The following is a 72,089-nucleotide window of genomic DNA, read 5'->3' as shown; positions in this document are numbered from 1 at the left end:
ACAGTAAATGTGTGTTTGTTGTGTTACAGTGAGGATTGTTCTTCTGGGTAAAGATGTGTCAGTAAACAGTAAATGTGTGTTTGTTGTGTTACAGTGAGGATTGTTCTTCTGGGTAAAGATGTGTCAGTAAACAGTAAATGTGTGTTTGTTGTGTTACAGTGAGGATTGTTCTGTTGGGTAAAGATGTGTCAGTAAACAGTAAATGTGTGTTTGTTGTGTTACAGTGAGGATTGTTCTTCTGGGTAAAGATGTGTCAGTAAACAGTAAATGTGTGTTTGTTGTGTTACAGTGAGGATTGTTCTGTTGGGTAAAGATGTGTCAGTAAACAGTAAATGTGTGTTTGTTGTGTTACAGTGAGGATTGTTCTTTGGGTAAAGATGTGTCAGTAAACAGTAAATGTGTGTTTGTTGTGTTACAGTGAGGATTGTTCTGTTGGGTAAAGATGTGTCAGTAAACAGTAAATGTGTGTTTGTTGTGTTACAGTGAGGATTGTTCTTCTGGGTAAAGATGTGTCAGTAAACAGTAAATGTGTGTTTGTTGTGTTACAGTGAGGATTGTTCTTCTGGGTAAAGATGTGTCAGTAAACAGTAAATGTGTGTTTGTTGTGTTACAGTGAGGATTGTTCTGTCTGGGTAAAGATGTGTCAGTAAACAGTAAATGTGTGTTTGTTGTGTTACAGTGAGGATTGTTCTGTTGGGTAAAGATGTGTCAGTAAACAGTAAATGTGTGTTTGTTGTGTTACAGTGAGGATTGTTCTTCTGGGTAAAGATGTGTCAGTAAACAGTAAATGTGTGTTTGTTGTGTTACAGTGAGGATTGTTCTGTTGGGTAAAGATGTGTCAGTAAACAGTAAATGTGTGTTTGTTGTGTTACAGTGAGGATTGTTCTTCTGGGTAAAGATGTGTCAGTAAACAGTAAATGTGTGTTTGTTGTGTTACAGTGAGGATTGTTCTGTTGGGTAAAGATGTGTCAGTAAACAGTAAATGTGTGTTTGTTGTGTTACAGTGAGGATTGTTCTGTTGGGTAAAGATGTGTCAGTAAACAGTAAATGTGTGTTTGTTGTGTTACAGTGAGGATTGTTCTGTTGGGTAAAGATGTGTCAGTAAACAGTAAATGTGTGTTTGTTGTGTTACAGTGAGGATTGTTCTGTTGGGTAAAGATGTGTCAGTAAACAGTAAATGTGTGTTTGTTGTGTTACAGTGAGGATTGTTCTTCTGGGTAAAGATGTGTCAGTAAACAGTAAATGTGTGTTTGTTGTGTTACAGTGAGGATTGTTCTGTTGTGTAAAGATGTGTCAGTAAACAGTAAATGTGTGTTTGTTGTGTTACAGTGAGGATTGTTCTGTTGGGTAAAGATGTGTCAGTAAACAGTAAATGTGTGTTTGTTGTGTTACAGTGAGGATTGTTCTGTTGGGTAAAGATGTGTCAGTAAACAGTAAATGTGTGTTTGTTGTGTTACAGTGAGGATTGTTCTGTTGGGTAAAGATGTGTCAGTAAACAGTAAATGTGTGTTTGTTGTGTTACAGTGAGGATTGTTCTTCTGGGTAAAGATGTGTCAGTAAACAGTAAATGTGTGTTTGTTGTGTTACAGTGAGGATTGTTCTGTTGGGTAAAGATGTGTCAGTAAACAGTAAATGTGTGTTTGTTGTGTTACAGTGAGGATTGTTCTTCTGGGTAAAGATGTGTCAGTAAACAGTAAATGTGTGTTTGTTGTGTTACAGTGAGGATTGTTCTGTTGGGTAAAGATGTGTCAGTAAACAGTAAATGTGTGTTTGTTGTGTTACAGTGAGGATTGTTCTTCTGGGTAAAGATGTGTCAGTAAACAGTAAATGTGTGTTTGTTGTGTTACAGTGAGGATTGTTCTTCTGGGTAAAGATGTGTCAGTAAACAGTAAATGTGTGTTTGTTGTGTTACAGTGAGGATTGTTCTGTTGGGTAAAGATGTGTCAGTAAACAGTAAATGTGTGTTTGTTGTGTTACAGTGAGGATTGTTCTGTTGGGTAAAGATGTGTCAGTAAACAGTAAATGTGTGTTTGTTGTGTTACAGTGAGGATTGTTCTTTGGGTAAAGATGTGTCAGTAAACAGTAAATGTGTGTTTGTTGTGTTACAGTGAGGATTGTTCTGTTGGGTAAAGATGTGTCAGTAAACAGTAAATGTGTGTTTGTTGTGTTACAGTGAGGATTGTTCTGTTGGGTAAAGATGTGTCAGTAAACAGTAAATGTGTGTTTGTTGTGTTACAGTGAGGATTGTTCTGTTGGGTAAAGATGTGTCAGTAAACAGTAAATGTGTGTTTGTTGTGTTACAGTGAGGATTGTTCTGTCTGGGTAAAGATGTGTCAGTAAACAGTAAATGTGTGTTTGTTGTGTTACAGTGAGGATTGTTCTTCTGGGTAAAGATGTGTCAGTAAACAGTAAATGTGTGTTTGTTGTGTTACAGTGAGGATTGTTCTTCTGGGTAAAGATGTGTCAGTAAACAGTAAATGTGTGTTTGTTGTGTTACAGTGAGGATTGTTCTTCTGGGTAAAGATGTGTCAGTAAACAGTAAATGTGTGTTTGTTGTGTTACAGTGAGGATTGTTCTTCTGGGTAAAGATGTGTCAGTAAACAGTAAATGTGTGTTTGTTGTGTTACAGTGAGGATTGTTCTGTTGTGTAAAGATGTGTCAGTAAACAGTAAATGTGTGTTTGTTGTGTTACAGTGAGGATTGTTCTTCTGGGTAAAGATGTGTCAGTAAACAGTAAATGTGTGTTTGTTGTGTTACAGTGAGGATTGTTCTGTTGGGTAAAGATGTGTCAGTAAACAGTAAATGTGTGTTTGTTGTGTTACAGTGAGGATTGTTCTTCTGGGTAAAGATGTGTCAGTAAACAGTAAATGTGTGTTTGTTGTGTTACAGTGAGGATTGTTCTGTTGTGTAAAGATGTGTCAGTAAACAGTAAATGTGTGTTTGTTGTGTTACAGTGAGGATTGTTCTGTTGGGTAAAGATGTGTCAGTAAACAGTAAATGTGTGTTTGTTGTGTTACAGTGAGGATTGTTCTGTTGGGTAAAGATGTGTCAGTAAACAGTAAATGTGTGTTTGTTGTGTTACAGTGAGGATTGTTCTGTTGGGTAAAGATGTGTCAGTAAACAGTAAATGTGTGTTTGTTGTGTTACAGTGAGGATTGTTCTGTTGGGTAAAGATGTGTCAGTAAACAGTAAATGTGTGTTTGTTGTGTTACAGTGAGGATTGTTCTGTTGGGTAAAGATGTGTCAGTAAACAGTAAATGTGTGTTTGTTGTGTTACAGTGAGGATTGTTCTGTTGTGTAAAGATGTGTCAGTAAACAGTAAATGTGTGTTTGTTGTGTTACAGTGAGGATTGTTCTGTTGTGTAAAGATGTGTCAGTAAACAGTAAATGTGTGTTTGTTGTGTTACAGTGAGGATTGTTCTTCTGGGTAAAGATGTGTCAGTAAACAGTAAATGTGTGTTTGTTGTGTTACAGTGAGGATTGTTCTGTTGGGTAAAGATGTGTCAGTAAACAGTAAATGTGTGTTTGTTGTGTTACAGTGAGGATTGTTCTGTTGGGTAAAGATGTGTCAGTAAACAGTAAATGTGTGTTTGTTGTGTTACAGTGAGGATTGTTCTGTTGGGTAAAGATGTGTCAGTAAACAGTAAATGTGTGTTTGTTGTGTTACAGTGAGGATTGTTCTTCTGGGTAAAGATGTGTCAGTAAACAGTAAATGTGTGTTTGTTGTGTTACAGTGAGGATTGTTCTGTTGTGTAAAGATGTGTCAGTAAACAGTAAATGTGTGTTTGTTGTGTTACAGTGAGGATTGTTCTTCTGGGTAAAGATGTGTCAGTAAACAGTAAATGTGTGTTTGTTGTGTTACAGTGAGGATTGTTCTTCTGGGTAAAGATGTGTCAGTAAACAGTAAATGTGTGTTTGTTGTGTTACAGTGAGGATTGTTCTGTTGGGTAAAGATGTGTCAGTAAACAGTAAATGTGTGTTTGTTGTGTTACAGTGAGGATTGTTCTGTTGGGTAAAGATGTGTCAGTAAACAGTAAATGTGTGTTTGTTGTGTTACAGTGAGGATTGTTCTGTTGGGTAAAGATGTGTCAGTAAACAGTAAATGTGTGTTTGTTGTGTTACAGTGAGGATTGTTCTTCTGGGTAAAGATGTGTCAGTAAACAGTAAATGTGTGTTTGTTGTGTTACAGTGAGGATTGTTCTGTTGTGTAAAGATGTGTCAGTAAACAGTAAATGTGTGTTTGTTGTGTTACAGTGAGGATTGTTCTTCTGGGTAAAGATGTGTCAGTAAACAGTAAATGTGTGTTTGTTGTGTTACAGTGAGGATTGTTCTGTTGTGTAAAGATGTGTCAGTAAACAGTAAATGTGTGTTTGTTGTGTTACAGTGAGGATTGTTCTTCTGGGTAAAGATGTGTCAGTAAACAGTAAATGTGTGTTTGTTGTGTTACAGTGAGGATTGTTCTTCTGGGTAAAGATGTGTCAGTAAACAGTAAATGTGTGTTTGTTGTGTTACAGTGAGGATTGTTCTGTTGTGTAAAGATGTGTAAGTAAACAGTAAATGTGTGTTTGTTGTGTTACAGTGAGGATTGTTCTTCTGGGTAAAGATGTGTCAGTAAACAGTAAATGTGTGTTTGTTGTGTTACAGTGAGGATTGTTCTGTTGTGTAAAGATGTGTCAGTAAACAGTAAATGTGTGTTTGTTGTGTTACAGTGAGGATTGTTCTTCTGGGTAAAGATGTGTCAGTAAACAGTAAATGTGTGTTTGTTGTGTTACAGTGAGGATTGTTCTTCTGGGTAAAGATGTGTCAGTAAACAGTAAATGTGTGTTTGTTGTGTTACAGTGAGGATTGTTCTGTTGTGTAAAGATGTGTAAGTAAACAGTAAATGTGTGTTTGTTGTGTTACAGTGAGGATTGTTCTGTTGTGTAAAGATGTGTCAGTAAACAGTAAATGTGTGTTTGTTGTGTTACAGTGAGGATTGTTCTGTTGGGTAAAGATGTGTCAGTAAACAGTAAATGTGTGTTTGTTGTGTTACAGTGAGGATTGTTCTGTTGTGTAAAGATGTGTCAGTAAACAGTAAATGTGTGTTTGTTGTGTTACAGTGAGGATTGTTCTGTTGTGTAAAGATGTGTCAGTAAACAGTAAATGTGTGTTTGTTGTGTTACAGTGAGGATTGTTCTGTTGTGTAAAGATGTGTCAGTAAACAGTAAATGTGTGTTTGTTGTGTTACAGTGAGGATTGTTCTGTTGTGTAAAGATGTGTCAGTAAACAGTAAATGTGTGTTTGTTGTGTTACAGTGAGGATTGTTCTTCTGGGTAAAGATGTGTCAGTAAACAGTAAATGTGTGTTTGTTGTGTTACAGTGAGGATTGTTCTGTTGTGTAAAGATGTGTCAGTAAACAGTAAATGTGTGTTTGTTGTGTTACAGTGAGGATTGTTCTTCTGGGTAAAGATGTGTCAGTAAACAGTAAATGTGTGTTTGTTGTGTTACAGTGAGGATTGTTCTTCTGGGTAAAGATGTGTCAGTAAACAGTAAATGTGTGTTTGTTGTGTTACAGTGAGGATTGTTCTTCTGGGTAAAGATGTGTCAGTAAACAGTAAATGTGTGTTTGTTGTGTTACAGTGAGGATTGTTCTTCTGGGTAAAGATGTGTCAGTAAACAGTAAATGTGTGTTTGTTGTGTTACAGTGAGGATTGTTCTCCTGGGTAAAGATGTGTCAGTAAACAGTAAATGTGTGTTTGTTGTGTTACAGTGAGGATTGTTCTTCTGGGTAAAGATGTGTCAGTAAACAGTAAATGTGTGTTTGTTGTGTTACAGTGAGGATTGTTCTGTTGTGTAAAGATGTGTCAGTAAACAGTAAATGTGTGTTTGTTGTGTTACAGTGAGGATTGTTCTTCTGGGTAAAGATGTGTCAGTAAACAGTAAATGTGTGTTTGTTGTGTTACAGTGAGGATTGTTCTGTTGGGTAAAGATGTGTCAGTAAACAGTAAATGTGTGTTTGTTGTGTTACAGTGAGGATTGTTCTTCTGGGTAAAGATGTGTCAGTAAACAGTAAATGTGTGTTTGTTGTGTTACAGTGAGGATTGTTCTGTTGTGTAAAGATGTGTCAGTAAACAGTAAATGTGTGTTTGTTGTGTTACAGTGAGGATTGTTCTGTTGGGTAAAGATGTGTCAGTAAACAGTAAATGTGTGTTTGTTGTGTTACAGTGAGGATTGTTCTGTTGGGTAAAGATGTGTCAGTAAACAGTAAATGTGTGTTTGTTGTGTTACAGTGAGGATTGTTCTGTTGGGTAAAGATGTGTCAGTAAACAGTAAATGTGTGTTTGTTGTGTTACAGTGAGGATTGTTCTTCTGGGTAAAGATGTGTCAGTAAACAGTAAATGTGTGTTTGTTGTGTTACAGTGAGGATTGTTCTGTTGGGTAAAGATGTGTCAGTAAACAGTAAATGTGTGTTTGTTGTGTTACAGTGAGGATTGTTCTGTTGGGTAAAGATGTGTCAGTAAACAGTAAATTTGTGTTTGTTGTGTTACAGTGAGGATTGTTCTGTTGTGTAAAGATGTGTCAGTAAACAGTAAATGTGTGTTTGTTGTGTTACAGTGAGGATTGTTCTGTTGTGTAAAGATGTGTCAGTAAACAGTAAATGTGTGTTTGTTGTGTTACAGTGAGGATTGTTCTTCTGGGTAAAGATGTGTCAGTAAACAGTAAATGTGTGTTTGTTGTGTTACAGTGAGGATTGTTCTGTTGGGTAAAGATGTGTCAGTAAACAGTAAATGTGTGTTTGTTGTGTTACAGTGAGGATTGTTCTTCTGGGTAAAGATGTGTCAGTAAACAGTAAATGTGTGTTTGTTGTGTTACAGTGAGGATTGTTCTTCTGGGTAAAGATGTGTCAGTAAACAGTAAATGTGTGTTTGTTGTGTTACAGTGAGGATTGTTCTGTTGTGTAAAGATGTGTCAGTAAACAGTAAATGTGTGTTTGTTGTGTTACAGTGAGGATTGTTCTTCTGGGTAAAGATGTGTCAGTAAACAGTAAATGTGTGTTTGTTGTGTTACAGTGAGGATTGTTCTGTTGGGTAAAGATGTGTCAGTAAACAGTAAATTTGTGTTTGTTGTGTTACAGTGAGGATTGTTCTGTTGTGTAAAGATGTGTCAGTAAACAGTAAATGTGTGTTTGTTGTGTTACAGTGAGGATTGTTCTGTTGTGTAAAGATGTGTCAGTAAACAGTAAATGTGTGTTTGTTGTGTTACAGTGAGGATTGTTCTTCTGGGTAAAGATGTGTCAGTAAACAGTAAATGTGTGTTTGTTGTGTTACAGTGAGGATTGTTCTGTTGGGTAAAGATGTGTCAGTAAACAGTAAATGTGTGTTTGTTGTGTTACAGTGAGGATTGTTCTTCTGGGTAAAGATGTGTCAGTAAACAGTAAATGTGTGTTTGTTGTGTTACAGTGAGGATTGTTCTTCTGGGTAAAGATGTGTCAGTAAACAGTAAATGTGTGTTTGTTGTGTTACAGTGAGAATTGTTCTGTTGAGTAAAGATGTGTCAGTAAACAGTAAATGTGTGTTTGTTGTGTTACAGTGAGGATTGTTCTTCTGGGTAAAGATGTGTCAGTAAACAGTAAATGTGTGTTTGTTGTGTTACAGTGAGGATTGTTCTGTTGGGTAAAGATGTGTCAGTAAACAGTAAATGTGTGTTTGTTGTGTTACAGTGAGGATTGTTCTTCTGGGTAAAGATGTGTCAGTAAACAGTAAATGTGTGTTTGTTGTGTTACAGTGAGGATTGTTCTTCTGGGTAAAGATGTGTGAGTAAATGTGTGTTTGTTGTGTTACAGTGAGGATTGTTCTGTTGTGTAAAGATGTGTCAGTAAACAGTAAATGTGTGTTTGTTGTGTTACAGTGAGGATTGTTCTGTTGGGTAAAGATGTGTCAGTAAACAGTAAATGTGTGTTTGTTGTGTTACAGTGAGGATTGTTCTTCTGGGTAAAGATGTGTCAGTAAACAGTAAATGTGTGTTTGTTGTGTTACAGTGAGGATTGTTCTTCTGGGTAAAGATGTGTCAGTAAACAGTAAATGTGTGTTTGTTGTGTTACAGTGAGGATTGTTCTGTTGGGTAAAGATGTGTCAGTAAACAGTAAATGTGTGTTTGTTGTGTTACAGTGAGGATTGTTCTTCTGGGTAAAGATGTGTCAGTAAACAGTAAATGTGTGTTTGTTGTGTTACAGTGAGGATTGTTCTTCTGGGTAAAGATGTGTCAGTAAACAGTAAATGTGTGTTTGTTGTGTTACAGTGAGGATTGTTCTGTTGGGTAAAGATGTGTCAGTAAACAGTAAATGTGTGTTTGTTGTGTTACAGTGAGGATTGTTCTTCTGGGTAAAGATGTGTCAGTAAACAGTAAATGTGTGTTTGTTGTGTTACAGTGAGGATTGTTCTGTTGTGTAAAGATGTGTCAGTAAACAGTAAATGTGTGTTTGTTGTGTTACAGTGAGGATTGTTCTGTTGTGTAAAGATGTGTCAGTAAACAGTAAATGTGTGTTTGTTGTGTTACAGTGAGGATTGTTCTGTTGTGTAAAGATGTGTCAGTAAACAGTAAATGTGTGTTTGTTGTGTTACAGTGAGGATTGTTCTGTTGTGTAAAGATGTGTCAGTAAACAGTAAATGTGTGTTTGTTGTGTTACAGTGAGGATTGTTCTTCTGGGTAAAGATGTGTCAGTAAACAGTAAATGTGTGTTTGTTGTGTTACAGTGAGGATTGTTCTGTTGTGTAAAGATGTGTCAGTAAACAGTAAATGTGTGTTTGTTGTGTTACAGTGAGGATTGTTCTTCTGGGTAAAGATGTGTCAGTAAACAGTAAATGTGTGTTTGTTGTGTTACAGTGAGGATTGTTCTTCTGGGTAAAGATGTGTCAGTAAACAGTAAATGTGTGTTTGTTGTGTTACAGTGAGGATTGTTCTTCTGGGTAAAGATGTGTCAGTAAACAGTAAATGTGTGTTTGTTGTGTTACAGTGAGGATTGTTCTTCTGGGTAAAGATGTGTCAGTAAACAGTAAATGTGTGTTTGTTGTGTTACAGTGAGGATTGTTCTCCTGGGTAAAGATGTGTCAGTAAACAGTAAATGTGTGTTTGTTGTGTTACAGTGAGGATTGTTCTTCTGGGTAAAGATGTGTCAGTAAACAGTAAATGTGTGTTTGTTGTGTTACAGTGAGGATTGTTCTGTTGTGTAAAGATGTGTCAGTAAACAGTAAATGTGTGTTTGTTGTGTTACAGTGAGGATTGTTCTTCTGGGTAAAGATGTGTCAGTAAACAGTAAATGTGTGTTTGTTGTGTTACAGTGAGGATTGTTCTGTTGGGTAAAGATGTGTCAGTAAACAGTAAATGTGTGTTTGTTGTGTTACAGTGAGGATTGTTCTTCTGGGTAAAGATGTGTCAGTAAACAGTAAATGTGTGTTTGTTGTGTTACAGTGAGGATTGTTCTGTTGTGTAAAGATGTGTCAGTAAACAGTAAATGTGTGTTTGTTGTGTTACAGTGAGGATTGTTCTGTTGGGTAAAGATGTGTCAGTAAACAGTAAATGTGTGTTTGTTGTGTTACAGTGAGGATTGTTCTGTTGGGTAAAGATGTGTCAGTAAACAGTAAATGTGTGTTTGTTGTGTTACAGTGAGGATTGTTCTGTTGGGTAAAGATGTGTCAGTAAACAGTAAATGTGTGTTTGTTGTGTTACAGTGAGGATTGTTCTTCTGGGTAAAGATGTGTCAGTAAACAGTAAATGTGTGTTTGTTGTGTTACAGTGAGGATTGTTCTGTTGGGTAAAGATGTGTCAGTAAACAGTAAATGTGTGTTTGTTGTGTTACAGTGAGGATTGTTCTGTTGGGTAAAGATGTGTCAGTAAACAGTAAATTTGTGTTTGTTGTGTTACAGTGAGGATTGTTCTGTTGTGTAAAGATGTGTCAGTAAACAGTAAATGTGTGTTTGTTGTGTTACAGTGAGGATTGTTCTGTTGTGTAAAGATGTGTCAGTAAACAGTAAATGTGTGTTTGTTGTGTTACAGTGAGGATTGTTCTTCTGGGTAAAGATGTGTCAGTAAACAGTAAATGTGTGTTTGTTGTGTTACAGTGAGGATTGTTCTGTTGGGTAAAGATGTGTCAGTAAACAGTAAATGTGTGTTTGTTGTGTTACAGTGAGGATTGTTCTTCTGGGTAAAGATGTGTCAGTAAACAGTAAATGTGTGTTTGTTGTGTTACAGTGAGGATTGTTCTTCTGGGTAAAGATGTGTCAGTAAACAGTAAATGTGTGTTTGTTGTGTTACAGTGAGGATTGTTCTGTTGTGTAAAGATGTGTCAGTAAACAGTAAATGTGTGTTTGTTGTGTTACAGTGAGGATTGTTCTTCTGGGTAAAGATGTGTCAGTAAACAGTAAATGTGTGTTTGTTGTGTTACAGTGAGGATTGTTCTGTTGGGTAAAGATGTGTCAGTAAACAGTAAATTTGTGTTTGTTGTGTTACAGTGAGGATTGTTCTGTTGTGTAAAGATGTGTCAGTAAACAGTAAATGTGTGTTTGTTGTGTTACAGTGAGGATTGTTCTGTTGTGTAAAGATGTGTCAGTAAACAGTAAATGTGTGTTTGTTGTGTTACAGTGAGGATTGTTCTTCTGGGTAAAGATGTGTCAGTAAACAGTAAATGTGTGTTTGTTGTGTTACAGTGAGGATTGTTCTGTTGGGTAAAGATGTGTCAGTAAACAGTAAATGTGTGTTTGTTGTGTTACAGTGAGGATTGTTCTTCTGGGTAAAGATGTGTCAGTAAACAGTAAATGTGTGTTTGTTGTGTTACAGTGAGGATTGTTCTTCTGGGTAAAGATGTGTCAGTAAACAGTAAATGTGTGTTTGTTGTGTTACAGTGAGAATTGTTCTGTTGAGTAAAGATGTGTCAGTAAACAGTAAATGTGTGTTTGTTGTGTTACAGTGAGGATTGTTCTTCTGGGTAAAGATGTGTCAGTAAACAGTAAATGTGTGTTTGTTGTGTTACAGTGAGGATTGTTCTTCTGGGTAAAGATGTGTCAGTAAACAGTAAATGTGTGTTTGTTGTGTTACAGTGAGGATTGTTCTGTTGGGTAAAGATGTGTCAGTAAACAGTAAATGTGTGTTTGTTGTGTTACAGTGAGGATTGTTCTTCTGGGTAAAGATGTGTCAGTAAACAGTAAATGTGTGTTTGTTGTGTTACAGTGAGGATTGTTCTTCTGGGTAAAGATGTGTGAGTAAATGTGTGTTTGTTGTGTTACAGTGAGGATTGTTCTGTTGTGTAAAGATGTGTCAGTAAACAGTAAATGTGTGTTTGTTGTGTTACAGTGAGGATTGTTCTGTTGGGTAAAGATGTGTCAGTAAACAGTAAATGTGTGTTTGTTGTGTTACAGTGAGGATTGTTCTTCTGGGTAAAGATGTGTCAGTAAACAGTAAATGTGTGTTTGTTGTGTTACAGTGAGGATTGTTCTTCTGGGTAAAGATGTGTCAGTAAACAGTAAATGTGTGTTTGTTGTGTTACAGTGAGGATTGTTCTGTTGGGTAAAGATGTGTCAGTAAACAGTAAATGTGTGTTTGTTGTGTTACAGTGAGGATTGTTCTTCTGGGTAAAGATGTGTCAGTAAACAGTAAATGTGTGTTTGTTGTGTTACAGTGAGGATTGTTCTTCTGGGTAAAGATGTGTCAGTAAACAGTCGAGTGGGAAACTTGATGTTGTGTAGATCAGCGTTTGAGACTGAATCTTCTCCAGATGATCATCACTGCACTGAGAGAGTCAGAGGAAAACACATGACACTCATCAACTGTCCTCATCTGCTCCAGCAGAACCTCTTGTACCATCAGATCACAGATGGAGTGAAAGAGTGTGTCAGTATGTGTGATCCAGGACCTCACGTCATCATTCTCATACTGCAGCATCATGACTTCAGTCAAGACGACAGAAACCGAGTCAAACATGTGCTGAACGTATGTGGTGATCAGGCCATGAAACACACAATAGTTCTGACTACAGATGAGGAAACGTCAACGTCTGTGTTACAGAATGAATTCATTAATGAGTTAACAGCAGAGTGTGCAGGAGGACATCTTCATCTGGACACTGACACGGACGGATGGTCCTCTATATCCCACAGGCTACATAAGATACTTGAAGAAAACCGTAATGAGTATCTCAGATGTAACATAAATGACGAAACAGAAGAAGAAGGATCATCAGTGGATGAAGAACTGAGCAGATCCTTCATATCAGAGGAGGAACAAAAAGAATCTGATGTTGAAGAACAACACAGAGACACTCAATCAGTCAAAAAGAAAGCTACAACTCATCTACACCATTTACCTATCATAGGACGCTATTGTAAGTATGTTTCCAAATACATTTTCAACAACATTTATGAACTGTGTTCTGACATCATGGGCAGATATCATTTGTGTAAAGAGCGTAACTGATCGGGTTGAAGTAGCACAGTGACAGTGACAACTACGGTCACAGAAGACGAATGGTCACAGAAGTAGTTTTAACACTGTAATTTATTTCGCACACCTGTAAGCAATATTAGCTCAATATATCACAGATCACACAAGTGTGCGTATGTGAATCAGCCTCATATCTGCCCTGTACACGCTCATTTTTACCCATAAATAGTCAATGCAAAGCGCCTCATGAAAGCTGATTCGTATATTAATTAGCCTAGCATTCAATCTTCTTGTTTGGCCTGACGTCACGCACCATAATGAATGTTAACCGTTTACAGGTCCAAACACTATCACATACCATAGAAAAATAACATAAAATGATATAAAACTGCCGAAAACCCCCGATCCCATCATTTATCTCTGTAACAATATCACAGAAGGCCACATATGAGATTCCCTGAGATTTACAAATTAATAATTGTTATAATTTTTTAATAACACTAATAATTATTGTAGTATATTAAAGCCAAAGAAGGTCTCTGCATCATTGATATGTTTCCAGCATTTAGACTGGTCATTAACACCTCATTAAAATCACATCATTCATTGGTGGTGTCCTACACGTCAGATAACATTTGAAGACATAATTGTAAAAGACGAATGTTTCTTCATTCCGGTTTTGTCATGAACATTGTAAAGAGATAGAAGAGAAACAATTGTGCAAGAGCTTAATGGCTGTATTTCCAGACTTTGACATTCAATGAGTATGATCAGTATTCAGGAAAAATATATTTAGTAATTTATTTAAGCTATGTTCTGCGGTTATCATATTTGACGCTGTCCCTATTCCTGCCCCTCCACGTGCGCTCATAGTGTGGTGAGACAGCGCTGATTAAATATTTAGATTTGTATTTAAGACTTGAGTTGGATTTTACAAGAATGTGCATGAAACCAGTATCACTCAATACTAGCGCAGATAATGTGGATCTTTAACGGATATGAGGCCTCATCTATCTGCTTAGATTCTGATTGGCCTGTCGCAACATTTGCAGGTTCGTTATTCCCAGATAACAACCTCTCAAAACTAATAACACGCTGTAACCCGGATGCAGCAAATCATTTTGACAGGTTTTTTTAACAAATGAAAAATAAATCATTTCTTTTTTTAACATGTATGACATTATATTTACAAATGATTCTACCAAATAGTCTGTTCGTGACATTAAACTGCTTTTCCTCATGGAAGGTCTGCATTCGGTTAAAATGAGCTAATAAAATATTTCACATTCACAATTCAACCAGATGCCTGCCTTGTCCCTTACTTATTTGACATTAACATACTATATTTGCACAAAGCATCCATCTATTTTATTAAATATTGTTCAGGTGACTGTTAATAAATATGATAAATATTTGAACTGATATTTTCAAAATTGCCCGTCTGAATTGGGTAATTGTAATAGTTTGTTTTTGTGCTGCTAAGTAAAAAAATATATTTTTGGCAAACAGTTGTTTTAAATTATGTTACATTTACGTAAAATATTATTTTTGGGGGGAATGGGGTTGGGCGAGTGCAGTCTTCCTTCTGGTTTGTCCTTGGCCAATCACATGCCTGAATCATATATCAATATAATGGATTTTATCATTCATTACTAATCATGCATTCATCCTCTGACAGATACAGAGCAAAGTCCACATCATGACCGCTCAAGCAGTAAGTTACAGAAATAAACAAAAGGTTACCATGTAATTCATCACAAGTTTAATGTCTGAATTAATGTTGTGATGAAATGTGTTTTTGTTGTCGTTTAAGGAGGTGTAAAGTTCACCAGTCAACAGAAGCTGAATTTGGTGTTGTGTGGAGCTGATGAATCACTGAAGATCTTCATATCAAAACTCATAAGAGGAAAAAAGAGAAAGGGAAAGAGTGTATCTGTTTCACATGAGAGAGAGAGAGAGAGCAGAACAGTGTGTGTGAAGAGAGAAGCGGAGGTACATGAGCGTCTGATCAATGTTGTGAGTCTTCCAGCTCTGACTGGACTCTCAGATGAAGAGATGATGCATCAGACTCTCAACTGTGTGTCTCTCTGTGGTCCTGGAGTTCATGTGTTCCTCATCATCATTCCTGGCGCTCCGCTAACTGACCAACACAAAACAGAACTCCAGGAGATCCAGAGTTTATTCAGCTCAAGAATCAACAAACATGCCATCACTGTCATCATCAAAGACAAGAATATAATTGGTCGACTGTTCAGTAAAATGAATATTTTTAGCTCTTCATCTACTGAAGTGGAGACATCTCAATTGTTCGGAGGTGGTGTGTTTGTTCTGGAGCGCAGCACACAGATAGCATCACTTCTTCAGGACGTAGAGCGAATGAGACAAGAGAACAGTGGAAGATGTTACACAACCTTCATGTATCTCCAGGCTCAGATCGAACGGGAGAGAAACAAACACAGAGCTGAAATAGAGAAACTGAGAAGATCAACAGCAGGTATGAATGACCTCATGACAGTTTTGCTCCTTATAGATCCAACTATCCGCAGTCAGAGTCCAGTTTGTCAATAATGTCTATAAAAGTGAATAATAAAATTATATAATAAATGAATATATGATCAATATAATGTAGAAAAGGCATAATAACTAGTAAGGGTTAGTAAATATGTAATGAAAATAATAATAAATGGAATAATATTAAAAATGAATGAAAAAAGAAAGAAATGTCTGTTTCTACCGGCTGGGCCGATAGACAATGACATCATCCATCGCCGATGGCTTACAGTCATCACGATGTTGGGCTGGCAGCGTGATTCCCCCGCAAGATGAAAACTGTACATGCGCAAATACTGTCATGGCCCTGCCCGTCCTGTTCTAGTTTCGTGCCTTGTGGACTGGACCAAGCACCATGTCTTGTGTGTGTGTGTGTGTACAAAGCAGCTGTACATGAGACACATTGAATACATGTAAAACAACTAAAGGGATATACCTGTAAAATCAAGAAAAAGGTGAAAACAACAAAAGACAGACATACAAATGCTCCACACACACATACATACATACTTACACACATTGACATAGACGCACACACGCACAGTGAAAGCACACATTTGAGATAAAGTAGAAAGAACCACAGTTCAAATATTAAAGACTATAAATTCTTATGCAATATTAATTATGTCTAACTTCTAAATTCTAAAGCAGCCCCCCCGGCCAGGCAAATAGTGCAAAACAATATGCAAACGGTGGTGAGGAACCCAAAACTCCAATCGAGAAAAAAAACCTCAGGAGAACCCAGACCCAACCAGGGGATTCCAGTTCCCCTCTGGCAAAAGCTGATGCCTCTGCACAAGTTCAACAGTGCTTGCACAGCAAGGCTAAATAAAAAGTAAATAAACTTAATAAGGTAAATTATAGATTTAAGATTATCATTAACAATCTAATAGCATTTGAAATGTTGTAGAAAAAACAAAGTTGTCGCGTCCTTTATCCAGCTCTATCCTCTTAGCACTTGTCAGGTCACTGCTTCCCATTCTCAGCTCTGCCATCAGGTCTGGGCATGAACTGCATCCTGCGGTAACCTTGGAACAAAGAGACAAGACTGGCTGAGAGAAGAGTACTGTTCTGCACTCTTTTTTTACAACAAGAACATCATTTGTTGTTGGATTATACTACATTGACTACATTTATAGCAGCATATTGTTTGGAGAGTAATATGAATATAAGATCTTCAAGAGTCTTTGTGTTTAGTTTTAACCTTTACTTTCAACTGCCAGCTCTTCAAAATGTATAAACATGCTTTTACTGCACTAGCAGTAAATGCGTTTCAGAGACACTGAAATGAATGGTTTTCAGGGCCATGTTTGGAACTATCAAACGCTTCATGAGGTGAGCGACTTCCGCATTAAATTCTTTCTATGGAAGTCTATGTGAGTGTCATAACTCTCATAGTCAACGGCTCTGGATACGACAAATGCCTTGTTCTTAATGGGTTTGTTGCGTCGCGTCACTTGCGTCTGTGGTCTTACATTAATGATACATGAGCACCATTCACTGTGTCTTAACCTGTATTAGTTTACACGTTTTTTTCATCCATAGGAAGCATTACAGAACATCTATTTGTTTGAAAATCTATGAACATCTTCATTCTCTTGTTTTCAGCAGGTGTAACACACAGTGGAGATGACGATTTGAGGATTGTCTTGTTGGGTAAGACGGCTGTGGGCAAGAGCGCTTCAGGAAATACAATCTTGAGAAGAGATGCTTTTAAATCAACAATTACATCACGATCAGTGACCAGAGAGTGTCAGAAAGAAACATCAGAGTATAATAAAAGAAAGATCACTGTGATTGACACTCCAGGACTGTTTGACACTGCCGTTGATAATGTTGAGACCAGAAAGGAGATTGTGAAGTGTGTCTCAATGGCAGCTCCTGGACCACATGTGTTTCTACTGGTGCTTCAACTGGGACGATTCACTCAAGAGGAGAAAGATGCGGTGAAGATGATTCAGGAGACCTTCGGTGACAAATCCAGAATGTACACCATGATACTGTTCACCAGAGGAGATGACCTCAAAGGAACAACATTTGAAGATTTTATTAAGGATGATGATAGTTTACAGAGCATCGTCAGACAGTGTGGAAACAGATATCATGTGTTCAATAATAATGAAACCAAAGATCATTCACAGGTTTCTGGTCTTCTGGATAAGATCGACTGTATGGTGGCAACAAACGGAGACAGTTTCTACACCAATGACATGTTCCAGCTGGCAGAGAAGAACATCAAAGAAGAACAAGAGAGAATAATGAAAGAGAAAGAAGACGAGATCAAGAGAAAACAAGAAGAACTGAAAGCCATATATGAAGCAGAAACAGAAAAGATGAAGAAAGAGAATCGGAGAGAAGGAAAAGAGATGCAGAGAGAACTGAGAAGAAGCGAGAAGGAGTTTAAGACAAGAGAAGAAGAGATCAAGAAAGAAACAGATGAGAATCTGCAAAAAGAGCTTCAGAGAAAACTGGAAGAACAGCAAAAAGAGTTTGAAGAGGAGAACAAAAGGAAAGAAAAAGCTCTAAAAGAACAACCACAGAACTTCATCAGATACCTGGAAGAAAAACACGAGAGAGAGAAACAAAACCTTAAAGATAGAATCCAAAAAGAAACAAGAGAACAAGCAGAATGTGATTATCTTCAAAAACTTGATGATGAAGTGTCTAAAGCCTTACAACACGCTGAAAAGAAACTCCCGAGTCGCTCAAAGCGAGCTCGTGACTGGAGCATTTATGGAAGTTTTGTTGGAGCAGCTGCTGGAGGTTTGATCGGTTCTGGTGAAGATCTTGTTGAATGGATCATCAGCAAACAGTTTGATTAATAAGCAGACACTGAAGTAGAAATAAAACAATCAGTCAAGTCAATATTATTTATTAATAAATACATTTCTACCCACATCAAAAATGTAATATGAAACATGCTGAAAGGTAATAATCAATGTTTTCATTATATTGTTTGTAGCAGGGGCACCACCATCTTGCTATACTCCAACCTGTTACATCATGGGTCAACCTGTTACATCATGGGTTTGGTGGTGTGAGTTCATGAGTAGTGACAATAGTGTGTTGGTCCTTTAATGAAAAAGTAGTTGTATATGTTACATAATGTTTCATTACTATGGAAAACTATGTACTAAATAAGATTAACTTGACTGTATGATACAGTATATTTACCCATATTACTCTTACAAAAACTTACAAAACCTTGCTTTGTGTGCTAATTTGATTGCTAATGTGTTTCCTTACAGATGTCAGACTTCTCATTCCCGGTTTAACAAAAATAAAAATAAAATAATTTACTTGGAAACAAAAAATGTTTACTTTGCAAGGAGCAATTTATGCGTGAGCATTAATCATTAATCAGATTAAGATTTGCATCTGTAATACGACTTTGTCAATATGTTTTATTTTATGTATACGTTATATAATGTGTAACTAAAGACATCAAACTGGTGTTTTCTCTAATATTCCCCAAGGTCTATAATAACCTGCTGTGTAATTAAATGTAAACTGTACATGCAAATTATGAGCCTACTCATTAAATAGTTTTCAGTGTGGACTGCAGTCTTGTGTATTTTTAATTTTATTATCAGTTAGCGAATGGTCTTTAATTTTAAATTGTACGTGAAGACAGAGATTGTCCTGATCTTGCCTCACCTTGTCATGCTTTTTTAGTCTTGTGGCAGGGTCATGATAGTCCCACGTTTTTTGTGTGAGACACATGGCATTGTTTGTTTTGGCTTGCCATGTGTTCTCCGGTCTCTTGACCCCGACCTCTTGATTCTTCGTCAGCATCCCATCAGTGTTTTATTCCCCACACCTGCCCCTTGTTAATTATCCCTAGTCAGTTTCCCCTATATAATTCCCTTGAGTTTGCTGTATTGTGCTCGTTTGTTGTGCTATTTGGTCTGTTACCCTGTACGACGGTGAGTCGACTCAGTTTTCGTGTATGTCAAGCATAGTTTTATTTTGTCTTGTCAGTTATTTGTATGCAGTTGAATCTGTTACCTTAACCGCCAGTTCTGAGGTTTTACACCCTCGTGGTTTTTTTTGCTTTGTGTTTGTTATATCAAAATCTTTGTTTTCATCACCACTGTATACGTCTGGGTTCTGCCTCCAGAATCGTGACAGAAATGTGTTATAGTTGTTTATTGGTGAAGTTTTTTTCTTTGGCCGTTCTAAAAAATTAAGCTTGACAATTGAAATGGAAATACTTCTTATTTGTCTTATGTATGTCATCACAGGAGTAGATGTTGAGAATGACCAAATCTTCGGTATTTGGTTTGGAAAGATTTTGTGCTGTACAACAGTTCTTTGACATGTAACTATGATCTTTCTATGTGTAACGGGTTAAAACACAATACCTTTAATGCAGGCATTTACTTTATATTCACTAAAATCCTCCTTTCAATTAATTTGATTGTATTCAGTTTTTTTGTGAAATTTGCAAGATCTTTTGTTTAAACGATTTTGGGGACTTTTATTTTGACACTCTGTGGTGATTTGACGCTCCTGTTCAGTTCATGCTTTGAGCGTTTGGGAGAGGTTAGCGGTTTATGAGGTCTCTTTAAAAGTGATAAAATTTACCTGCTATGGGGGAAATATGCTTATGTTCATGTAATGTGTGTTATGAGGGGATTTATAGTGTTCTGACGTTTGTTTTGTGTGTGAATTGTATTAGTCAGGAAATGTATCAGGCATGTTGTGTGAATTGGTATGTTTACGATGAGTGCAGGCCTTGTAATGCATTTTATATTGTGTAGGAGGTGAAAAAGGTTTGTCTCGTGCCTGATTTGAATTCTGATTATTTCCAGGTATGTCTCCTCTTTAATGTACTTTATTCATCTGCTTTATATTTTGTTCATTTTATTGTTTGATTTATTCCGGTGATGTATTATATGATGGGTTTGGTAACCATTTGTATTTTAAATTTGATAATTCTTCAGTTCATGCTTTGAGAGTTTGGGAGAGGAGGTGAAAAAGGTTTGTCTCGTGCCTGATTTGAATTCTGATTTTTTTTTTTCCAGACCACATGGCAAATAAACCTCATTGAGATCTCCAGAGCTGTTGGTTGTCCAGTCTTCATTTTAAAACACAACGCAGAGTTATCAGTCGTGACAGCGGTCAGGAAGGACCGGTTACATATGGAAGGCCGTTTTGGCAAATATTTCTTAGTACATAAAGTTTACAGATGCTATAACGCGTGGACGCGCTATTGCGCCTAAAGACGTAATTTCGTGTGTATAGATGTCTTTGTTTTAGCCAATTGTGAGACCCAAAACAGGAAAATTTGCATAAAATTGATTTAACATATACTCGTGATATCATCATTTACGTATGCACGAGTGTAGCCCAGACTCAAATTAGCATAATTGCAGTCTATACCCAAGTTAATTTGTTCAAATTATTAACCATTTAAATCAGTATAATTACATATTAAATTAAATATGTACGTGATTGTCACAAAGCGTTGTTTTATTTGCTGTTCAATGTTATATTGTTTAAATTATACATTTTTATTATTCATTTAAGTGGTATGTAAATTATTGCAGTAAATTGTAACGAATCAGAACTCTGAATAGCACTGCAGATGTTAGAGATCCAATCGGAGAAAGACTCAGGTAGCAGCACTGACTCCGCCCCCCCTGTGAGCAACGCCGATTGAAAAAAAACAGCGATAGAATACAGAGAGTGGAAGAGTTATTAAGGGTGATTAAGGTAATTAATTGTGAAATACCTGTAAGAAATCTAGAATTTAATCAGCAATAAGTTTGTTACAACACTACACTGATTGGAGAAGTTTGTTAAGGTACTTACTTGCGTAGAGTTCCGGTTGATTCCGTCGATGATTAAGGCCAAATTAACATTAATGAAACTAACGTGGTTCATCTGGTGAAACATGGAAAGCGAGACAAACGAAAAAAAGCTATTAATTCATAGAGGAATCGGTGAGTTGAATGTTTATTTTGATAAATGTGGCTAACTGTGTTTATGTACAGTATTATGTGAGACTAAATAGTAAAAGCAATGTGTAAAGAGTGATTACGATGTCAAATTGTTGTTCAGAAATGCGTTAAATGATGCTAATGTAAAGAGAAATTACTAGGGATATTGCCCTGTTGTGTGCAGGCCAGTTTTGCATGTATGTGTTTTGAAGATGGATTTTCTATCGTGATTTGGTGTGGATGCATCGAGTCGTGTAAACTGAAAAAATAGATGGCGAGCCACCCGTAAACCGAACTTGGATCAACTTTCCTCATCTTTCCGTGGATTTGTGTCATTTCTGCACCCCGTTCATTCTGTGGGAGTTCTTCTCTTTTTGAACTTGAGTATCAAGGTATTTTTTTTCTTTTGGAACTGACACTTTCTGATGAAAAAAGGGAAAATTCACATTCTTGTGTGGTTTGGACAGATCTTTGTTATTATTACTGGGGTAACGAACGAGTATTGTACATTTTATTTTGTTGGTTGATAATTTCTGTCATTCAATTTGGGTAATCGTTTCATTCTGTAACTCATAATTGAATTTTGTACAATTTATTTTCTTTAAAAAAAGCTTTGTTGATTCAAAATCTATTTTTTTATTTGGCTAATTATTTCATTGACACTTTTACCTCTGATATAAAAATTTGTGTGTCCACCTTTGACTCCCTCGACTCCAGTTTCTTCTGATTGGCCCATCGATCTGATTTATCACAAATTTTGCCAAGCAAGTGTTACACGAGTCTTTCATACGTGACATTCCACGTGGTCCCATGTCATTTGTTTTCCCATATAAGTTAGCACTATTTAAATATACACCATAGTCACATAGACAAGGAAGGTGGTGAAAAATGTGAGAACACGAACCACCAACTGGCCCAATGGCGGAGTCCAAGTGGCATGGCGAAGAAATGTGCGCGTTCAGTCTTTCCAGCGCTCTGATTTTTTTAAGTTAACGTTATTTTAACATTGCGTAAAAACTCCAAAAAATAAAAAGGAAACCTCGTTGAATGATATTATTTGTATTTGACGGTCACAAGCTCGACAGTCTTGGTCATTTCCAGAGGTAAGAGACAAGTAACATTTAGGTGGCTGCCCCCTGCAACTCACTGCTAATCGCACCTTTTTTAGTCAGCCTAGATTATTAACACCTAATCACAAACAACAATTATTTTAAGCCAGAGGTCATGACCAATCTTACCTTCTCTAATGGCAGCTTTATATAATCATGCCATGGTTTCCCATGTACACTTAACTGGAATATTATTACTGTAATCAGAGTCTGAGACGTACCCTATTTAGATTGGTCAGACGGATTGGTTGTTCTAAACGGAAATTCACATTAACAGCCTCTAAGATCTAAATACACTTAAACTAATGCCAAGTTGTTAGCCGGATCTCTAAAATTCTCAGCAGGTGTGTCTTTGCTACCTAGACAGGATTCTAGTCCGTTACTAACCTGATCGGGGATTTGTGGTAACAAGGATTTAACGGGATACAATATAACTCTTTTACTGAATACATAATATAAGAACGTGTCTATAAATTCAGAATACTGCGGAACAATTCAAACATGACAATTTATTAGTCAGGTAAATGTTTCTTGCCAATTACAATTCAATTCAGAGAATACAAAAAAAACCATCAAATCCTCAAAGATTAGTCTACGAGTCTAAGACGCATACCTGACAAAAGAAAAAGATGCGATGGGGAAAAAACACAGTACTGTGTGTCTGAAGGCATAAACACAGCACCATGGGGTTCATCATAGTAAGAATTCCCCAGAACATTTTGCCAGCTTCCCTTAAATACTCAGACCAGAATACCCTTCCTACACACAACAACCATTTACATTGTAAAGGACTCTGTCCTGGGTCTGATCTGGCCACAAATGGGCATTTGCATGAAGACACAACCTCAACAGTGAGCAGAATATCTTTAAAGCCTCAAAGCTATGTTATGATCTGCGCTACTGCTGTGAATGAGACCATTGTACCAATCACACTGAGACATTTCAAATGATACCAAATATGCATATGAAGATTCTTTGTTCCTATAAAATATGGAATTTGTCAAATCCAGTTCATGGGTGAGCTTTGAATTGCTCTGAGTTCAGTTGTAGAGAGATGAGCCGGATAAACGCGCGCAAGGCTGCTGGCCCTGATGGCATCCCTGGTCGCGTACTCAGGGCATGTGCGGAGCAGCTCGCTGGGGTCTGCACGGACATCTTCAACCTGTCCCTCGCCCAAGCAGTGGTTCCAGCATGTTTCAAATCCACCTCCATTGTGCCCATTCCAAAACATTCCAGCCCAACATGCCTGAACGACTACCGCCCTGTAGCACTCACACCCATTGTTATGAAGTGCTTTGAGCGGCTGGTCCTGTCACACCTAAAAGACTCTTTACCATCCACACTGGACCAATACCAATTTGCCTACCGTAGCAATAGGAGCACAGATGATGCAGTGTCCATGGCGCTGCACTCCGTGCTCACACATCTGGACAATAAGGACACTTATGCACGCATGCTGTTTGTAGACTTCAGCTCTGCATTCAATACCGTAATCCCTTCCAAGCTAATCATCAAACTTGGAAACCTAGGCATTAACAATTCAACCTGCAACTGGATTATGGATTTCCTGACGAACAGGCCTCAGCTTGTTAGGTTAGGCAACATCTGCTCCACCACAACCACCCTCAACACTGGTGTACCACAGGGCTGCGTACTGAGCCCCTTTCTCTACTCCCTTTTCACACTCGACTGCAGGCCTGTGAATGGATCTAACTCCCTCATCAAGTTTGCAGACGACACAACAGTGATTGGTCTCATCAGCAACAACGATGAGACTGCTTACAGGGAGGAGATACGGCACCTGGCCACATGGTGCTCAAACAACAACCTGCTCCTTAACACCTCAAAGACAAAGGAGATCATCGTGGACTTCAGGAAGGCGAAAGGAGGCACACACGACCCCATCCACATTAACGGGACGGCTGTTGAACGTGTTTCCAGTTTTAAGTTCCTGGGGACCCACATTTCGGAGGACCTGTCCTGGACCACCAACACCTCATGCCTGGTCAAGAAGGCTCACCAGCGTCTCTTCTTTCTGAGGACACTGAAGAAGAACCAACTGTCTTCAACTATCCTGGTGAACTTCTATCGCTGCACGATAGAGAGCATCCTGACCAACTGTGTCACAGTCTGGTACGGGAACTGTTCTGTTGCTGAGCGCAAGGCACTGCAGCGGGTGGTGAAAACAGCCCAGCGCATCACAGGAACTACACTCCCTTCCATTGAGGACATCCAGAAGAAACGCTGTCTGCGTCGAGCTCGCAGCATTCTCAAGGACTCCTCTCACCCCGCTCATAGACTGTTTACTCTCCTGCCTTCCGGTAGGCGCTTCAGGTGCCTCCGGACAAGAACCAGCAGACTAGGAAACAGCTTTTTTCCCAGAGCTGTTTCATTATTGAACTCTGCCCCCCCACTGATTTCACTACCTCTCATAACTTTAAGTTAATGCTGCTATTACAATGTTTACATTGCACTACAGGGCTGCCATGCATGACTGAACTGTGCATGACTGAACTGTACCCACCAGTACTTCATGTATCTGCTCTACCGGACTGTTTACACACACACAGCATCATTTGCACTCTATACTGCTCACTTGCACACCAGAATATTACACTGAATGCTCATTTGCACTAATGGACTACTAACTGCATTAACTCATCTACTGCACTGTAACCTTAATAACTGCATTAACTCACCAACTGCACTGTAACCTTAATAACTGCATTAACTCATCTACTTCACTGTAACCTTAATAACTGCATTAACTCATCTACTTCACTGTAACCTTAATAACTGCATTAACTCATCTACTGCACTGTAACCTTAATAACTGCACTAACTCACCTCCTGCACTGTAACTCATCTATTACATTATTGCATCTATCGCATAACTAACTGCATCTACTCATCTATTGCACTATAGCTTCAATAACTGCACTAACTTATCTACTGCACTGTAACTGTATATCTGCATCTACTCATGTATTGCACCGTACCTTTAATAACCACATTAACTCATCTACTGCACTGTAACTTTAATAACCACATTAACTCATCTACTGCACTGTAACTTTAATAGCTAATGTCTGTAACTAATGCACACTCAAGTCACTTGCACTTTTGTATAGTCTATATTGTTATCTGTTCATAACCTCCTGTACATTAATGTTCACAGTATATATCCTTCTGTCTATATTGTTCATAGTACATACCGATTGTCATATTTTCATAGTACATGCCAATTGTAAATTATTTTCCTAATATTGTATTCTGTATTTATTCACACTGTATATCTGCACTTGCTAATTGCACTTCTGGTTAGACCTAAACTACATTTCGTTACACTGTACTTGTATATGTGTAATGACAATAAAGTTGAATCATCTTGAATCTAATGAGAGGGGGAGAAGAGAACAGATGTAAAGGTGTGAGTTGGTAATCATCATTCATTGTTATAAGCTGTCTGAGATGGAGATGCAAACCCTGTGGGGAGTTCATTGTATTGGATGAAGTTCTGTGTTTCCCGGGATATGATGCCCTTTTGGTGTGGACACCTTGGCACCAGCCTTACAATGGCATTCCAAAATACAAGAGTAAGAGGACTTATGGCTTCAAAACAGCAGACACATTCTTTAAAACGTTGTAATGCACTAAAGTGTTTACTACACTGTAAAAAAATCCTGTAAAATTTACAGTAAATTACTGGCAGCAGGGTTGCCAGCCAGTTACTGTAAATTTAACAGTCACCGTACCGTAATTTAATTTACAGGCATTCTGTAATTGCAGAATACAGGAAAAACTGTAATTTTTAATAGCAACACTATAATGCTGTATTTTTTTACAGCAAATTGCTTGATTTTAATTTACTGCATTTAGAAGAAATATATAAATCACTGTTTATCCGGTATATTTGCATACTGGATATACAGTGTTTAATATTTTTTTAATTGATACAAAAATACATTACAGACCAATTTTGTACCTTGTTGTACATATAAATATTTTTATTCAGTTACAACGTCATAGTAGCCAACATGGCTCTTTAAACAAGGAATGTTTAAACAACACGTTAACCAACATTACCATCATGTAACAACATCCCAAAACTAGCCCAAGTGAGTCTGTAAAACGGTCCACATCTTGATCCATCAGAGCACAACAAGTAGCTGGAACTATGGAAGAGAATAAAGAGAATAATGTTAGATATTCAATTTATAGTCAGAGAAAAACAGAGCACAACATATTCAGTCAGAGAATAATAAAATGATGTAATTCAATGATGAGATCTGTGTGTGTGTGTGTGTGCGTGTGTGTGTGTGTGCTTCTTACTTTTCATCGATTTCACTGAAAATTCATCATTGTGTTTAGAAGAGCGGCAACATGTGGGTTCACTGAAACCTGTTTCTTCTGTATCCTGCCATTTTAGATGTTCCACTCTCTGGATTATTATCTACAAAGAGTCAGGAAAAACAAAATGTTATATATTAAATATACAAAATATATTATATTAAAACACATGAATCTTTAAAATGCAGGTAAGGAAGTTGTTCAACTAATACCTTTCATTGGACTCCAAGAGACATGCTGCCCCATCCTGGTACTCAAGCCTGAATATGTAACATGCTATGAACAGAGTGGGAAGGCCAGACATGAAGCTGTGCTGAGCACCGTCACACACAACCTAACCTTCAGTAGTCAGCATCCAGTGGACTGCAAGTGTGTCCTAAAACAAACAATACCACATGTGACAATAGTTAATAGTTACTATAGACTTTTATCTTTAAGCTTTTTACATTTAAACTACATTTTAGTATAAGTGACTCTACAAACAAACTCTAAACAAATTACACAGAGTAACTTGCACTTAAAACCGTACTTACACTGTTAAAAACGCCTGTGAAATTAACAGTAAAATCCTGTTGTTTTCACACAAAAAACCTGTTATCAGAAAGTGTCCGTAAAAAATACGGAGAAACACTGTAAAATTGTCTGTAAAATTAACAGCAACAATTCCATTGTTTTTACGGAAAAAACCCTGTAAAAAATGCCGTAAATGCCGAAATTCTGTAGTTTTCACAGAGAAAATACGGAAAACATTGTCAAATTCTCTGGGAACTGAACAGTGAAATTCCAAAGTTTTCACAAGGAGTTTTTCTTCACCTCCACAAACACTTTTATCACCTTCACTTACAGACACCACTGTCACTTTATTTCTGTTGCACGTCTACAAAAGTTCTAATTGAAAATTAACACAAGTTTACATGTTGATGGTTTTGTTGATTCACCATCATGGGGATGATTGTTTGCTTTAGTTGTGGTCTTGACCCTTTGCTTTCCATGTGAAGAAGTCTTTGCCCAGTTTGATATCTGTATTGGGAAACAGACACAGAAACAGCAGGGTAAAAAGTTCAGAAAAAGCTAATGCATTAACTTGGATTGGAGAGGAAGTACATGTTTGAGAGTTTAAGTAGTGCTTTAATGTTATTCGTTGTCCACATCTATGATACTTTATGAGATAAAATAATATACTGAATATCTTCAACGGCAAATCTAAAACATGATAAATGTTCAAGCAGACATCAATAATATAACAGTTTGTCTCAACAATGGTGACAACAGAAAAGACACTTAAGATAAACGCAATGCATTCTGGGTATCATCAAAGCACAAAACTCATCAATGACTCCCAGCATGCATTGCGGCTGTAAGCTTTTCATTTGTTAGTCACCACTGTTAAGATTCATACACTGATTCTTGATTTATGAGTAAAAGACCAAATGCAAGCTTTTTAACGGTTCAAATACTTTTTATATTGACAATTGCAGGAAATGTGAATTTTAAATGTAAATCCATTGAGACATTTGTAACAAAAAAAACATTAATAATTAAACAACATCACAGAAAAAGCTTTTGAAAATATCTAAACACATTTTCATTTGATGTCATTAGCTACAAAACTATGTTTTATATAAAACAAAGTCATAGCAGCCCAAAGATAACTGTAACTTATTTATGACGGCTGAAAGAGGCCAACTAAAGTAAAGGCAATGGCAATTTATTTATATAGCACTATTTACTACAACCAGAGTTGACCAATGTGCTTTACAATACAAACAAAAATACATTTTGACATACACCAAAATAATCATAAACACGCTGCAAAAAAAGAACAGTGCTTCAACCAGGATAAAACGCCTTATCGAACAGATAGGTTTTTAGATTAGACTTAAAAATAGCCACAGATGATGTCATTCTAATAGGCAAGGGCAAATCATTCCAGAGTCTTGGCGCAGCTGTAGCAAAAGCGCGATCACCCCTGCACTTCCGCCTCGTCTTGGGAATAAACAAAAGTCTCTGGTTAGAGGACCGAAGAGATCTGTTTACATTATGCTCAATCAATAAGTCAGAGATACTTGATCACAAGCAAACCCTGATCACAAAAAACGGTGACTTTAATAAAGCATCAAGTCATGGCTGTTTCCTGCAGTCCCTGTGAAGCAGAAGTGATGATCGTCTTCAGTATTCTGACGTATTTACAAGATGACTAGTGGGTGTGGCTCACGTTTTCTACTGTGAATTGATTGGATGAATAAAAACAGGATGTTCCCGTCATTTTACGGTAGTTTGCTGGCAACCACAGCTGCCGGTATTTTTCCGTAAAAACTACGGAATTTGTATTTTCTCTTTTCTTTTCTGATATTAAATGTTTTGTGGGTCACCTCTAAGCTGAAGAGTGGACTCTGTGTTCAAGTAACGGTCAGGCAAAGATATTCTGATGTCATGCTTGCATGTTGCTTTGTTTAAAAGTGACTTTGATGCTTTAATAAAGAATTACAAAGAAATAAATTAAGTAAATGTAATGTTTTCACTTTTATGCATTTGGACCAAGTTTTCATTGTATATAAAGAAATGCTGTTGATATAAAATACTAAAATGTATTAAGTTCATTCACAGTTTGAAGTTTGTGCCCTGAAGTTTTAAACTGCAAGACTGTTTACGTTCTTTTCCTGTATTTTTTACAGAATTTTAGTGGCAACCACAGCTGCCGGTATTTTTCCGTAAAAATTACGGAACATTTTTTAAACAGAAATGTAAGCTAACTAACGTCAGGGATGTCACGGTCAAGATATTATCACACTGGTATTGGTAACGGGTCTCACTCTCACCCTCCAACGGTCCTATCTGGAGACAGTCCTGCTCTAACGATGAGGGTGTCGGTAACGTCTCTTACTCAAGCTCTCATCTGGCCTCCGTTACATAAACTGTATATCTAGATGGTTACGTACATTAATCACTTTACCGGGCTATCCTCCGTGAACATCGATATACCTCAAGCTTTGGTGACTCGTTTTAATTTGGGCTCTCGATTTAACGGATAAATGCATTTGCAAATTTGAATTACACCACAAAATATTCACGACCGATTGTGGTATTCAACACTAAATTCGCGTCAATCCCAACTTTCGAAGCATGTAACTTTTACCGTGTCTACGGTGGGCGCGATGTTCAAGATTAAAAAAACAACCGTCAACTTACTAAAACTGTACTAAAACTGTAGCTTCTCACATACCGCCTTCGCTCCTGGTTCCGCTACAAAAACTCTAAATAACATGAACAACTTCTGTCCTCAGGTGCTATAGCGACGGAGAATGTTTGAAATCTTACCGCGACGGCGCTGATGAAACCCCGCAAGACTCCTTCGGTCCCCGCGGATGGAGGTTGAATCCGGGGTAACTAATATGAAACATGAATGTAGATACCTCTATATAAAGTTACCAGCATGATAGTTACCAAATATGGAAAAAAAACGTAATAAGTCACTTACCACAGGTGTGAATCACTCATTTTGCGCACTACCCCAATCTCGACTGTTGAAGATGATCCCGCCATTGTAGATTTAAAATTTACAGCAACATTCTGTACATTTGAGTTAATCCGTCACGTGACCCCAGAATGCATTGCACTTTACAGCAATATTCTGTATTATTTAAAAAACAGTCAGCTTCTGTAAAATAACGCTGTAGTTTTTACAGCAATTCGTTACAGTGTAGAGAAATTGAACTATTGTCTGGAAAGAGTGAAGCTTGATGACAAATGGTCTCTTCCTTGACGTCTAAAAGCACATTTCTCTTCAGGACTCGTTGTGTCTATTCATTTCTCGTGCGTGCTTGGCTCTCCTGAACTCTTAACTGTAGAGGAAGCAATGAATGCTACTGAGACGGTTGGTAGAGGTCTCGCTGTCATATGACAAATAAAAACAAAATGAATTCCTTCTTTCTATTATAGTCGTGACACAGTGAAATGGGATGAATCCATAGACATGAACTGGTTCATCCAGCAGAATCCAACATTTTCTCAAACTCATTTGGGATTTGGGTACACATGGAATTTAAGTTTTACCGTTTACAGCAAAGAAAAATACAGTTGAAAGAAAAAGTATGTGAACCCTTTGGGCTTACTTGGATTTCTTCATAAATTGGTCATAAAATGTGTTCTGATCTTCATCTAAGTCACAACAATAGAGAAACACAGTCTGCTTAAACTAATACCGCACAAACATTATACGTTTTCATGTTTTTATTGAACACAACATGTAAACATTCATAGTGCAGGGTGGAAAAAGTATGTGAACCTTTGGGTTTAATAACTGGTTGACCCTCCTTTATAGCAATAACCTCAACTAAATGTTTCCTATAGTTGCAGATCAGACCTGCACAACGGTCAGGAGAAATTTTGGACCATTCCTCTTTACAAAAGCGTTTCAGTTCAGCAATATTCTTGGGATGTCTGGTGTGAATCGCTCTCTTGAGGTCATGCCACAGCATCTCAATCGGGTTGAGGTCAGGACTCTGACTGGGCCACTCCAGAAGGCGTATTTTCTTCTGTTGAAGCCATTCTGTTGTTGATTTACTTCTATGCTTTGGGTCGTTGTCCTGTTGCATCGTCCATCCTCTGTTAAGCTTCAGTTGGCGGACAGATGGTCTTAAGTTTTCCTGCAAAATGTCTTGATAAACTTTGGAATTCATTTTCCATCGATGACAGTAATCCGTCCAGGGCCTGAGACAGCAAAGCAGCCCCAAACCATGATGCCCCCTCCACCATATTTCACAGTTGGGATGAGGTTTTGATGTTGGTGTGCTGTGCCTTTTGTTCTCCACACATAGCGTTGTGTGTTCTTTCCAAACAACTCCATTTTGGTTTCATCTGTCCACAGAATGTTTTGCCAGTAGTGCTGTGGAACATCCAGGTGCTCTTTTGCAAACTTCAAACGTGGTGCAATGTTTTTTTTGGACAGCAGTGGCTTCCTCCGTGGTGTCCTCCCATGAAGTCCATTCTTGTTTAATGTTTTCTTATTGTAGATTTGTCAACAGAAATGTTAGCATGTGCCAGAGATTTCTGTAAGTGTTTAGCTGACACTCTAGGATTCTTCTTCACCTCATTGAGCATTCTGCGCTGTGCTCTTGCAGTCATCTTTACAGGACGACCACGCCTAGGGAGTGTAGCAACAGTGCTGAACTTTCTCCATTTGTAGACAATCTGTCTTACCGTGGACACATTGACATCAAGGCTTTTAGATATACTTTTGTAGCCCTTTCCATCTTTATGTAAGTCAACAATTCTTGATGGTAGGTCTTCTGAGAGCTCTTTTGTGCGAGGCATGGTTCACATCAGACAACGCTTCTTCAGAACAGCAAACTCAAAACTGGTGTGTGTTTTTTATTGGACAGGCCAGCTTTAATCAACACATCCAATCTCATCACATTGATTGGACCCCAGGTTGGCTGACTCCTGGCTCCTATTAGCTCTTGGAGAAGTCATTAGTCTAGGGTTTCACATACTTTTTCCACCCTGCACTATGAATGTTTACATGTTGTGTTCAATAAAAACATGAAAACATATAATGTTTGTGCGGTATTAGTTTAAGCAGACTGTGTTTCTCTATTGTTGTGACTTAGATGAAGATCAGAACACATTTTATGACCAATTTATGAAGAAATCCAAGTAAGCCCAAAGGGTTCACATACTTTTTCTTTCAACTGTAAGTGATATAATGAGTCCAGCACATGTATGATATATAAACATCCGTACAATAGGATTCTTTTAGCACATAAATGATTTATAATGTCTTTAATTATCCTAAAAAAGCATATTTGCAATAATTAACTATGCAACATTATCATGTTTTTATAACTCATGTCTATACTGCTTATAAGCTTTGTACGCTTTGTAATAAGGCACTGTAATTTGCAACAATGCAAAACTTTTCAAAGCTCTATGGAAATAAATTTGAATTAAACTGAATTAAATTGAAATCATGGTTAACAGTGTTAAAGATGTGGGTGGCCTCAATGATGCTCTTAAATTGGATCAAGATGCCTCCTACTGGACACTCACGGTTAGTGTTTTAACAGGCCGTCATCGTTCTAGTCCTCATAATTCCCCACAATGATGTACAGATGTAGTCAACAACATATTATATGAGTCATGTAAAAAATGTTTTATTATTTGAATTATTATTATTCAGGACTGGATATTAAAAAGTGGATGCACACATGAGAACGAGGGATGGGAAGTAGAGCTTAAAAGTAAGAGGGGTCTGTGAAGTCAAAAGTGGTTTCAGAAGAGTTTACCTTCTAAATGAAAGATAACATAGACAAATGATTTTTGCTTTGTAATGAATTATAGTACTTTTTATTTGTATTTATTGAACAGGCACGTTAATAAACATTACAGTAAATGTAGCAGAATTAGCAGAAGCTTTTTTTCATCTGTAGTCCCTGGACAGAATGTTACATGTCATCCTTAATGATAAATAGTTAACACAACAACAAAGTAATAAAGCATTTTAAGAAACAATCATAGAACTTAACAATACAACAAAAGACAAGATCAGACCACAATTCCAAGTAGCAATCATAAAACCTACAATGCAACATAAAATAAGACAAAAAGCATACAAAGTGAGGAAAATATCAAACATCAGAGAGGACCAAAACATGATCTATAATGCTTTCTCAACAACTTACATCTCAACTTTTTGAAAGATTGGACCCCTAAATAGTCAGTAAATGTTTAAATTGTCGCTTGTCACAATTGTCACAGAATTGTGGTATACAAGATCACTGCTGTGGTTAAGAAAAGATTGTCTATGTGTATAACATAATGAAACATTTCTTAAGAAAGTTACACAAATATGTGTGGAAAGTTAGTGCAGCATGTAAAGTCAAAGATAATGTAAATTGAGTTGAATGGGATTTAAATGAAGTTGTCAAACATAATCTGTCCCTGCAAAGCACAAAAGAAGGGACCGGACGGACTGTGATGTTGGTGTGCATGTCACTTCTGGGGCTTGCGGGACAGAGCGAAGATGAGACTGACAGCTTAGATGATGTCATCAATAGAGCCCAAACAGAGAGCGCCTCAAAAACCCAGGGGACAAAGAAGGTGATAAGAGAGCAGCCATGATTGGCCGATGCTCTCAGAGGTAACTCACAGAATGCTTTGGGCATCACGTAACGAAATGTATGTAAATCAGTTCTATTACAAATCTTGGGGCAAAAAAACACACGACTCTTTAGATTTAGAGAAATTGTATCTGGGAAGTTTACTGTGATATTTTGCAGCTATAGTGAAAGAAAACATTGTTTCATAGAGGGCTGTTTGATTTCATGAGACCCTAAATCACCTACACATAAATTCAGTGCACAAGTAGAATAAATGCACAATATAAATCAGTCCCACGGCATGTCTAGTTGCTTTGATCATATAGCAGAATTATTTTAAAGCATAAAAATAAAATAAAAAGCGGAATAAAAAAGTTTTTTAAATAAAACGAATACTGGCTGTTCTTTATATGAAACACTCAGCTTAGTCATAGCAAACTACCAAAATTAGACAAGCCTTTAACCTGCAGAAATGAAGGAATACTTTTTCTTTTCTCTTTTACACTAGAAAACAAATAGGGGGAGAGATAGAGACAGGTAACAGGTGATAAGAATAAAGTGAACACTTTCTATTGTTCTTTTTTTATCATCACCAGCAGCTCTTGCTTTCTTTTCCCTTAAACTATTTCATGTTTCATATTCAATAAACATCCTTTAACAGTATAATAAACTGCAGAAATAAAAAGATTAAATCAATGTTTCCTAATCCTGGCCCTCAGGACATCCCTCCCAGAATATTGTCTCTCTATAAAAAACACCAGATTCAAACCTACATTAAGAGGGCGCCAGGGCAAAACAAATAATTTTTTGTTATTGTTGTTAAAATGTCTTTGTTAAGTAAGGCTAGTCAAAATGCATATAGTATTCTGAACACAGTGGTGATTTTTACAGCCTTTTAGTCTACATTTTCTAATTAACTTTCTAACAAATATTTACAGTTTAGTGTTAGCACATAAACAGTGTGCATTGATCTCATGTAGAACTGCATGGTTAGCATCATAATTTAATCTTTATTACTTTAATTTTACACTTACTCTCATTTTTAAAAACACGAGTGGAATACTTAAAAAACTTGATTTAATATGACAAACACGTGTTGTTAAAGTATTGTCATTGTTACTCAACCAATTTGAACTGATGTAATATATTGATGATTGATACACTTTAAAGTAATTAATAAAATAATTATTAACGCACGAATATGAATGGTTAATGCAGTCTTGATCACACTGTAATTTGGGATCGAAGTGTTAGCTTTGAGGTAAAGGCTTTGTTACTCACAAAAAATAAATAAAAATAAATAAAATCTGTTTAATGGTTATTCTAAAAGATAACATTCTTACAGTTAAAATTGAAAATATTATTGATATCACTGTTACTGCATGTATTGAAATATTGGTGTCAGAAAAGGACGGTGAATATAATATCCCCATCTGATCACAATATAATACATGCAGCACTGTTGAAACTGTTGGTCGATTGAACACGAGGGTTTTTCTTTGTTTTGTCTGTACTGTACTGTCTTATCACCGCCGGGTTTGAAAGTGTAAGATGGAAAATTCTGTTTCGAGGCCACTGCCGGGTGAAACGCCAGTCGCCTGTATGTACAGAAATAATCAGGATTTTATACAGATCCAGTATGTTAGCAATATCGCAGATGGTAGGAGGGAATAAAACCGAAAATGTTATATTCCCTATCCGAGGGAAGGGTCCTTTTCTGATGAGTGTATGTTATTGGCAAAGGGCATGAGACCCAGTATGGGATTATCAATACATGTTTAAAGCTTATACAGTATGGAAAGACATGAAAAAGGTTTGGGACCAGGGTCCGGAAAAATCTAAAATTATTGCGTATGCAAAGCAAAACCAGTGGCCATTTGAAAAGCCACCGGGATATACGAACCCTTGCCAGACACAGTCTTCTACCTCTGCACCATCACTGCCGATAAAACCAATAGAGATGAAACCGGAAAAGTTAATTGATAAAGCCTAATGTAACAACAAACCCTCAAAACTCAATGGTTTGGGTAAGAGCTGGAAACACGCTAAATGATAGACCGTTAAGAATGTCTGATATGGAGGCGATCTGTAAAAGCTTGCCTTCTCCACAGGATGCGGGTAAATATGTATCAATTTTGCAAACACATACAAAATATGGGCATTTTACAGGAAGAGATTTCAGAGCGGTGTTGTTAAGAACACTAGAGAAAGATGTAACAGAGGAAATGCTGATTGAAAAATGTCCCGCATTATTACTTGACAATGATAAAATCACAAATAGCGGTACAGCTGCAAACCCACACGAGATGTTTTGGGAGACGGCTGCTAATGTTGAAACATTTTTCAAACAGCTAAGAGAGTTTCTTGATGAACGCTTAGGGAATCAACAGGACTTATCATATGCTGCAGGCACTAAGCAGGCAGCGAAGGAATCAGCTGCTCAATTTTTTGTGCGTTTTAAGAAAGCATGGGTCGAAGATTCTAAATTGCCTATGAATAATGATATAAAGCCTCTATTTGTCAATACTCTGTTAAATAACATGAATCATAAACAAGCGCAATTGATCAGAATAACTTGCATGATATGACTTTAGAGAATGCCATGTTTACAGGCTATCTAGGAAAAAGGAACATTGAACTAACAGCTGTAAACCCTAGCCAACGGAAGAAGTCTGAGGTCATTTGCTTTCATTGCGAAGGAGGGGCCATTACAAACGAGAGTGCAGAGAGTTGCACAAGTTTCACACACACACACCACAGAGCAGACATGAGAACACCGGTGCTTCATATCCTACTGAGTGGCATTCAAATCAAGCATAGGGATACTCACAGAGAGATGTCGGTTCTAATTTATGTGAGATAACCCTAACATTTTCGAGTAATGTGGAGGCCAATGGTCTTAAACCATTCTTCCATAAATTCACAATTATTACAGGTGCTCCACTAAATCTTTTAGGTCGTGATATGATGCATAAATTAGGCATGGACATTAAGTTTACTGATAACAAGGTTGTTTTTTCCTTTCTGTCTAGTTTACAGGCATCCGTCGATCCTCTGCCTACGAGTGGACTGATAAGCGGCTCAAGGGTAACTCCCTCCGGTAGCAGCATATCTATAGGGGCGGACACCATGATTAACCCTTTGTTATGGTCTCAGTTCAGGGATGAAACTGGTTTCATTGACATGGGTCCTCATCGGGCTAAACTTAAAACAAACAAACCTGTCTACATTAAACAATACACTTTGTCTAAAGATAAGGAACAAGGCATTCAACATGTGATTGAAAACTTTGTCAAGCAGGGTGTCCTCGAACAAACACACTCACCATATAACACACCAATTAATCCTGTTGTGAAAGCGGATGGGAAAACTTGGAGATTAACTCAAGATTTAAGGGCAGTTAATCAGTTAATCATACCACTCGCACCAATTGTGTCTGATGTTTTGACTGTTATGAATTCAGTGCCACATTCGCACAAGTATTTTACAGTAATTGATTTGTGTGCAGCCTTTTTCTCTGTACCTGTACACCCAGATACTCAGCCTTTGTTAGCATTTACATTTAGAGGGCAGCAATATTCATGGAAACGCCTTGCTCAGGGCTATGTGGACTCACCCGCTGTCTTTTCTGCAGCAGTACACAGAACTTTGGCCAAAATGACTGATTTGCCTTCAACAGTGTGTGTGCTTCAGTTTGCAGATGACATACTCGTGTCGGGGGAGACGGAGGAGGACTGTGAAAAAGCATCTATAATTGTTTGCAATGTACTTGCAGAAACAGGTTTTAAAGCCTCGAAAGAGAATGTTGTGTTGATGCAGGGTCTCAGAGCAATATCTACAGATAGGGTCCAGCTGATCAGAAAGGTTAAGTCCCCACGAACAATAAAGGAGCTACAAAGCTTTCTGGGACTAATTAACTATTGTAGACAGTGGATACCTGACTGTGCGATTCACGATAGGCACCTGAGGGGTCTGATAGATCACAAAGCTCCGCCAAACACATCATTGGAGTGGACTGCGGAAGCTGATGAACATTTCAATGCTTTGAAAGCAGCCATCACGACGGCACCAGCATTGGGCCTGCCGGACTACACCAAGCCTTTTCACTTGCATGTGAGGGAGACAGCGGGTGCCGCCTTAGGGGTCTTATTGCAACTTCATGGCTCAACATATAGGCCAGTTGCATATCTGTCTAAGAAGTTAGATAACATAGTCACAGGTATGCCAGCATGTCTTCGTGCTGTAGCGGCATGTGCTCTGATTGTACAGATGGCTGAGAAAACTGTGCTGTCACACCCTTTAATATTATATGCATCCCATCAGGTAGGTGTAATTTTACACAACATGCAAACACAACACATGACAGCGCAACGACGCTCAGGTTACGAGGCTACTCTGCTGGAAACGAAGAATCTTAGCATTCAAACAACAGCAAACGTTAATCCTGCTTTGCTGGGTATTTTGGGTATGGTAGACATGGCAGATTTTAATGTTGAACATGATTGCATCTTTGAACTGACCACCTGTTACTCTTCTAGGTCGATCTGTTGGATACGCCCCTAGAGGGGGGAGAACATATTTATGTTGATGGGTCTTGTTCAAAGCCATCTGACGGTGTCTACCTCTGTGGCTATGCTGTGGTTTCCGAGTCAGGAGAGGTAAAAGAAGATTTTGCTCTAGATTACAATTCGGCTCAAGCTGCAGAGTTGATAGCATTAATACAGGCCTGTGAGCTGATGACATGAAAGAGAGTAACAATTTACACCGATTCTCGGTATGCTTGGAGTGTTCTTCACCATTATGCCAGAATGTGGGAAGCGAGAAGTTTTAAAACTGCTGATGGAAAGCCAATAGCACATGCAAATCTGATAGGACAGTTGACTGAAGCAGTTCAGCTTCCGCTCGAAGTGGCCATAGTAAAGGTCAAGGGTCACGCTTCGGGGGAGGATGAACAGACTATAGGCAACAGAAGGGCTGATGAAGCCGCAAAGGCAGCAGCCCAAACTCAGATTAAATCACCATTTCATCCCAAAAATGAATCAAAGGTAGCAATGACGGTGCACATAATGAATGTATCTGACATTGATATCAAATTCCTGCAAAGTCAAACAACACAGGGAGACTTAGAGCATTGGAGAAAAAATGTTTGCACTCCTGATAAGGAAGGGATTATAAGAGATGGACAGGGTAGAATAGCACTACCGAAATTAGGGTTAATCATCCTAATTAGACATTACCATGGGTTATCTCACACCAGTTGTGCAAAAGTAGTTCAAGCAATTAATCAATTGTACTGTATAGCCGATGTTCATAGAACAGCAAAGCTTGTTTTGGATGCATGCTTAACAAGTGCTCAGGTAAATCCGCACAAATCAGCTAAGCACGATGCATTGACACATCCGGAAGCTCCTTTTCAACATTTACAAATTGATTTTACGCACATGCTGCCAATAGGTAACTTAAAATATCTTTTGGTAATTGTGGATCGATTCTCAAAGTGGCCTGAAGCATTTCCATGCGCAAAGGAAGATGCTAAAACAGTGGTAAAAATCTTAACGAAGGAGATTGTGCCAAGGTGGGGCGTACCGGCCATATTGGAATCGGATAACAGGACGAGTTTCACGTCAAAGGTAACACAGCTCTTAGCAAAAACATTGTCTGTTGATTGGCATTTTAATATTCCATATCATCCGCAAAGTGCAGCAGTCGTGGAGAGATGTAATCGAACACTGAAAACACGACTAACAAAAGCTGTACTCGATACAGGAAGAAAGTGGGCTTGATTTATTGCCCGCAGTCTTGGCAGAAATAAGACCCAACTTCCACGACAAAATTGTAACCGTTCTAAATACTAATGGGTAGACCTTTCCCGACCCCGTGGGTCAAAGGCCGGTCTGGTATTTCTTCTTTAGGTGATCTGAAGGTGATCCAGGAGGACTATGTGACTTCCCTAGTCGAAAAGTTAAATTCTATATGTGCTGATGTTTCTTTGTGCCTTGCTCTTCCCTCAGAGCAGCCTACTCATAACTTTGTTCCAGGACAAAAGGTCTTTGTGAGGAATCTGAAGCCAACAAAGGTTGGAGAACCAAAGTACCACGGACCAGCGACTGTGATTGCCGTAACACGGACAGGAGTTCTGACGGACTACCAGCCACAGTGGATACACGCTTCCAGACTGAATCTGTGTTCTTCAGGAGAGCAGGCAAGCTCCAATTTAACATAGAATCTCAACAGGGGATTCACCTTAATACATCTCAGGGTAGAGAAAGCACTGACTAAGCTGAGGACAGAACTACCTTTTGTGAGGTAGGGGCCACCCAAAGCAAGAAGATAGGAGGCCCATTGAGCCAACAGTGCTGACTCCGTAGCTTCCCCTGAGGTGCATTGAGGGCCAAATTGAATCATTGAAATTATCCTAATGATGGGTATGTATACAGCTCCACTCAATGTGGAGAACGCAGGAGCTTACAGCAGACATGCTAGTAAATGAAAAGGGTGATTGCAATATGCCAAAACAAATGTGTTTAATTGTACAAATGACTCTGAATATTCGAGAAGGAAGACCACCAACATCCGTAATGCGAGACTATAACTGTTCGTATACAGGAGAACCTTTTCAAGGTCCTGCCTTTTATGTAAATGCTCGTCCCGCAGAATTATGTGTGTGTTCCAAATCAGGCAGACATATAGTAGGAATGTCCGATTGTAGAAATGAAATTACTTTGTCTCAATCAAATAACGGACATCATAATTGCACCATACAATATCTCAATAAAACTACTGAGGGATTTGAATGTCCATTTTCACACTTAGACAGTTCACCAGGAATGGTGTGGGTTTGTGGTGAAACTGCATATTACCATTTAGATGCAGGGGAATGGAAAGGTTGTTGTTATGCTGCTATTTTGTCCACAGGAACTAGTATAATGAAAAGACAAATCTGGCCACATCTTTGAATAGAAATAAAAGGGAAGTAAAACTGCCAAATTATTATGCAGGCCATAAGACTAGTGATCCATGGACTACTCCTTGGGAGAACGTGGGATGGTCCCTAGCAGGTTTGTTTACAGGAACCGGTACTACTGTTGCTCTGAATAAAATTAATGGTCTGGCATGGCAAGTTCTTTCTTTGGAAAATGACACAGCACAAGCTTTAAACTTAATCTCTAACGAATTAAAGAAAATGAGAGTTGCCGTCGTGAAACATAGACTTGCTTTGGATATATTAACAGCAGAGAAAGGAGGAGTGTGAAAAATGCAAGGAGTATCTTGTTGATTTTCAATTCCAGATTATGCAGACAATGTCACCGACGTTGTGAAGCACATGAGAGAATCAGTTCGTGAACCCACTCCGGTAGATGCAACATGGTTTCAATGGTTGGACAGCCTATCCGGGGGATGGGGATATTGGATAACCGGTACAGTAATTCCAGTTGTGATGACCATCTTAGCCTTGTTATTATTTTTGCCATGCATGTTGCAGTGTGTGGTGGGATGTGTTAAAAGATCTGTTACTTCCTTTACAACCAAAGGAACCGATCGAATGATGTTAGCAAAAAGAACGACTGACGTCAACCAGGCTATGCTGGTTAGACGCACATCTAAAGGTTATCGTCCGAAAGATCAGAATCAAACTTGGGGATCCATATTTGATCATAACAGCGATACGGACGAGGATGATATTGATTGTGTTCAAACGCAGGAGTTAGAACCAGAACCAATACCGGTGATAGAAGAACCAAGAAATGTTGATGGACGTGACAATGTAATGGAAGGAGATAATGGGCTTGACGATTCGGTAATTGAGATTGGCACGGTAGATGATGAAGAGTAGATATAATTATGTTTATGTTTTCGTTTTTATTGAGGGTGATTGGTGTTGTTATGTTTTTATTACAAATCAGTCCGATTGATCTTTTACCTCAAAGAGCAGCTTGCAAACCAGAAAACCACATAAAAATACGCAAATGCAACTATCCTTTTATTAAAGATTTTGTATTAACCTTTTGATTAACCTTTTGTACTACTCTATATATATTTGTTCTTTAAAGGGACACAGGACTGCTTGTAAGACCGTTGGTCTGAAAGTGGCCATTGTGAGAATCTGGATTTCGTCCTGTCCTCTACAAATATTGCATCTGTGTTTAATACAAAGTTCATGTATCATATGTATTCATTCCTATTAATTCCTATTAATATTAGCTTCTATTCATATAAGATGTGCCTTTCATTCTTGTTGTTTAACCTCGTTGGAAGTTCTATCATGTCATGCTGTCTTATGTTGATATAAGTATCTGTTGTTCTCCATATCAAGGTTCCTAATGATGCCTATGGACGATTGTTCTGTTATTGTAATATTAAATATGTAATCATATCTGATTGTTCAGGAGGAAAGACGAAATAGAAAGTCTGGTGATTTTCCACTGTTTTGGTGGTTTTATATGACGCCTCCTAAGACAAAATTATAAGTATTAGTCCTAAAACAATAAACATTGGACTCTGATTGAACAAGCACTTGTGTCTGTGTCAAACTTTGTCTCCTGGATCCAGAAACTCTGTGTGTTCCGTCGACTAGACTCTTCAACCGTAGAATATTGTTAGACAAGGGGACATAAGAAGTTTACATTCTTTCAATGACCTACTCTTTTAGTCAATGATTAAAGATTTCTTTCTGTTAATCCTAGCTCACAATTCTCCATATCATCTTCTTTCCTTCTGAATTGTAAAGTTTGTTTCTGTATTTTCTATTTACAGAAACCGATCCCTCTTGTCTCTGAATATTTAAGTTGTGTCTCAAATGACATACTATACACTATGCTTTTTTTAAAACATAAATATTTTAATTTTTTATTTTACCTTTATACACTGATGCAGATTTAAGTCTTCTGTGAAAAAAAACTCTTGATTTATAAAGTTGTTTTACAGTCAAAACTTTAAGCTTACCGGCCGTTTCCATGGTGACTGGTGAACTCTGATCCATTGACAATGTGTTCATGTTGTTATTGTGGGCGCGTTAACTCTGGAGGTTGAGTAAACTAACTCTTCTCCGGTGTTTTGTAAGCGAGGTTTGTGTTCATTAACCGAGAGTTCAGGGTTTAGCTGACGGTAAGTTCACCTTTCTGGAAACAGCCCACGACTGCACAACAGCAACGAACAGTAGGGGGCGTTATACAGCAAGACTGTAATGCGCCAAAAAACGAGGAAGAAGAATCCGGAGGAGTTAATTTCCACCAGAAGATGGCAGTAGTGCAGCTCTATGAATTCAGGATCCCATTAAAAACCAAAGAAAAGAAAGAGCTCGCGCGCACAACACTCTTACAGAGACTATAAACACAATGCTTGATTTGAACGTAACGTTTACAAAAGGTTTCCTAGGCGACCTGAATTCATCGTGTGTTTGCGTCATCAACGCCAACGTCATAAAGAGAGTCGAAGCTGTAAACATCTCTTATCAAGACGCCGAGTTGAAGAATCTCCTCAGTGCTGTTTTAATCTAAAGCGACGACGGATCTCACATTACTTGCTATCAAGTGTTTACAGACGATCAGCTAGCGACGATACTAAACTCGATAAATCCAGACAGACAGACGACCGTGAAAAAGATCGAGTTAAAGAGCTTCACATGGCGTCTACATCTGCAACTTCTTCAATCACACCAAACGACATGGAGAGAGATCCAGGTAAGTGATACAGCCCAAAATAAATCATCTTCTTCAAAATATAGATTCAGATAATATGACAAAATGGTTGTTTACTGACTCGAGTACAGCACAACATCAGACTTGTTTTGTTTAGCGAGTGTTAATCTCAAGATTTATCATGTTTCAATGCGTTTTAAGAAAACATTAAAAAGATGAAAAATATTTATGTTTGTGTTCAGGTTTAGTTCATTTCATCTTTTAGTGTGTTTTTATAGGATTAAGTGTCGATGTACAGTACTGCAGTTTCAAGTTATAATGACATAAGAAATGAAGAATATCACATAATTGTCTTATAATTTCTTATTTAATATGTATAACTTTTCTTATAGTTAAATCTTTTAGAGTCGTTACATAGAGAATTATGATTGTTTTAGTGTGTAAGTGGAATTTTAATTTACCACCTAAAAACAGCTTTATTGTGTATGTTTGTCTTTGTTTGATCTTATAGATCAACAAACAGAGAAGAAGAAGAAGAAGGGTATGCGGGCCAGCTTTAAGAAAAGATGGCGGGCTGTGAAGGGCTGCTGCTCTTGCACCCAAAGCAATGACCTGGATCCATCTGAAGAGCCGTATCTACCAGTCTTGAACCCGGTGGTCTTGGCAGACACAGCTGATCACCCTGGTTGTGACTGGGAGCAAACGCCTCTTGAAGATCCGGTCGATCCGCCGCAAGATCCTTCTGGACTCAAGCAAACCGCTCCAGACGAACCAACTGACGACACAGCAGGTCTGTCTAACTGTGAGAAAATAGCTCCAAATAATTAAAAAGCAATTTAAAAAAAAAATCCGTCCCCAAAGCTCTACTACGCCTTGTGGTGTTTGTCGGACAAAATGGCGGTCAGTCACAGGGGCACGTAATATTGGCGTTGTGATTGGTCGGATCACCTGTCAATCAAACTGCTTTCGAAGGGTTAATTGCACCATATTTATTTCAGCTGAAGTCGCTTAAGCACACTTTGAAAGCACACTTGTAACAATAACCTATAAGTGTAATATCTGTTTCATTAAGAGATTTCACAATATAACTGTACAACATGTGTTACCTGTACATTCTAAACACCACAGTAAACTAAACCCTAGTGCAATGGCACGAATGTCCAGCTGTTTGAGATATTTGATATGCAACAGATCTAATATTTGACTTTTTCGGGGAGTGAAACTTATGCGAAACATAACTGACAAGGCTTCATTAAATAATCCTTCGGTGGCTCTGGGAGTCGGTTTCATTAATTTGATTCTTGGTGATACATTTCTGCTACCTGGTGGTAATTTCCTTGATTTTTCTTTACTCTTTCTCTGGTTTTATCTTCTAGAACAACAAACAGAAGAGAAGAAGAAGAAGGGTGTCCGTGCCAGCTTTAAGAAAGGATGGAAGGCTATAAAGCACTCCTGTGCCCGAAACAACAAAGTGGTGCCTTTACCTACACAGTCTGACCTGGATTCATCAGTTGCTCAGCCGGCTCCTGAAGATCCTCAGCCGGCTCCTGAAGATCCTCAGCCGGCTCCTGAAGATCCTCAGCCGGCTCCTGAAGATCCTCAGCCGGCTCCTGAAGATCCTCAGCCGGCTCCTGAAGATCCTCAGCCGGCTCCTGAAGATCCTCAGCCGGCTCCTGAAGATCCTCATCCGGCTCCTGAAGATCCTCAGCCGGCTCCTGAAGATCCTCAGCCGGCTCCTGAAGATCCTCAGCCGGCTCCTGAAGATCCTCAGCCGGCTCCTGAAGATCCTCAGCCGGCTCCTGAAGATCCTCAGCCGGCTCCTGAAGATCCTCAGCCGGCTCCTGAAGATCCTCAGCCGGCTCCTGAAGATCCTCAGCCGGCTCCTGAAGATCCTCAGCCGGCTCCTGAAGATCCTCAGCCGGCTCCTGAAGATCCTCAGCCGGCTCCTGAAGATCCTCAGCCGGCTCCTGAAGATCCTCAGCCGGCTCCTGAAGATCCTCAGCCGGCTCCTGAAGATCCTCAGCCGGCTCCTGAAGATCCTCAGCCGGCTCCTGAAGATCCTCATCCGGCTCCTGAAGATCCTCAGCCGGCTCCTGAAGATCCTCAGCCGGCTCCTGAAGATCCTCAGCCGGCTCCTGAAGATCCTCAGCCGGCTCCTGAAGATCCTCAGCCGGCTCCTGAAGATCCTCAGCCGGCTCCTGAAGATCCTCAGCCGGCTCCTGAAGATCCTCATCCGGCTCCTGAAGATCCTCAGCCGGCTCCTGAAGATCCTCAGCCGGCTCCTGAAGATCCTCAGCCGGCTCCTGAAGATCCTCAGCCGGCTCCTGAAGATCCTCAGCCGGCTCCTGAAGATCCTCAGCCGGCTCCTGAAGATCCTCAGCCGGCTCCTGAAGATCCTCAGCCGGCTCCTGAAGATCCTCAGCCGGCTCCTGAAGATCCTCAGCCGGCTCCTGAAGATCCTCAGCCGGCTCCTGAAGATCCTCAGCCGGCTCCTGAAGATCCTCAGCCGGCTCCTGAAGATCCTCAGCCGGCTCCTGAAGATCCTCAGCCGGCTCCTGAAGATCCTCAGCCGGCTCCTGAAGATCCTCAGCCGGCTCCTGAAGATCCTCAGCCGGCTCCTGAAGATCCTCAGCCGGCTCCTGAAGATCCTCAGCCGGCTCCTGAAGATCCTCAGCCGGCTCCTGAAGATCCTCAGCCGGCTCCTGAAGATCCTCAGCCGGCTCCTGAAGATCCTCAGCCGGCTCCTGAAGATCCTCAGCCGGCTCCTGAAGATCCTCAGCCGGCTCCTGAAGATCCTCAGCCGGCTCCTGAAGATCCTCAGCCGGCTCCTGAAGATCCTGAAGCTCAGTGGAAAGAAGAAATGGATGATTTCTATCGTGGTTTATCTGACTTTGATCCATTTGTTCAGGAAATGCTCAAATGTTTTTATCCATATTCTTTTCCCAAATTTCCCGCTCCATGGTATACTAGGCAAGAGTTTCTTCATGAATTGGATAAATTTGGTGAGTATACTTCCATAAGGTTCAGGTTATCTTTCATTCTGTCCTGCTTTTCATTGTCACCTTCACTGAAACACCTTCTATTATGTTATAGCACTGTCTCAAAAATATCACTTTTGGGATTGTAATCAATCTTTAAATAAAAGTTTTTTTTTTTTTTGAAAATATCTGTTCGGGAAATAAGGAACCGATTTGGAATGGAAATTGATTAGAATCGAACTGAATCGCCAAATTGGATGCATTATCCAGCCCTTTTATTAAATATTGAAATAATGTCAAGTGTTATTCTGATCAAATTAATTGTCTTTTGATGACCCTGATATCCTTTCGAAATAAATATTTGGTTTTCTTTTTGATTGTCCTCCAATTATACTTAAACACCTTTTCATCCTGTTGAATCACATTGAATGTACTAAACCTCTCTATTACACACGCATGTTTAAAAGAATACGTTTGTTTGATTGATTTTTTAAAAATATCAATCCTCTTGGAGTTTGTGCGACTCAATCACATGTGTTCCTTATGTATTGTTTGTTTTTAGAAGCGTTTTCAGCCCTTTATAAGGTGGGAAGGCACTGTCTAGGAAAAGGACACGCCGGCATTGTGTATCGGGGGACTCGCAAGTCTGATGGCCTGAAGGTACATTTGCCCTATTCATCAAACATTTCCATCCTCTTGTCTTAACATGCAGACGTGTTGAGTGTTTTGATCCACATATGTTGATGTACTGTTGTAAAGATGACATGTGATGAATTCTCTTTGCAGGTCGCCATCAAATTTATCTACAAGCAATCCCCCTGGGACAGATTTATTCATGTTGTGAGTCATATTTAAACATTTTTAATGTGAAGTGGGGTCCAAAAATCTTAAAGAATCTGCTTTATATGTTACAAATCAAACAAGCGAATTTGAAGTGATTGGCTTTGATTTCTGTGTGTAGTCGAGCACATGAGCTGGACATGAAACATCAGGTTTTGTGCACACATTAAAAGAGGCACATAACAAATACTGAGACATTCATACACATCCTTCATACTCTAATTGTTATGCTAATAAAGTAATTCATTTCAAAAATAGTTCATTAGAAAATGCGTTTCTCATTAACGTTTCAGATTTTTAGACCCCACTGTATCTCAACACAACTGATTTGTCGAAATTGAAAAGTCGCCTACGGTCTGTTAATCTTTTTGACCTTTTTTCACCAGCCTGGATATGACAAGCCCCTCTTCTCAGAAGTGGCTGTAAATCTGATGCTACAGAAACCAGAGAGATGCCCCAACATTGTGGCTCTGTTGGACTGGTTTGAAGAGGAGGAAATCTACATCCTCGTTCTAGAATTTCCATATCCCTGTTTGAGCTTGGATAATTTCCTTCGCTATATCAATAATATGAATGTAAATTGTCCACTGTCTGAAGAAAATGCACGTGCTCTCATGCGTCAAGCAGTGAACGCAGCTCAACACTGCATCGACCACGACGTCTGCCATGGTAGCTTGGGTATCAGAAACATGCTGATCAATATACAGACAATGACGCTCATGTTCATAGACTTTGGACGTGCCCATCTTGCCTCAACTTGGGGCAAACCAGACCCTAGAAACCCAGGTGAGTTGAGTGTCTGTGTCACCGATGTAATGACCCTAGTACAAACATTGTAACCAACCCAAAATGAGTTTCCCCTCAACAGCACCCGGTCAGAATTTACAGTAATGGATTGATGGTGTTAGACTTTGACTTGAATGATTTTTGTTAGTGAAATGTTCCCTTGCTTCTTCTTTATGTTCCATGACGCTCATGTTGATAGACCCTAGACCTGGCATACCTGGCCCAACTTGGGTCGAAGCAGGCGGTGAAAGCTGGGGTGAGTACTGCCCGATGTTTCCCCCCAACAGCAGTACTGGATTGATGGTGTTATACTTTGACTTGAATGATTTTTACCTGTGAAATGTTTGCTCGCTTCATGCTTGTGTTCCAGGTCGAGGTCATGCGGTTGCCGATTTGGTCTATTGTTTGGGTACACTGCTTCTGTGTCTGATGGGTGGACTATGGTTGAAAATAAGGGGCTTCATTACTACAGAAGACATCCCTGAAATCAAAACACTTGGGTTAAGTGAAGGTAAGAGACCAGCACTATCATTGTGAAATGCAAAGCAAGATTCTGTTCAGTCACTGGGAGATTTCTCACCAAATGCAACTTCCTAAATATAAGTTGAAAGAAAACAGGATATTGTTTTTAAAAATGTGATGAAACAACATATTTCAGTAGTTATTGCTATGTTTGACAGTGAGTTTACAAAGAACATACGTGACTAATCGTTCCTCTCTTAAACACTTCTCCTCACAGAATGCTTTGACTTGGTCAATCGGTGCACTCTCACTCCACCACCCGACAGGCCAACATTAGAGGAGCTCCTAGACCACGAGTGGTTCAAACAGGGTTAAAGGTCAAGAGTATCTTATGTTTTTTCTTCTACTTCAGTCTGTCATATTAGCATAGCCGGTGCTCTTTTTAAGCTGGTTGATTTTTTCACTTTTTATTTTTTCGTTTTATATTTTTACTATTTAGTATTACAGTAATCTTTTTGGCCATATACAAATACTTTAGTTAATGAGAAAATAATCATGTGCATCACATGTTTTATAAAGAAGACGAGTGTCTGACTCGTGTCTGAGCATTCTGTGTTGTGTAAAGAAGACGAGTGTCTGACTCGTGTCTGAGCATTCTGTGTTGTGTAAAGAAGACGGGTGTCTGACTCGTGTCTGGCTCGTGTCTGACTCGTGTCTGACTCGTGTCTGACTCGTGTCTGACTCGTGTCTGGCTCGTGTCTGGCTCGTGTCTGACTCGTGTCTGACTCGTGTCTGACTCGTGTCTGACCATTCTGTGTTGTGTAAAGAAGACGGGTGTCTGACTCGTGTCTGAGCATTCTGTGTTGTGTAAAGAAGACGTACGCTTTCCTTAAATGCAACTACACTACGTGACCCATTCAACAAATGATTTGTTCAATAAATCGTTATATTTGGGGCACTAGTAGTTCTCTTTCAAAATAAATATTAAAGGTAATTTACTCACCCCCTGTCATCCAAGTTTTTGTTGCTTTAGTGGAAAAGAAATTGCTTGAAAAACGATGTATTGTGTGAAGTCATGAACGCGCATCGCAGAACAGAGCAAGGTGAGCATTTGTGTTTATAAAGCATAAACATGTATTATAAAATGAGAGATGGTTTCACTAAATAAGACCTTTTATTCATGGTCTGATATGGTTTAAAGTCCTTTGAAGCTGCACTAAAATTGTCATTTTCACCTTCAAGGGTTTGGAGTCCATTGAAGTCACTATATGGAGAAAAATCCTGGAATGTTTTAGTCAAAAACCTTCATTTCTTTTCCACTAAAGAAACAAACACATAAACATCTTGGATGCTTTGGCTCATTATAGATTATAGATAGATGCGTTATAGATGGATGACTGCGTCAGTGAACGTCTGTCAGACAGCGCACATCAGTATTAACTTCTCTTTTGTGTTTAAATGAACAAAAACACCAGTTTTGCCAGAATCCGGTTTTGTCAAGCATTTTCATGAGCACAGATTTCAACATGTTAAAAAAAAATCCCAAATGATTGTAAAGAGTTTTGAAGATGGGAGAGGTGTCGGTAAGGCTGGTAGTAAACGATTATTTCTTCAACGATTAATCCTACGATTATTTTATCGATTAGTCAACTAGTTTTGTCGATTAATCTAATTAAACAATCTTAATAATATTCTTTATTTAACAACCGTTTTCCACAGCAAAAAATATTCTGCTTTATACAAAATTAAATAAATAAAATGATTTCACTGTTATACAAAATGAAAGGCCAGCCTGTTTACTCTTTACAGTACCAACATAACTCTCTTGTAGAAAAAAATCTAAAGTTGAAGTGCAAAGAAAAGCTTTGCAGTACACAGTATAGACATTCCTGGGAGTGTTTAACACAATGTAAAATACCTGTTTTTGTGTATATTTTGCGCGCATTGAATCTCTTTCGTAAGATAAGAGGTTCTTTGCTTTGTCCTAAAAAACACGAAAGCAATGCATATTAGAACAACAACTATGACTCTGAGGTATTTTAAATCTACTCTTAACCTCATTGTAGTGCTATGCTATCATCAGTTTATATGAATAATAATGTGGCTATCTAGCAGCTGTGCAATTTGGTGGTGCTAGGCTAACCAATTAACCAAAGTATCTTAGCTTTCTGTGCAGTTTGTTGGTGCTAGTTTAGTAGCTAACGTTCACATTAGATGACGAATGGAAGCGATAAACTAGCTTCCATTCAACCAACATTAGATGAGAACTAACGTTAGCTAAACACAGCTCTCTAGGCGCCAGGTGCTACCTAGCACAAACAAACTGCACAGAGAGCTAAGATAGTAATTCATTTTGCCAACATTAGTACTTGTTATTGTCTCCTTCACGAGTGACAATGGGGTGCCTCCGTTTCAGATGCTCCAACATTGCTGTTGAGCTGGCGTGTTATGCCAACTCCATTTGTGAAAGAGCGTAAATAACTACACCTCTATGTTTGGGACTAAATTCGAAGTATTCCCATACCCATGTTTTGGTCTCATTTACATTACATTTACATTTAGGCATTTGGCAGACGCTTTTATCCAAAGTGACTTACATTGCTTTATCCTATACATTTTACATAGGTATTTGCAATCCCCTGGGATCAAACCCACAACCCTGCGCTGAGCTACAGGAAAGCTACCACTGAGCTACAGGAAAGCATCTCCCACATGTGTGTAGCGAGCTGGTGCGAAGCGTTGACGCAAAAATATGACGTTGACTTGTCGCTACAGGTCTAGGTGTCATATCTGCGTAGAGCAGCAGCTCTTAAAGTGACCGCATCCTAAAACCTGCTGCTGTGATCCTGTCACTAATGTTCATCAAAGAACGAAAGAAAAGAACAATTCAATGTGTTTTGTAGCTTTAATTCTGTATTTCATTTAGAATTTAGCATTGAAGACTGTAAAGTGTTTGAGAACTTCATTCAATTTCTGTATATTGTACATGTTAGACACGATCGCTCTCGATTAAACCGTACTATTATGTTGAATGATGTTGAAAAATAATCTATTAAATGGAGACATCAGTTGCAGTATTAATATCAGAATGTTGGCTTTCATTCATAAAATGATGCAGTTAAAGAAATCTGTTGTCTCTACATTCGTTTGGAGATTGAATGTGAAATTATTGCAATGTAAAAGTATATTAAAACTAGTGGTGGGCCGCCGTTAACGCAGTGAGACTTTTATCGCGCGATAAAAAAAATGTCGCCGTTAATCTATTCTCAGAGTTGGGTTGGCAGCTGGGTCTATACTACGCAAGCTATGATGACTTTCACCTTGATATTTTAGCGCGGATGTATACCACCTTAACTGCACTGTACGGGGCGAGAACGAGATTTTTCAACTCGCGTGATTCGCGTCATTCCTCGAAGCAGAAGCCGCCTCATCATCTCATAACCAGGGCTTCATTCGCGCGATTCGCGCAGCAAGTAGGTCTATTGGCTCTTTGCATTAACATATAAATCACTCGCGCTTGACACGCCATTCGCGTTTGGTCTGAACACAACATAACGTTACTGTGAAATTACCGCATCAAACGTGACGTGCTAACATGGATGCAGCTATGAAGCCGCCGGGTTTGCTTCAGGGAATATTTATTTTTAAGAAGCTTCCCAATGGAAACATCGACAAGACTAAGGTTGTTTGCACCTTGTGCAATGCGGAATTGGTTTAAAAAAAAATAAACTTTCTCTCAACAGGTAGTGGTCTAGCTTTAGTTAAAATCAGTAACTTTGTATTGAGGTCTAATGTATTATGGCTCCTGTATGACATATCGCTTGTTGCTCCCTCACTCTTTGTAAGTCGCTTTGGATAAAAGCGTCTGCTAAATGACTAAATGTAAATGTACTGTAGGAGCTCTTCCAGTCTCAAGTACCACCTAAACACAAATCATCCCTTAGCTAATGCGGAAGTAAACACAAGTTCATCTTATTGAACATAATTTAATTTTCATCACCAATTATCATAGTAGAACAGCTTTCTCAAGCAGTTTGTGATGCATTTTGGAAACAGGAGATGAGCCCCTGGTCTAATGCGCCACCTGGCTTGAGAAACCCGTTCTCAAAGACTTACTTTTAGTCATTATTTGGGTAGCACACATATTCTGAATGCCTTCGGCAGAATTCAAATGAGCCATTTTAATCTAGATTAATCTAGATTAATTCCAAAATTAATCTAGATTAATCTAGATTAAAAAAATTAATCTATGCCCACCACTAATTAAAACACATTAATGTTATGTGCGATTAATGACGATATTTCATTAATTGATTGACTGCACTAGTTATATTATTAGACACTAGCCAAACACGCACTAGAAGTTCACCACAGTCCAGGCGCACACATCCAATGAAACGATCTATAGGGCTATTAGTGACACAGATATAGATAAATGTCTTTGCTATGATTGGCTAACGGCTAGCCGTGAGTGCACTGTGGTTGAACATTCGTCTATCATGATGTGGGGCTGTGTGATTTTCCCAAAAATCTAATCTCATTTTTTTCAGAATGACAGATTCCAAGGATGTGATTTTTCATATAAATACAGATATCCCTATTTTTTGACCGCTGGGATCACCCACGTAAATTGCAAAAAATTTATTTATTTTCATTTGTGATGGGGCGGATGTGACCGCTTCATTCAGAACATCATTTTGTGAGTTATATTTATGTGTCCAGAGAGTCCGTGAAAAAAAGACGCCAAACTCTGCTGTTTCAGTACTCAAAAAACTGGGGGGTGTAATGTTCATTCAGGGGGGAACTCGACAGCGTTTTGTAACGTATGCAGAAAATCCCGATTCTGAAACTATATGATACGTTTTAAAGAGTAAGTAGCATTAGATCATAAAAATGACTTTTCATCCAGTGTGTTATGAAGCCGTGTTTGAAAGTAAGCAGTCAGCCAAGTTGTAAGTCCTGAGAAGAATAAATAACAAAGTTATTGGCTTGTAAAAAAGGGAGTGGACCCTGAATCACACAAACGAGACGTGAACTAGTACTGCCGTGTATCTGCGTCACTAGACATAGTCCCCGCCTATGTTTGATGGAACTGCCGCGGAAACTTCAATCTCCCCAAAACACTTTTGATCATTCGTGATGCGTGTACATCATGTCAAGAACCTGTGTTCTACGGAGTGAAACTAAGTGCGTCTAATTTAAACTACAAAAGAAAGAACTTCTGAGGAAACATCGGTTACAATTATTTTACACCAAAAGAGTATAACCCCAGGGTTTTACTGTGTGCGTGTCATCTCACCAAAGATTAACGTAATCCAGGTATGACGGTAGGCGATCCATTTGTACGTCAAAGTATTTGTACGTGTCTACTAATGGTTGTATATCTTACAGGAGACAATTGATTTGCAATTTAGTGTTTTTGTCAATTGGAAAATGAATAATACACACAGTTGGATCAGATGTTTACTACAACAATAACATATAATCTAGTGTAGTCTACTTATATACAAATATACAGAAGACTTGAGTGTTTGGGTGAATATATTTCATGTTTAAAGTTACATTCAAATACTATCCATCAGACATTGAGTGTGATCATATGAACCATCAATGAAATATCTGCGGTGCATTAAGAACTGTGTCCTGCTTACTATTTAATGAAGAAAAACACAATTCACCGCTTTAAGACTTTTCTAAGGTCATTTATCTTAAAAGAAAAAATGACATGTTTCTTGTGAACAACATTATTTATTAAGACCATGATTCAAGGATTCAAGGTTTTATTTGTCACATCCACAATAATACAGAATATAATCATTCAGGTCGGCTCAATGGACAGTGTATAGGATCAGAGTCCCGCCAAAAGTATTGCAGCATATTTAAAAATATAAAAAGCGTAAATAAAAAAAAACGTGATTCAGAACTTTAAACGCATTTTACACTATATTGGACAAAATGTATACATGAAGACAAAGTTGTCCAAATCTCATACAAAATAAAGTTGCCCTTGGTTGTTTTACTCATCCTTTGTGACTTTTGTTATTATTTGCTTATATTTTCATTTTTTTTTTTTCCCGCTTGTTTTTTTCCACATTCTGCAGTTCCAGTTTCATGATAATTAGGGTAATTAGGTAATTATGTAGATTTCAAATGCACACTTTAAATCGCTTTTTTAAAATGCTTTTCTTTATCCATTTGTCAATCGAGTTAAAAAAAGGCCATTGGACAGAACACACGTTTAGGCATTTTTTAGCATTTAGGCTTTTTTTTTTTTTGGCAGACGCTTTTATCCAAAGCGACTCGCATTGCTTTATCCTATACATTTTACATAGGTATTTGCAATCCCCTGGGATCGAACCCACAACCTTTGCTCTTACTACTGAGCTACAGGAAAGCACACGTGTGGGCAACCAATCAGCTTTAGGCTCAGTTTTAGGATACACCCCTTCTCCCATATTTCATACGAATAAGATGTAAGGCGGAATTTCATCAGAGATCAAAAAAGACCTACAGCCATTAAAACAGTGACTTTATTGCGCCACACACTATAAGTACATGACATGGCAGAAGTTAAATATATGTAAACAAAACAAGCATACAGAGAAACGCTCAAATTAAAACGTGTTTGCACACAGAACGAGACCCTAAAGATCAATGGTTCTCAAATCATGGCCCTATAGATCCACCTTCCTAACCAGCTCAGCCTTAATCTTATAATAAAATGAATCACCTTAAAGTACCTCAAGAGCCTTTCAAGTGCCGACTGCTTTGTTTTGAATCACTCTCACGCTACTTTAACGTGATACGCCAAGCAATCTGCACAGTAGTGATGGGTCGTTCGTGTACGATTCGTTCATTTTGAACAAATCTTAAATGTGACTCGGGAAGAACGAGTCGTCATGAGACGTGATTCGTTCAGTCGCGCATGCGCATTGCGCAACATTCTCCGGACGTTTAACAAATGCAATCAGAGCCGGAAAGAGAATTGATTAGTTCACCTCTCGAGTCTTCGGGTTCGAGTCGTTCGTTCATCACGTGACATCCCTGCACTCTAAACAAATGCATTTAGAGCCAGAAAGAGAATTGATTAGTTCACCTCTCGAGTCTTGGGGTTCGAGTCGTTCGGTCTTTTGTAATGTGATGTGACCGCTTTGGACAGATAAATTAGCTAATTTACAACCTTCCTAACAAACGGGTGCATAGCCTAGCCCTAGTGTTTGTCTATTGATAGACAAGGGCAGTGAAATGACAAATTAATCAAGATAAGAGGTGATGTGAGCTACAGACTAAATACCAAGGTAAACAAATAATTAATCTTTTCTGCTTATTATAGCATTATAGTTTTGTATTGGTTGTGATGTGATCAACGTTTGCATAAGTAGTAGATTTGTTAGGAAAGTGACATGTAACATTTTAATATACTTTGCTAAAATGAACGAAAGGAACAATATGACTCGAAAAAAGATTCGTTCATTTTACTGAAGGAGACTCAAAGGTCCGAGTCAATAAAATGATCCAAACTTCCCATCACTACTGCACAGCAGTCGAACTCTATTATTCCTGAATCCTTTGAAAAGCTTTTTCAGTTGTTTTATCAGGGTTAGTTCCTTCCAATGGAACATCAGAATCACGGCAGAATATCCAGTTAGAACCACTTCTCAGGGCACTTACGGACTTGCTAAGCAAACGTCTTATGGTGGATAAGAGAAATATACTAAATGTGTAGAACCGGGGATCAGGAGCACCAGGATTAGGAACCGTTGTTATTGGGGAATGCTATCACCGGTGTGTACCCTATCAAAGAAGATGTGCAGCACAAGTGTAGAAGCATGATGGCGTTCTGTCACACCAGTGAACATGTGTTAATCATGCCATGAATGTATGAATGCAAAGTCATAATAATTCCCATGTAGAGACAAACTGTTTTGTTAACCAAACCTGCACCACGTCTGATCACGAGGAGTAAATGTAACACCGCACATGAGCAGTGCAACAAATGAGCATAGAAACCATTAATAAAACGCATTTGTTCCGTCACATTCAGGGACAGAAATTCTGTTTATAATGGGTTATAGTCTTGTGCCGCTGTGTAATGTTAAACAGGGGTGTTACAATATCAAGCCGACATTCATCCTCGTCTCCAGTACACCCCTAAATCACGGCCACAACCTGGACTCTTGGAGATGTTAGGTTCAGTGTGGAGGTCATTGTGGGTACAGCTCACGCTGAACTCAGTTTATAACTTTTGTTTCTGTGCAGAACTCCATCTTTGTCTCAGTCTGATGATGAGATTAGTTTTAACGTTGAAGTATTCCACAATCTCTGGATCACAGATTAGAGAGCTTCTGCCCATCTTTACCTCTGATAAACTCTGCTTCTCTCAGACATCCCTTTTATAGCTCATCATGTTACACAACTGATATCAATTAACTTAATTCGTCACTAGATGTTCCACCAGCAGAATCTTTTCAAAACTTCTTGCTTTTTTAGCCATTTGTTGCCACCGTGCCCCCCTTTTTGAGACCTGTAGGGGGATTACATTTGAAATGAGCTAGTTGAGTGGATTAAAGTGTACGATTTCTCAGTTTAAACATTTGCTATGTTATCTGTGTTCTATTGTGAATAAAATGTTGTCTCGTGTGATTTGAAATTCTTTGAGTTTTCATTTTGTTCAAATTTAAAAATCCTCCCAACGTTTCCGGAATTCGGGTTGTAAAACTGAGCAGAAAGTTGATTGGTTGCCCACACGGTGTGTTCTGTCCAATGGCATTTTTTTGACTCGATTGACAAATGGATAAAGAAAAACATTTGTTAAATAGAGATAGTAAAGCATTTGGCAAAAGCTTTTTTTAAAAAGCGATTTAAATGTGCACAATAAAACTTTTTATTGTTTTATATTTATTATGTTTTAAAGCATGAATTAAATAAACAGTTTTAAATGTATATATTTATTTATACATTTCAATTAAATTTTCTTATTTAAGATTTTATTGTTCAATTAATCTGCATTTTAGTGGTAAAAACAAGTTTCCTTTTCTTAATCCTTGTTTCTTGTCCACTGTGGGACATTCTGATGATATGATTCTGACGCGTACCATAAATAGATCCAGAGAGGCGTGTTGATGGTCCAAACAAATAACTGAAGTTTATTAAATCAAAAATAAAGATGCATTGTAACCAAAATGAAACAAACATCTTTTTAGGCCGCTTGCAGGTTTGCTGCACCATGCCACCCTAGCTCCATGTGCACGGTCAAAAGACTGTATGCTCTTGCACCAGCGCCCTCTTCCTGTCAGGGGTGGCCTATCCTTTATACAACTTTTCCCCACTCACCTATAGAGGGCACACACTCAGAGAAATACATATGTCAAGCCTCTTTGATTTCTTTTGGCCACAGAATGGACTGAGAAAAGAAAATTGAGAATGTCATTAAAACATTGCCATATATGTCTCTGTAAGTCATTTATGTATTTATTAGATAAGTCATTGGCAAAAAGTGCAGTAAATATGTCAAGTGCATTCTTTAACACATTTGCATTATTTATTATCTGGATTTCGAGCATGTCACAGTACAGAGACTGCTTTGATCAGAGTTACAAATGATCTGCTTTTAGCGTCTGACCGTGGCTGTATTTCGTTATTGGTGCTGCTAGACCTCAGTGCTGCATTTGACACCATTGACCACAGCATACTTCTACATAGACTCGAAAATTACGTTGGCATTAACGGAATAGCATTGAAATGGTTTAAGTCTTATTTATCCGACCGTTTTCAATTTGTAGCAATAAACAATGAGGTGTCCCGCAAATCACAAGTCCAGTACGGTGTACCAAAGGGCTCAGTCTTGGGACCCCTGCTCTTCGCATTATACATGCTACCTCTAAGAGATATAATAAAGCGACACGGAATTAGCTTTCACTGTTATGCTGATGATACTCAACTTTATATTTCCTCGATGCCTCATGAAACCCAGCAGTTTCATCGAATAAAGGATTGCATAGTTGACTTAAAAATGTGGATGAGTAACAATTTTTTACTACTAAACTCGGACAAAACAGAAGTGTTACTTACTGGACCGAAAACTGCTATGCGTAACAACCAAGAATACTGCTTAACGATTGACGGATGCTCCATAAAATCCTCGTCATCAGCTAAGAATCTTGGCGTTGTATTCGACAGTACTCTCTCATTTGAAAGCCATGTCGCAAACACCTGTAAAATTGCATTTTTCCATCTTAAGAATATATCTAAATTACGTCATATACTGTCACTTTCAGATGCAGAGAAATTAATTCATGCATTCATGACATCAAGACTAGATTACTGTAATGCACTTCTAGGTGGTTGCCCTGCGGGCCTATTACAAAAACTGCAACTGGTTCAAAACGCGGCAGCTCGAGTTCTTACACGTACAAAAAAGTATGAGCATATAACCCCGGTTCTGTCAACCTTGCACTGGTTACCTATAAAGCATCGCATTAACTTTAAGATCTTGCTTATTACCTATAAAGCCCTACATGGTCTAGCGCCGCAGTATTTGAATGAACTTCTATTGTACTAGATGTTCTATTGTTCTATTGTTCTATTGGACCTCCACGTACATTATGCTCTAAGGGGTCCTGTCTGTTGGTAATACCTAGAATTTCAAAATCAAGTGCAGGTGGTAGATCGTTTTCTTATCTAGCGCCTAAACTTTGGAATATTCTTCCCTGCACGGTCCGGGAGGCAGACACACTCTGTCAGTTTAAATCTAGACTAAATACTAATCTTGCATACACTACACCTCCATAATATTAATCCTCAGAGGATTTAGGCTGCATTATTTAGATCAACCGGAACCAGGAACACATGATGTACTTGTTGCATCAATGAGTGCAGAACAGTACTCTACTCTCAGCCAGTCTTGTCTCTTTGTTCCAAGGTTACCGCAGGATGCAGTTCATGCCCAGACCTGATGGCAGAGCTGAGAATGGAAAGCGGTGACCTGACAAGAGCTAAGAGGATAGAGCTGGATAAAGGACGCGACAACTTTGTTTTTTTCTACAACATTTCAAATGCTATTAGATTGTTAATGATAATCTTTAATCCTTAATTTTTATATTTTTATTTAGCCTTGTTGTGCAAGCACTGTTGAGCTTGTGCAGATGCAGCAGCTTTTGCCAGAGGGGAACTGGAATCCCCTGGTTGGGCCTGGGTTCCCCTGAGGTTTTTTTTCTCGATGGGAGTTTTGGGTTCCTCACCACCGTTTGCATATTGTTTTGCACTATCTGCCTGGCCGGGGGGGCTGCTTTAGAATTCATACTTGTATTAAATGTGTCTCATGTACAGCTGCTTTGTAACAATGAAAATTGTAAAAAGCGCTATATAAATAAAGTTGAGTTGAGTTGAGTATTAATACAGTATTAATACAGATGAGATCAATAACATCACAACATAATGGGCCTGCCAACAATTGTACATTAGATAATATGAGCATTTCTTTTATTCCATATGGAAATATGTTTTCAATTTGAGTTTGATCATGTTTGTGATCATGATTTCTTAATACACATTTAAGGAAATGATTTGCTGGCTAATACTTATGTTGACTGTGATTTTCTCACCTGTGATTAATTGTTAGTTGTGATTATGTCGATCTTTTGTATGAAGTTGTATTATGACTAACGACTTAAAATAATAAAAATCTTAAGTATTTGTCTAAGCAGCTACATTGAAACGGCCTACATACATATAAGCCTACTGTAGTAATGTTATGTATTAATGCAGGTAAACAGAGTAAGAAGAATATCTTACCAGAAAAGGCCATCACATAGACTAGAGACAGACAACGAAAGAAAATGATGAAAATGAAGAAGAGATATCGAGTAAGCACACAAGGTTGATCCAGACAGAACATCGATCTGGTTAATGCCAAAGCATTTTAGCAAACAAAGTCAAAAGAAACTAAATGTATGTGTATTTGAAAGGGATATATAAAGACTTCATGAGTATTATGTTTGACTGGCCCTACTAACATTTTAAACATCTACCTCTGACCCAACAGACCTTTATGAATGATAATTAATTTACGTCAGATGATAGTGTAGTCTACTGAAAAGCATTACACAAGTTTTTCCAAAATGATGACCCATGTAGTATTTTCTAGGATTAAAAGAGCCTCCATTAATATGACTACATCAGCGACTGATGCAAATAAAGCTGATACAAGAGAGTCAGTCTTCAGAAAACCAAATAAAGGATTTTTAATGAACATACGGAGAAGGAACAAAAAGATGTTTTATTCTGCCATCAAAATGAGCAATGTGATTAATTATGTATACATAAAACAATTTTGGTAAAATAACAGATGCAAACATCTCAACAAATCTTAACATTGTAACAAAGATAGCCATGATGAGCATTTATTTTAAATATTATAGTATAAAAATACTGCATGTATTTCAATTATTTACATACTTAATTAAATAATTAATTTTTGGCATTTACAGTTTAACTTAAATATTTTAATTTGATTTATAAAGTTGTTTTACAGTCAAAACTTTAAGCTTACCGGCCGTTTCCATGGTGACTGGTGAACTCTGATCCATTGACAATGTGTTCATGTTGTTATTGTGGGCGCGTTAACTCTGGAGGTTGAGTAAACTAACTCTTCTCCGGTGTTTTGTAAGCGAGGTTTGTGTTCATTAACCGAGAGTTCAGGGTTTAGCTGACGGTAAGTTCACCTTTCTGGAAACAGCCCACGACTGCACAACAGCAACGAACAGTAGGGGGCGTTATACAGCAAGACTGTAATGCGCCAAAAAACGAGGAAGAAGAATCCGGAGGAGTTAATTTCCACCAGAAGATGGCAGTAGTGCAGCTCTATGAATTCAGGATCCCATTAAAAACCAAAGAAAAGAAAGAGCTCGCGCGCACAACACTCTTACAGAGACTATAAACACAATGCTTGATTTTTAACTCATTCCCCCCCAGCGAACAAAAAACGTTTTTACAACTTTTAAAAACGTTGCATTTTGGTTACAATTAGGAAATGTTGCAGTACAAAGTTTTAAAACACACACCCTATATTTAAAAAAATATGCAACAAATAAGAAATGTTTTTAAAACTACCAAAATGCTGTATGTTTTTTAAAATAACTTAAAACATAAATATCATGTGTGTTTACAACGAAGACAAAACCAGACCAAACGGTATCTTTTGTGACACGTTTTATTTACGTGTTAAAATAACTTAATCTCACGTTGCAATAAGACGTTCAAAAGACGTATTATTTAAACACATGTGCTCACGTGTGACTCAACTCAACTCAACTCAACTTTATTTATATAGCGCTTTTTACAATTTTCATTGTTACAAAGCAGCTGTACATGAGACACATTTAATACAAGTATGAATTCTAAAGCAGCCCCCCCGGCCAGGCAGATAGTGCAAAACAATATGCAAACGGTGGTGAGGAACCCAAAACTCCCATCGAGAAAAAAAACCTCAGGGGAACCCAGGCCCAACCAGGGGATTCCAGTTCCCCTCTGGCAAAAGCTGCTGCCTCTGCACAAGCTCATCAGTGCTTGCACAACAAGGCTTAATAAAAATATAAAAATTAAAGATTATCATTAACAATCTAATAGCATTTGAAATGTTGTAGAAAAAAACAAAGTTGTCGCGTCCTTTATCCAGCTCTATCCTCTTAGCACTTGTCAGGTCACCGCTTCCCATTCTCAGCTCTGCCATCAGGTCTGGGCATGAACTGCATCCTGCGGTAACCTTGTGACATCCATGTGTTTTATTCTGTAAGTAAAATACTTGATAATGTACAGACTTATGTTCATATAACTGCTTAAGTTGATTTTTGGACATGTTATTTGTGGGCTGTGTTACAGAGGGTTATGTATATAGTTTACAACATGCAGAAATATCCATAAATATGCATAGTGGAATTATTACCAAATTTGTGGTCAAATCAATTTACTAAACTTGTCATATTTATTTCTTTACTAGTTTACTTCTGGAGAAAACGGAGCCGCCTCTGATATGTTTTTCTTATTGTTTTTGTACAGAGATAAAAGATGAGCTTGGTTTTGATTTTAAAGTTTAGCAGCCATTAAGTACTTGGTATTATGTGAAACAAATTGTTTTTATACATCAACACTCTGATTGGCTGATAGAGGAAAATCACGTGAACTGACCGTTGAACCGCTTCACTGACTGTTTGTATCACTCCGCCACTAAAATATCTCATACTACACTGTCCTCGCAACTGTGCTACTATGAAGAAGTTAGATTGCTAGCAAACAAACACACGAATCAGTTTATCCATTCCAGAATGTTTACTTCATATTTCTACATGAATATAAACGCGTTGCCCTGCGATGGGTTGGCACTCCATCCAGGGTGTATCCTGCCTTGATGCCCGAAGACTCCTGAGATAGGCGCAGGCTCCCCGTGACCCGAGGTAGTTCGGATAAGCGGTAGAAAATGGATGGATGGAATATAAACGCGTGCACTGCGATCTGCACATGGGTGTACATGTGATGCCATTTCATTCTCATAATATCCATCACAGTTTAACTCTCAAGAATCAATATTGTATGTTAACACGTAATATGAACGCTCACATAGTAAATAAACTTACAGGAATATATTTCTCCAGTCAAAGGTTGTTCGCGTTGTGAACCGAAACTAGATGAGATCTAAAGTCAACACTGCGCAAATTTCAATACTGGAGAATGACCACAAGGTGGCGGACAAACACCATGATCATAGTAACACACTCACATCAAACTACACGTTGTCGGTGTCTCTTAACAATTTATTCACAGCGCTCAATATTATGCATGTGAATTATTTTCTTATTGTGACAAATCGTATATCGTTGCAAAGGTCTAAGACTCTAATATAAATATTTTATCACTGTTTTATACAATCATTTATGTAAGAAGAGGAATTGATTCATAAATGACAAGATACAAGTTTTGAGTGTTCTGGTCTTGAAAAGCCCACCCTCACAACATTATATCTAATGATGAAAAGACAAGACGGTCAGCTATGAATCTGTGATGAGGCTGATTGACACCAGGGCTCTAAGAACAGGCTGAAGACTATTTTTAATAGAAATGTATGGTAAAATATGCATTTAATTTCAGTAGTTTCATGAATTGCTATATTTATATACCCATAGGGCTGCAAGATTATGGCAAAAACTCTTATTAATCCCCTTGATATTACAACATACTTTGAGGTAAATGCAGACAATATTTTCTTAAAACATTCAAAACAACTGATAATGAACAAACTCAAGCTGGTTGTACTTGAATCGCAATATATGTTTTGACCAGCAGAGGCCGCTGTTTACTGCAAACTTGTGTTCATATTCTGGCCTATTATGGCTCTACACATCACGCTTGATTAATTAATTACTTAATGACCTTCGTCTTATGTAAAATAACAATAATACACACACACTATGTTAAGTTTATTTGACACAGAAGACTGTGATAAGGATACTGAAAAGAAAACATAAACTGAAACAATTTTTTTTTAAATATTAACTAACTTTGTTGCTGTTGTTTGCTGCGAAATGATCCAAAGTGTAATTTTATCGAAATGCTAGTTAATTAAAAGAATAAATTGTGAATAAGTATTAAACAAGTTAAAACATTTTTTTTATTTTTATTTTAAATTAATCACCAAAAGAGTTTATTGCTCACAAGCAATATGTTTCTGATCCTGGTCTTACAGTATTAAATTTGAAGGAAGAAAACTTATTTATTACCTCATCGTCAGCTGGGACATGAGTGTTAAAAACGAACACAGAAGTCAATGTACAAAAGTTAATTTCTTGATTACTTTATAAATGTATTGAATCAGACCAATTAATCTGAGAAATCTTACATGCAGAAAAACGCACAAGTACTGTTTAAATGATTATTGCATGATAAATACCATGAGGTTCTTAGGCCCTCCTCGTTCATGTGATGCATGCTGCAGAAACTCTGCCACTTCTCCCTGAACCTCTGGTATCTTTGCATGTTTATATGTTCGAAGGCAAGCTCCTGAAAATAATCAATAAGACATATAACATAAGCAAAAAAAATACAAATAATATTTTATTTCCTCTTTTTGTTTATTAAATGCTTTTTTTAATGCTTTAAATTTTTTCATTATTTTCCGACTTATGAATTTGTCTGGCGAGCAAAAAATCTTAAAATCCTGACGTCCTCAGAAGAATCTCTTTTTTGGACTACATTACATAATTACATTACATATTACACAACAATTTTATTTGTTTTAATTAAATAAATGGTACATTTGTTCAATTATTTCTTTTGTATAAATCGTGATTTGTTAAAGCCATAGCATTGGTAAAATATAAAACCATGGTTTTGACAATAGTGCTCAATACGTAAAATAAAAATGGTTACTACACTTTTGAGACAAATAAACATTGTTAGATTGACTAGTGCATGTGCTCCGTACTTAACAACAAGAGGCCAAAGTGTAATTGTTCTTTATTTTAATATTACACGCCACAACAGCAAGTGACTCTGCGGCACTCTTTATAGACCACAGTTTGTGGAGCCCTGAAATAAATGACTCTCTTGAAGATTAATGAAGGCATAATATGAGATTAGTGTAGAGGGTTTAGGCATGAGACAATTTGGGTTAAGGGTTCCTTTATTCAGAATTAAATACAATATCCAGGGTTGTATTTAGTTTTCAATGTGGTTTATAGTTATTTTATTGGGTCTAATAAATACAATTTCTTCAAGCGATCGATATCCATTCATTCAGCACCAATGCAATGGACAGCAGCTGGTAACATGGTGCGTAAGAAAGAAACCTCCTAAGGTGGGCTGTTTAGGTGAACACGCCTAGAAAATGTGTAACTGTAGTTAAGGTGTACCTGTAGTTAATGTGTACCTGAAGTTAATGTGTACCTGTAGTTAATGTGCACCTGTAGTTAATGTGTACCTGTAGTTAATGTGCACCTGAAGTTAATATGCACCTGTAGTTAATGTGCACCTGTAGTTAATGTGTACCTGAAGTTAATGTGTACCTGTAGTTAATGTGCACCTGTACTTAATGTGTACCTGTAGTTAATGTGCACCTGAAGTTAATATGCACCTGTAGTTAATGTGCACCTGTAGTTAATGTGTACCTGAAGTTAATGTGTACCTGAAGTTAATGTGTACCTGTAGTTAATGTGCACCTGTAGTTAATGTGCACCTGAAGTTTATATGCACCTGTAGTTAATGTGCACCTGTAGTTAATGTGTACCTGTAGTTAATGTGCACCTGAAGTTAATGTGTACCTGTAGTTAATGTGCACCTGAAGTTAATGTGCACCTGTAGTTAATGTGCACCTGAAGTTAATTTGTACCTGAAGTTAATGTGTACCTGAAGTTAATGTGCACCTGTAGTTAATGTGTACCTGAAGTTAATGTGCACCTGTAGTTAATGTGCACCTGAAGTTAATGTGCACCTGTAGTTAATGTGCACCTGTAGTTAATGTGTACCTGAAGTTAATGTGTACCTGTAGTTAATGTGTACCTGTAGTTAATGTGCACCTGTAGTTAATGTGTACCTGTAGTTAATTTGTACCTGAAGTTAATGTGCACCTGTAGTTAATGTGTACCTGAAGTTAATTTGTACCTGAAGTTAATGTGCACCTGTAGTTAATGTGCACCTGTAGTTAATTTGTACCTGAAGTTAATGTGCACCTGTAGTTAATGTGTACCTGAAGTTAATGTGCACCTGTAGTTAATGTGCACCTGAAGTTAATGTGCACCTGTAGTTAATGTGCACCTGTAGTTAATGTGTACCTGAAGTTAATGTGTACCTGTAGTTAATGTGTACCTGTAGTTAATGTGCACCTGAAGTTAATGTGCACCTGAAGTTAATGTGCACCTGTAGTTAATGTGCACCTTAAGTTAATGTGCACCTGTAGTTAATGTGCACCTGAAGTTAATATGCACCTGTAGTTAATGTGCACCTGTAGTTAATGTGCACCTGAAGTTAATGTGCACCTGAAGTTAATGTGCACCTGTAGTTAATGTGCACCTGAAGTTAATGTGCACCTGAAGTTAATGTGCACCTGAAGTTAATGTGTACCTGTAGTTAATGTGCACCTGTAGTTAATGTGCACCTGTAGTTAATGTGTACCTGAAGTTAATGTGTACCTGAAGTTAATGTGTACCTGTAGTTAATGTGCACCTGTAGTTAATGTGCACCTGAAGTTTATATGCACCTGTAGTTAATGTGCACCTGTAGTTAATGTGTACCTGTAGTTAATGTGCACCTGAAGTTAATGTGTACCTGTAGTTAATGTGCACCTGAAGTTAATGTGCACCTGTAGTTAATGTGCACCTGAAGTTAATTTGTACCTGAAGTTAATGTGTACCTGAAGTTAATGTGCACCTGTAGTTAATGTGTACCTGAAGTTAATGTGCACCTGTAGTTAATGTGCACCTGAAGTTAATGTGCACCTGTAGTTAATGTGCACCTGTAGTTAATGTGTACCTGAAGTTAATGTGTACCTGTAGTTAATGTGTACCTGTAGTTAATGTGCACCTGAAGTTAATGTGCACCTGAAGTTAATGTGCACCTGTAGTTAATGTGCACCTTAAGTTAATGTGCACCTGTAGTTAATGTGCACCTGAAGTTAATATGCACCTGTAGTTAATGTGCACCTGTAGTTAATGTGCACCTGAAGTTAATGTGCACCTGAAGTTAATGTGCACCTGTAGTTAATGTGCACCTGAAGTTAATGTGCACCTGTAGTTAATGTGCACCTGAAGTTAATATGCACCTGTAGTTAATGTGCACCTGTAGTTAATGTGTACCTGTAGTTAATGTGCACCTGAAGTTAATATGCACCTGTAGTTAATGTGCACCTGTAGTTAATGTGTACCTGAAGTTAATGTGTACCTGTAGTTAATGTGCACCTGTAGTTAATGTGTACCTGTAGTTAATGTGCACCTGAAGTTAATATGCACCTGTAGTTAATGTGCACCTGTAGTTAATGTGTACCTGAAGTTAATGTGTACCTGAAGTTAATGTGTACCTGTAGTTAATGTGCACCTGTAGTTAATGTGTACCTGAAGTTAATGTGTACCTGAAGTTAATGTGTACCTGTAGTTAATGTGCACCTGTAGTTAATGTGTACCTGTAGTTAATGTGCACCTGAAGTTTATATGCACCTGTAGTTAATGTGCACCTGTAGTTAATGTGTACCTGTAGTTAATGTGCACCTGAAGTTAATGTGTACCTGTAGTTAATGTGCACCTGAAGTTAATGTGCACCTGTAGTTAATGTGTACCTGAAGTTAATTTGTACCTGAAGTTAATGTGTACCTGAAGTTAATGTGCACCTGTAGTTAATGTGTACCTGAAGTTAATGTGCACCTGTAGTTAATGTGCACCTGAAGTTAATGTGCACCTGTAGTTAATGTGCACCTGTAGTTAATGTGCACCTGTAGTTAATGTGTACCTGTAGTTAATGTGCACCTGAAGTTAATGTGCACCTGAAGTTAATGTGCACCTGTAGTTAATGTGCACCTGAAGTTAATGTGCACCTGTAGTTAATGTGCACCTGAAGTTAATATGCACCTGTAGTTAATGTGCACCTGTAGTTAATGTGCACCTGAAGTTAATGTGCACCTGTAGTTAATGTGCACCTGAAGTTAATGTGCACCTGAAGTTAATATGCACCTGTAGTTAATGTGCACCTGTAGTTAATGTGCACCTGTAGTTAATGTGTACCTGAAGTTAATGTGCACCTGTAGTTAATGTGTACCTGAAGTTAATGTGCACCTGTAGTTAATGTGCACCTGTAGTTAATGTGCACCTGTAGTTAATGTGCACCTGGAGTTAATTTGCACCTGTAGTTAATGTGCACCTGAAGTTAATGTGTACCTGAAGTTAATATGCACCTGTAGTTAATGTGCACCTGTAGTTAATGTGTACCTGAAGTTAATGTGTACCTGTAGTTAATGTGCACCTGTAGTTAATGTGTACCTGTAGTTAATGTGCACCTGAAGTTAATGTGCACCTGTAGTTAATGTGCACCTGTAGTTAATGTGTACCTGAAGTTAATGTGTACCTGTAGTTAATGTGCACCTGAAGTTAATGTGTACCTGTAGTTAATGTGCACCTGAAGTTAATGTGTACCTGTAGTTAATGTGCACCTGTAGTTAATGTGCACCTGAAGTTAATGTGCACCTGAAGTTAATGTGCACCTGTAGTTAATGTGCACCTGAAGTTAATGTGCACCTGTAGTTAATGTGCACCTGAAGTTAATGTGCACCTGTAGTTAATGTGCACCTGAAGTTAATGTGCACCTGTAGTTAATGTGCACCTGAAGTTAATATGCACCTGTAGTTAATGTGCACCTGTAGTTAATGTGTACCTGTAGTTAATGTGCACCTGAAGTTAATATGCACCTGTAGTTAATGTGCACCTGTAGTTAATGTGTACCTGAAGTTAATGTGTACCTGAAGTTAATGTGTACCTGTAGTTAATGTGCACCTGTAGTTAATGTGTACCTGAAGTTAATGTGTACCTGAAGTTAATGTGTACCTGTAGTTAATGTGCACCTGTAGTTAATGTGTACCTGTAGTTAATGTGCACCTGAAGTTTATATGCACCTGTAGTTAATGTGCACCTGTAGTTAATGTGTACCTGTAGTTAATGTGCACCTGAAGTTAATGTGTACCTGTAGTTAATGTGCACCTGAAGTTAATGTGCACCTGTAGTTAATGTGTACCTGAAGTTAATTTGTACCTGAAGTTAATGTGTACCTGAAGTTAATGTGCACCTGTAGTTAATGTGTACCTGAAGTTAATGTGCACCTGTAGTTAATGTGCACCTGAAGTTAATGTGCACCTGTAGTTAATGTGCACCTGTAGTTAATGTGCACCTGTAGTTAATGTGTACCTGTAGTTAATGTGCACCTGAAGTTAATGTGCACCTGAAGTTAATGTGCACCTGTAGTTAATGTGCACCTGAAGTTAATGTGCACCTGTAGTTAATGTGCACCTGAAGTTAATATGCACCTGTAGTTAATGTGCACCTGTAGTTAATGTGCACCTGAAGTTAATGTGCACCTGTAGTTAATGTGCACCTGAAGTTAATGTGCACCTGAAGTTAATATGCACCTGTAGTTAATGTGCACCTGTAGTTAATGTGCACCTGTAGTTAATGTGTACCTGAAGTTAATGTGCACCTGTAGTTAATGTGTACCTGAAGTTAATGTGCACCTGTAGTTAATGTGCACCTGTAGTTAATGTGCACCTGTAGTTAATGTGCACCTGGAGTTAATTTGCACCTGTAGTTAATGTGCACCTGAAGTTAATGTGTACCTGAAGTTAATATGCACCTGTAGTTAATGTGCACCTGTAGTTAATGTGTACCTGAAGTTAATGTGTACCTGTAGTTAATGTGCACCTGTAGTTAATGTGTACCTGTAGTTAATGTGCACCTGAAGTTAATGTGCACCTGTAGTTAATGTGCACCTGTAGTTAATGTGTACCTGAAGTTAATGTGTACCTGTAGTTAATGTGCACCTGAAGTTAATGTGTACCTGTAGTTAATGTGCACCTGAAGTTAATGTGTACCTGTAGTTAATGTGTACCTGTAATTAATGTGCACCTGAAGTTAATATGCACCTGTAGTTAATGTGCACCTGTAGTTAATGTGTACCTGAAGTTAATGTGTACCTGTAGTTAATGTGCACCTGTAGTTAATGTGTACCTGAAGTTAATGTGTACCTGAAGTTAATGTGTACCTGTAGTTAATGTGCACCTGTAGTTAATGTGTACCTGTAGTTAATGTGCACCTGAAGTTAATATGCACATGTAGTTAATGTGCACCTGTAGTTAATGTGCACCTGTAGTTAATGTGCACCTGAAGTTAATGTGTACCTGTAGTTAATGTGCACCTGAAGTTAATGTGCACCTGTAGTTAATGTGTACCTGAAGTTAATGTGTACCTGTAGTTAATTTGTACCTGAAGTTAATGTGTACCTGAAGTTAATGTGTACCTGAAGTTAATGTGTACCTGTAGTTAATGTGCACCTGTAGTTAATGTGTACCTGTAGTTAATGTGCACCTGAAGTTAATATGCACATGTAGTTAATGTGCACCTGTAGTTAATGTGCACCTGTAGTTAATGTGCACCTGAAGTTAATGTGTACCTGTAGTTAATGTGCACCTGAAGTTAATGTGCACCTGTAGTTAATGTGCACCTGTAGTTAATGTGTACCTGAAGTTAATTTGTACCTGAAGTTAATGTGTACCTGAAGTTAATGTGTACCTGAAGTTAATGTGCACCTGTAGTTAATGTGCACCTGAAGTTAATGTGCACCTGTAGTTAATGTGCACCTGTAGTTAATGTGCACCTGTAGTTAATGTGTACCTGTAGTTAATGTGCACCTGAAGTTAATGTGCACCTGTAGTTAATGTGCACCTGAAGTTAATATGCACCTGTAGTTAATGTGCACCTGTAGTTAATGTGCACCTGAAGTTAATGTGCACCTGAAGTTAATGTGCACCTGTAGTTAATGTGCACCTGAAGTTAATGTGCACCTGAAGTTAATATGCACCTGTAGTTAATGTGCACCTGTAGTTAATGTGCACCTGTAGTTAATGTGCACCTGAAGTTAATGTGCACCTGGAGTTAATTTGCACCTGTAGTTAATGTGTACCTGAAGTTAATATGCACCTGTAGTTAATGTGCACCTGTAGTTAATGTGCACCTGGAGTTAATTTGCACCTGTAGTTAATGTGCACCTGAAGTTAATGTGTACCTGTAGTTAATGTGTACCTGAATGAAACAGCTAATGAAAGAATCAGAATTCGCTTTATTGTTCAAGTTTGTGCAAACACAAGGAATTTAGATTTTTTAAGAACTTGGTACATACTGTACACATATGCCTGATATGAAAAGCTGAAAGAACGATTAACAAGTATAAAAATTTAAAACTAGAGGTAATGGCATTCTTCTACTGATAATAATAATGATGTGTAAAATTTGAAACCGAGCATTTATGTACAGATTTGTGGATTTACTTAAAATACTTTTTTTGTCATGAATTGTGTTTTTAAATAATTATTTACTCACCTGTGATTAGACCCATAATGGGAAGGTCCTGAAACACATTTTTCCCTTTTCTTCCTCATAGGCTGAATTTACGACCACAGCATATTGGTCCCAAATGCATGCCCGCAAAATCCTTCGGACGGATTGGCCCACTGTCCCAGAGCAGAGTCTCTGGACATCATCTGAAATCATTTCCAGTATTTGTAATATTTTTAGGATTCTTTGTGGATTGAAATGTTATATCATATGTTTATATTCAGAGTCTTATATATAAAGGTAATCAACATCGATCTTCTAAATGGCCGTTCTTTGTTGAGTTTTATACAAAATGACAGTTCTTCTTCTGTCTGCATCTGCTCCACATTTACAGGTTCTTCTAACACCTGCTGCTGGTTATGTTGCATGATTACTTCTCTCAACTGACGCACTTCTGTTAAAACTTGATCATATTCTGACAAAAAAACAATATCAAATGCATCAAATTCTTCTTGTTTGCACTGTATGATAAAACATGTAAACACAAGTTAATGTAACAAAAGTAACTACCTTGCTCTTCATGAGTCCTTCATGGTGTTGTTTGAGAGGGGGCTGTTGATGATGCTAAAAATAAGTTTAAAATCCAAAAAGTAAAATAAGAAATCAAAAACTTTATGTATTGATTTGCATTTAAGTCAGTAATATTAGTTTTTTTCTAGATTTTTGGTTAATATAGACAACACGGTCATTCCTATATGCCTTATTCAACATTAGAAAGATCAGACCATATCTCACGGAGCATGCGGCACAACTCCTTGTCCAGGCCCTGGTAATCTTAAGGTTGGACTACTGCA

The 72,089-nt window shown here is 38.1% G+C and overlaps 2 protein-coding genes and 1 long non-coding RNA gene across 6 annotated transcripts in view; 2 read left to right on the top strand and 1 right to left on the bottom strand.

Annotated features, from left to right (window-relative positions):
* The window catches only part of LOC130425700 (GTPase IMAP family member 8-like), a 41,643-nt gene extending 23,125 nt beyond the window's left edge, over window positions 1-18,518 (top strand). For 3 of the 4 annotated variants that reach the window (XM_056752061.1, XM_056752062.1, XM_056752058.1), the window contains 4 exons: window positions 11,651-12,352; window positions 14,090-14,125; window positions 14,225-14,905; window positions 16,570-18,518. In XM_056752061.1, coding sequence (XP_056608039.1) covers window positions 11,651-12,352; window positions 14,090-14,125; window positions 14,225-14,905; window positions 16,570-17,783 — 2,633 coding nt within the window. In that variant the 3' untranslated portion in view covers window positions 17,784-18,518. The remainder of the gene's footprint in view (window positions 1-11,650; window positions 12,353-14,089; window positions 14,126-14,224; window positions 14,906-16,569) is intronic. The other variant, XM_056752060.1, reaches the window with a different exon arrangement.
* A 7,575-nt stretch (window positions 18,519-26,093) lies between these two features.
* LOC130425702 (uncharacterized) lies at window positions 26,094-26,731 on the bottom strand. The gene is made up of 3 exons (XR_008907092.1): window positions 26,578-26,731; window positions 26,348-26,468; window positions 26,094-26,190 (listed from the first exon to the last, which is right to left on the bottom strand). It is a non-coding gene; the product is annotated as an uncharacterized LOC130425702 (long non-coding RNA).
* A 16,353-nt stretch (window positions 26,732-43,084) lies between these two features.
* LOC130425715 (serine/threonine-protein kinase pim-2-like) lies at window positions 43,085-59,860 on the top strand. Its single transcript, XM_056752087.1, has 10 exons — window positions 43,085-43,142; window positions 43,612-43,890; window positions 44,477-44,643; window positions 45,880-46,102; window positions 46,641-46,738; window positions 46,865-46,918; window positions 47,305-47,704; window positions 47,904-47,960; window positions 48,075-48,215; window positions 48,444-59,860. Exons 1-10 carry the CDS (start codon window positions 43,085-43,087, stop codon window positions 48,539-48,541), a joined length of 1,575 nt encoding a protein of 524 aa, XP_056608065.1. The 3' UTR covers window positions 48,542-59,860.
* Window positions 59,861-72,089: the final 12,229 nt, after the last annotated feature.

This window comes from Triplophysa dalaica, chromosome 7 (genome assembly GCF_015846415.1).
Source record: "Triplophysa dalaica isolate WHDGS20190420 chromosome 7, ASM1584641v1, whole genome shotgun sequence".
In the NCBI taxonomy this organism is placed as follows: domain Eukaryota; kingdom Metazoa; phylum Chordata; class Actinopteri; order Cypriniformes; family Nemacheilidae; genus Triplophysa; species Triplophysa dalaica.
This window is presented reverse-complemented; position numbering and strand designations above follow the sequence as displayed.

What these genes read in the sequence shown, in the direction of transcription:
- LOC130425715 (XM_056752087.1), top strand. Translation starts at nt 43,085, where the DNA reads ATGGCGTCTACATCTGCAACTTCTTCAATCACACCAAACGACATGGAG. An exon ending in GCAAGTCTGATGGCCTGAAG is followed by an intron (nt 46,739 to 46,864) that starts GTACATTTGCCC and finishes TTCTCTTTGCAG; the next exon opens with GTCGCCATCAAATTTATCTA. An exon ending in AGCAGGCGGTGAAAGCTGGG is followed by an intron (nt 47,961 to 48,074) that starts GTGAGTACTGCC and finishes CTTGTGTTCCAG; the next exon opens with GTCGAGGTCATGCGGTTGCC.